Below are 72,089 nucleotides of genomic sequence, written 5' to 3'. Positions count from 1 at the left end.
TGTAGAAATTAGCTGTTATCTAGATGAAGCCATAGTTTTCACCACATTGTAGTAGCCAAAAGAGAGTGGAGATAACAATGAAATATTCTCAATCAAAGTTTAACTAAAGGATCAAAAGGTTTTTTTGACTTTGAAAATAGTTCTTAATGTAATTTGATTTTTGAAATATTAGTTGATGAGATTGGTTTAGGAAATTTATGATCTAATGGACCCAATCTTACTAGCATGGTTGTAACGAAAATCTTTTATTAGAATCACGTAGAGATATAAAATAAAATTTTACACTAATGCTAACTATTTGATGAATTATATTGTGCAATACCATTGTTAGACACTTATAAAGTGATATTCGGTGGCCAATAGACCTATGTAGTATGAATGCTACTTTCTATAGCAAGGAAAAATTGTCACTTTATGAAGGGAGGTAACATAGTATCTTTTATGAAATTAAATATTAGACTTTTGTATCGTATTCTAGGCCACTATTTTGGTTTGAAAAATCACACACATTGAAAAACATGTAATTTACTATTAGAATTGGGAAAATTTTGGTGAATATTATCAATTTATTCATATCTTTGTAAAAAATAGGCAATTTTTTACCAAAATGGGTGATTGTTTTTAATAGCCAAAAGATAGCTAATTGGAATAATTTCGACCCAAAAATTCCCTAGGTAACACATATACTTAGTCAAATCACATAAATGAAGAGAAAGAACAAATTCTATAATAGAAAAATAGTAGTAGACGATAAAACAACAAACTATCTTCTTCATGATGGAAAGATGGACATGGAAAAGTAAATGAAGATCATGTGTTTCGATCTCATTAATGATATACTTTTTGAAAACCAAAATCCTCCCAATGGGAATGTGCAATCTAAAATGGATCGAAAATAGATAGTAATTGATCATGACTTAGATTAAGAAAAATAATTAGCAAAAGAAGAGGCCACAGAAGTTGTTGTTGTGGAAGTTACTAAAAATTCAGCGAAGTCATTGTTATGAAAGATCTTGAATATTCTATGGAAGAAGAGTTAGTGAAATGACTATAGAGGAAGGGGCTACAAAATACTAGTTTAAATATGTAAATGTGAATGAAGTAGGAGGTTGCAATTATTGGTATGATGGGCACACCTTGAATTAGTTATCTAACCATTTGCCGCAAGGACTTTTGACATGCCAATGTAAGAACTAAATAATTAACAAAATAAAAATTAAAGTTAGGACCTAGAAGGGAATGGTACCAATAAGAGATAAAGTGGAAAATGAAAGGGAAAGTTTATTTGGATTTCTACCTATCCCAATAGATCTCAATGTTATCCTCTTTGTAGAAAACTAGAATGGCTTGCTCAACAAGATGAGTAAGGGATTGGTTTTATTCTTGTAAGCAAATTTCTAAAATCCAAGAGAGAGCCAAAATACCAAAACTTCCATAAATTGTTGATTAATAAATACTGATTATTACCATACCAAATTGGTTTCGTGAGATTGGGTTTTTAGGGTGACTCACTATATATTGTGGTTATATTAAGGTGTATGGTTTTAGTTCAATGTGTTTAATAATTTCTTTTGGATTTCATGAGCTAAAATCATGCTATTGCATTATTTAGATTTTGGTAGCATTCACGAAAATGGTTCTTGTATTTATTATATCATCGTTCACTTCCATTTCATCTTCCTATGTAGTGGGACAATTATATATACATACATAGGCACCAAATATATTTTTATATTCACAATAAGTCTTATTTAAAAAACAGGCAACAAAACAATTTTGTATATAGTCATATTGTGATTCATTTTTATAATGGTTGGAAGCATTCTCAAGTGATTACTATTAGTGTGAGACATTGAGTCACTTATCTACTCACAATGATCTTTTTTATTAATTTGTTGTTATTGTGATATGACCAACAATATAAGTGAAATGTATTGGCAATGTTGTAGTAAAGTGTTTTTCTCCCACTGTTAAAGTTAGGTTGCATGATGGAATATTTCTTTGTTTGAAGTGAGTTAGGGTTCATGACGAAATATTTCATGGTTTGAAGTATCTATTTTAGTTCTATAGTATGGTATTTAATTTCTAATAGAGATAGAACTCATAGTGGTTGTATCAAATGATAAATCTAGGGATTTGAAACAATGTCTTAATACTTGTGATTTAATGTATTGAAATATATTTCATTATAACAATAATTGCAAAAAACTAGCATTATCCCAAATAAAAATCCACATTGATAAAATTTTTAGATTCTAAGTCCTTGAATTATAAACCATATTCACTGAAACTTATGAATAAGTGTAATCTTCTTTTTACCTAGTTCACTAATTTGTTTCGATCCATATTAAAAAAATTAATATTAATGATATATGCAAACTCCAAATCCCATCATACTCACTAAAACTTATTCCATTCACTAACCATTCTGCCTTCAACAACAATTTCTTTTCAAGTAGTTTCAAAGTAAAATTGAAACTACATTGACTAGACCTACCCTATAACAACATATAGTTATTACTGGCACCAAATTTTTTTATATGATGTTAAATGTATATGTCAAATGCAGTAGTAAATTCTTATGACCTTGCCTTAAGAAACTTAAACATGATGGTGAAAAGTGAAAAGGGATTGGACCCGGTTGTCTCCTATCCTTCCCAGTAGTTGTTTAGCAAGTGTACAGGGTGTGGTCGTTTTAATGTCTGCAACACCCATGTAAGGTCAGGTGGGTGTAACTAGTCTACTCTTTTGATGGTATCCCTCCGCTCGGCTCACCTCACACTTTCTAAATCTCATTCATGCAAAAATGTGGCAGTTGTACTATCATCACACTAATATCATCTTGAGATTTTCTGGTTACTGCTACTTCTACAAGCTTTTTGCAAGCAACCATAGGACCTCCTGCTAATGGTAAAAGATTAGGTTTCTTCTCGACGCAGAAAGGCCTGGCAATATCCACTGCTTCCTGATTACTTACTTTATTCCAGATCCCATCTGATGCCAAAATTAAAAACTCACATTCAGATGTAATTTTAATCTTTCTCGTCTCTGGTTCAGCGGTTATCCATTCTTTCAAGTGTGAATCCCCTATTGCCCTAGATACAGCCAGAGATCCCTGAACTCGCCAAACTCCATGGCGGAGCTCCACAATTCCACCCAAATTTTCTATCCGTTGTCGCTCGTCCTCCCTTCCAGCTTGGTGATCACATGTAAGGGCTTCAGCAGCGCCCTCTCTGCTCATAACTGCTCGACAATCCCCAGCATTGGAAACGACTAAGTTACCACCTTTAATCAGAGCGGTCACACAAGCAGTACCGCTGCCAACCTCCTGCTTCAAAAACTCAGCATCTGTTGTTAAGTATCCAGCTTTAACGGCCTGCTCAAGAAAGTCCTCGGTTTCATCTTCCATGCTGAGCATAGCGTCCACAATATTCTGCCCAAGATTTTCGGCAGCGAAAGCTGCAGCTTTCTGACCACCATGACCATCGAACACACCAAAAAAGGCCTGTCTGGAATCACCGAGAACATTGACAATGGCTTTGTGGGTATCTTCCATGAATTCTCGCCGACCTATTTTGCGCGAAACTGCATAATGAGTACCATCCTCATTCACCTCCTTCGGCTGCTCCACTGCCGGGCACGGCCCGTTTAGGCCCGACAGCTGCTGTGGAATATCCAGCCTCTGCGGTCGTTTCCTTTTGAGAGAAGGCAAAGGGAACTTGCGGACATTCGAACCATTATCCTCCGAGACATTGACACAAGAAGGGAAAGGCCTCTTGGCCTGGCTATCCCCGCTCTCGATCCACAGCATATTTTCGTCTCTGATGGTTAAAACAGGCCTCAGCGGAGACCCCACACAATTTGCGTGGATGCCGCTGCTCCTGGGCGTCTGGAAACCATGATTCCTTGGGGAAGCTGCCCATATCTCAATACCAGAATTGTGTATAGAGGGAGAATTCACTGCTACAATGCAAGCCATGTTAACAATCTGTGGATCTGCTGGCGACGATGGTTAACTTTGTTGATACCTTCGGAAACCTTTGTATTCTTGTTGCCCTATCACAGGATCTCTGCAACGGTGATAAATAAATGAACTCTTCTCTCGTTTCAATTCAGTTGAATATCTCTCTCAGAACCTGTTAAACATAGATGATTCCAGCATTCTTATAGCGTTCAATCGTTTCATATGAGACGAGATTTTGGAAAAAGTCCAGTTTTCAATTATCCAGCATGTGCCCAGTCAATTATCCACTTACAACAAACGTCTATGTTCCTCATGATTGAAAAATTCTATATCATTTAATGAGTCTATGTCCCTCATGATTGAAAAATTCTATATCATTTAATGATGACCTGACGACCTCCGCCATCCATCCATGACATGAGAAGGCAGACATGTTCGACTTGGCATATCGCTTCTTCATTCTGGAGTCCAAAAGTGTTACTGATACCAAAGTCAAGGGGGTGGGCCGTGGGGGATGGTAATGGATGCCAGGGTCAGGCGGGTACGTCCACCAATACACTATTGATTCACGAACTTGGTATTGTCCAATACAGTGACTATGTCCAAGTATACTTGCGAAGTGCGCTCAAAGTCTAGAAATGATATAATATGATTGAAAAGTCTAGAAATGCTATAATATGACATCAATCAATGAACTTTCTAAGTCTCACATGCTTTATTATATTATTATCGTTCGTGAATTTAGTCTCGGTAAGCCGTATTCGTAGGAGAGTGTTTCCAGAATTTTCCGGAAGTTGCAGGATTTTTTTATTTTTTATTTTCCAAAATGGTTTAAAATTTAAAATTTATTAATAATAAGATTTAAAATTCAGTAATTGTATTGATATTAAGATTTTTTAATAATATTATGTTTTATAGTAAAGTTTAATAATAGAGTTGATGTAAGTTAATGATGGTCATTGATGATGTGTTATAATATAAAATTAGTAAAATAAAATATGTTAATTTGGAAAGATAATTAGAGATTAATAATATATATATATATTTTCAAATTTATTATGAATTGGCTTTTCAAGTATATAATTTTTATAGGAATTATGTCAAATTTGAGATTTCTAAACTGGGATATATTATTTTTCATACAAAACATAATGCACATGTTTCCATTTCTCTAGCGATTGAGTATCTAAATGATGGAATCTTGCTATAAAAGCTTGTGGAGTTGTAGAAAACATATTGTTCTTTTGCACAACTAAATTTGCAATCTTAATTTTATATATTTTTAATTTATGGAAGTCATTATATCTTTGAAATTATAAGGCCCTCTATTAGTACAACTTAAAAGGGTCTTACAATTATCAAACATCCCTTCCCTTTTTAGATTATAGGTCTTAAAGTCCTCTAGTGCACCATATAATTTTTTCCCAAACAGTCAACACCCTTATAGTCATAAGAGAAATACACGAGGGATGTCTTTTAAGATTTTGACCTATTAATTTAAAAAATAAACGAGGGATAGATAGATAGTAGACTCTATATGGGGATATTTCAAAAATTGATGTTTGTATGTTTTTGCAACCCAAACCACTAGATTCATGATCACGAACCTATATCCAAATTAACCAAGTTGTCATGCATGTTGGATTCCTAGTCAGAAATATTTAAATTCCAAAAAATATGTGTACATTAATAATGCATGTGTGTTCTTGGTTTCATGAATGTATGCACACTTATAGTACTAGGAGCTCGCACACATTCACGTAGCTAGTGACTTTAATACATGGAAAATCGTTGAGGTGGCTTTTCTAGGGTGAGGAGGGTGAAAGAGGGAGGGATATAGGGGCCAAAGGAGAGAAAGAAGGAGAAAAGTAGAGAGAGAGCAGGGTGAGGGGAAGAATGAGTTAGTGGGAATTGGTTGTGGTGGGTTTAAGGAGGAGGGGAGGGTGAGAAAGGGAGGGATAAAGGCGCCAAGGAGGGAGAGAAAGGGAGATGTGGAAAAGAATGAGTTGGTGAGGGTAGAGAGTGTGTGAGAGTCAAAAAGTGAGAGATTAGGGAAGAGGGTCGGGAAGGGAGTGGAAGGACGATATTTTTGGTTGACATGGGGAGGAAGAGAGAGACAAATTTGGAGGGGGGTGTTGTGAATGTGTGTATACGTGTGTGTGTGTGTGGGTGTGTGTGTGAGAGAGAGAGAGAGAGAGACTATGCGAGTGAGTGAGGGGGGAGAGAGAGTAAGGGTGAGAGATAGTGAGATGACATGAGGGAGAAAAGAATGAAAGAGGGGGAGCAAGTGAGGGAGGGAGAAGAGAATGAGAGAAGGGGAGCAAGTGAGGGAGGGAGAGATAGAGAAGGGGGGAGAGAGAGAGAGAGATGGAGGCTTTTGTGAAGAACACACTAAGTGAGGGAGGTAGGGAGGGATGGAGAAATAATGGAAGGGGGAGATTGAAAGGAGGGAGAAAAGAGCATGGAGAGTGAGAGGAAGAGGAAGGAGAAGTGTGTGTGAGAGAGAGGGATATGGAAAGAGAGAGAAAGTGAAGAGGGAGACAGAAGAGAGAAGGACATAAGGTGGACTTAGAAACAAAGTTGGAGGGGGAGAGAAAAGAGAGAGAGAGAGAGGGAGAAAGAGAGGGAGAGAGAGTTAGAGGGGGATTGTTGTGAATTACAGGCTAAGGGAGGGAGGGAGTGAGGGATAGAGAAATAGAGGGAGTGGGGTGGAGGAGAGAGAGAGAGAGAGGATGGAGAGTGATAAAGGGGGGGGGGGAGAAGAGATAGGTAAATATGGAGAGAGAGAGAGAGATGATGAGACAAACAAGAAGATAGGGAGGAAAGTGGTGTGAGGGGGAAAGAGGGGGGGAGAGAGGGGAAGAAGAGAGAGGGTGGGGGGGTATTATTGTGAATTGTAGACTAAGGTAAGGAGGGAGGGATAATAAATATAGGAAGGGGGAGGGAGGAGGGTGGAGGAGATAGAGAAAGTATGGAGAGTGATAGAAAGAGAGAAGAAGAGGGGAGAGGGGAGAGAGAGAGAGAAAGAGAGAGGTGAGGGAGTTGTTATGAAGTACAGACTTAGTGAGGGAAGGAGTAGGGAGAGAGAGGGGATGGAGAGTGATAAAACGAGAGGTGGAGGGGGGTAGAGAGAGTGGGGTGGAGAGACGAAGAGACAAATAAGAAGATAGAGAGGAAAGGGGTGTGGGGGGGTGAGGGGGAAGAAGAGAGAGACAAAGAGAGAGAGTGAGACACACACACACACACACACAGATGTGGGGGAGAGAGGGTGGAGAGTGATAGAGATGGAGAAAGAGTGGGAGAAGAGATGGAAGAGAGGTGGAGATAGAGAGTGAGAGACGACAAGAAGAGAGAGAGTGTGTGATGGGGGAGAGAGGGATATATGTAGAGAGGGAGAGAGAGAAGCAGAAAAAGACAAATATACGAATATGTAAATAGAAATTGAGAGATAAAAAGTGGGGAGAAGAGAGAGAGAGAAGATTTAGAGAGAGAGGAGAGAGAGAATGAGAGAAGTGAGAGAGGGATAGAGTGAAAGAAGAGGCTAAGAGGGAAGCATAGTATAACACCCTCCTCCCACATCTACCCAAGTAATCGACCAACCGAGGTAAATATGTGGAAAGAGGCTACTATGATGGGATTCAACCTCCTAGGTGACCTTAAGGAAGTGGAATCGATGGAAACATACCACACAGAGCTTCCACATCAGCAACAAAACTCCCAAGAGCCATCCCAACCACTGAGGTAGCCAACTCCCGAGACCAACTAATTTTTTATACAAACAGAGCGCCTTTGGTATAGATTTATACATTAATACAAAGAGTCTCAGAAACCAGTTGTTCTTAGTGATTTTGTTTTTCAATTTGAATGGATCGTTGAGGTCCTTAACTTCATTTATTGAATTATTTATGATATCATTAAGCATTTATGAAAAACTACTAGAGGCCTCTTCTTTGTGTGAACTTCAGACACTCTGTCATTACTATCATTTACTATAGCAACTTATTTACTTTTTCATAGAATCATAGGAGACATGTGCCCATGCATAATGATAACCACAATCAATATATAAATTACGAAAATATCGATTAGATGCATCATAGATATATTAAAAACAACTCATATATTAATTGGAAATGGAAATCATACAATATTTATCTTTTTTGTTTGCAGTAAAACTGAATATGGCCCTCTATCCACATCATCTCTTCCAAATTCCTCTCTTTCTTTTGGAACAAGTGTCATGTCCCTCCCTTACTACCGCATCCTTACTCTTGCACTTAGTCCATAACTTTTGTTCCCTTTAGTTAAAAATAATTAATATTATTTTTGTATTAATGGAGAAAATGGTTACATTGTTGTAACGTTCTCCCTAGTTTAGGATTAGTTCCTAAAGTTTAGGGGTTTGGGTGCAACTTCCTATTTCCTAGTATTGTATTTAATGATGTAAAACTTTGATTGATTGTGTAATAGAGTGTACGAGAGTGATCTCTCAAGTTTTGTGAGTGTAGTCTCCAGGTGCAGGCCACACCTGAGAGCTACATCTCTTTCTTTTCAATTCTGTTCACATTTTATCTTGGTATCAGAGCTCAGATTGAGTGAGCCTGATCTTTTGTCACCTGTGAGGCTGAAGTGCCTGTAGTAGCTAGCTTGCCTGTGTGGCTTGAAGTGCCTTTGTGGCTGTGTGTACACGAGAGCTCTGTGCTCAATTGAGCAGGTGGACTGCAGAACACCTGGCTCAGACTCGGAATTTTTTTCTCTGAGTGAAAAGGCCGATTAGCGTGGATTTTGCGTTGACAGTCGCGCCAGAAGAGGAATTAGCGCGGATTTTGAGGGATAAATCGCACCAAAGCGCCAGAAAGCCCGATTAGCGCGGGATTTTACCGGGAAAGTCGCACCAATTAAAATACTCTAAGCGATTTTGAATTAGCACAGATTTTTCGCTCGGGGTAGCGCCAAGGGGATCTGCGAATAGCGTGAATCTCGTTTGGCGGTTTGCAAACGGTACAGATCGACGGAGTGCAGATCCGTCCGGGAGAGACAGATCGGGAAAGCGCCAGAGGAGATCTGCGGGAAACCTCGACTTCGTTTGGCGATCTGCAGGGAGAGCAGGATCGGCGAAGTGGCAGATCATTCCGAGAGAGGTGGATCGGATCAATTGTGATCAGATCATTGTTTCAGCTGTGTCGGAAACGCCGAATTTGCTCATTGGAAAGGGAGTGCCAGACACTGCAGATCGGTGGCAGAGGTGACAGATCAATCTGACAGGTATTGTTTTTGTTGTTGTTAAGTAGATTCACAATGAGTAATACGATGGAATCTTACCTTAACGAGTCTGGTAAACTCAACGGGTCTAACTTCACGAATTGGAAGTTTAAGATCCAGACCCTGCTCGAAGGTGCGAATGCTTGGGCTATAATGACAGGCGATGAGCAGAAGCCGACTGCAACCACACAGAAGGAAGACTGGGAAAAACGAGAAAACAAGGCCAAAGTCCTGTTGAAGATGTCTGTGAAAGACAATGTTATTGCACACATCAGAGATTGTATAACGCCCGCAGACATCTGGACGAAAATCAAAAATCTGTATGAGACCCAGAATACAAACAGAGTTTTGGCTCTGAAAAGCAAGCTATTTTCAATGAGAATGGACGAAAGGGAGTCTTCTACTGCATTTGTCGCGCGAATTAAGGATGTTAAAGACGGATTGGGGGCCATTGGAGTGGCGGTGGCTGATGAAGATCTTGTTGCAATTACAATGAATGGGATGCGTGATGATTTCCAAACCTTCATCACTGGAGTCTCGGCAAGGGAGAAAACACCCACGTTTGATGATCTCACTGCAATCTTGCAGCAAGACGAAGAGCGACGGCAGAACCTGAATCTGAACCCCCAAAGTGACGATCTCGCGCTGGTGGCAAAACGACGACTATCTAAAGGGAAGCAGTCACAGCAGCAATCAGTCCAGAAAGGAGGAACAACACATAAAAATCACTGTCATAAAGGTATGCTTGCAAATCATTCTGAAAAGAAATGCTTTTATTGTGGAAAGAAGGGTCATATACAGAGAGATTGTTATTATAAGAAGCAGGCTGATGAGGCAAGGAGGAGATAGGTAAATCCAAAACACAGAGGATATTTTGTTGAAGAAGAAGACTTCAGTCATGAATTTCGACTGTTCACAGTCGACTGTGCCCTTTCAGCATCGAATGAAGATGACATCTGGTATGTCGATTCCGGAGCATCCTCTCACATGACAGGTAATAAGGAATTTTTCGATAGTCTTGAAGAAATTATAAATGGATCAAAAATATATCTAGGGGATGATAATGGATATCAGATTAAATGTCATGGGGTGATTTCAGTTAAGTTACCAAATGGAAAAATTAGTCACCTTTCAAATGTTTTATATGTACCTGGAATAAAGAAAAACCTGATATCTGTATCCATGATGGCTGATCAAGATATGCATGTCGAATTCTTCAAGACTCACTATGTGATAAAGGATTGCAGGAATGAAATTGTTGCAACAGGCATGCGAGTTGGAAGCCTATACAGATTGGATGCAAAAAGTATATCAATGAGTCGACAGCTGAACAACTCTGGCATCAGAGGTTTGGTCATCCGAATCTGCAGGATCTCATGTTGTTACAAAAGAAAGGTATGGTCGAAGGTCTCCCCATCTTTCGTAACATTCAGTTAAACTGTGATGGTTGTGCCTTAGGAAAGATGCACAGAGAACAGTTCCCTGTGCATGATAGGAGGAGGCAAACAGAAATCTTAGAGCTAGTGCACACTGATGTATGTGGTCCCATGCAGACAAGGTCGCTAGGGGGAGCATACTATTTTTCGTTGTTTACTGATGACTGCACTAGGTATTCATGGGTTTATTTTTTAAACAAGAAAAGTCAAACTTTCCAATGTTTTATAGATTTCAAAACCCTGGTGGAAAAACAGTTTGGAAAAAGTATTAAAATTCTCCGATCTGATCAAGGAGGAGAATACAAATTAAAGGAATTCATGAAATACTGCAAATCTCATGGGATTGTTTAGCAGTATACAGTGCCACACACACCACAACAAAATGGAGTTGCAGAGCGTAAAAACAGAACCTTGGTGGAGTGCGCAAGGAGCATGCTGCAAGGTAAGGGTCTATCTAATACTTTTTGGGCAGAAGCGATAAATACTGCTGTATATTTAAAAAATAGAAGTCCTACTAGGTTTCTTGGCTTCAAAACCCCTTTTGAAGCCTTATATGGATTTAAACCAGCAGTAAACCACTTAAGAGTCTTTGGGTCAAAGGCATTTGCACATGTACCCAAAGCTGATAGAAAGAAACTAGACCCTAAGGCAGTCAAATGCATCTTTGTTGGTTATGGCACAGAGTTTAAAGCATACAAACTGTTCAATCCTGAGTCTCGTAAGACATTTGCAAGTAGAGATGTAGTCTTTCATGAACAGGTACAGGAAAGGAAAGCTGATGTTGGAGATGATTGGCACATTCCATTGCTGTTGGAGGAAAGCAGCGAGGATGAAAGGGAGCAGGAACAGGAGCAGAAAGAAGAGAATGAAGAAGAACAGCAAGAAGGTGAAAAAGCAGGCCCAGTTATTGCAGAGGAAAACAAATTTGAGGTAAGTCCCCTACCAAGGAGGTCAGGTAGGAAGACTCAATTACCATTGAAGTTGAGAAACTATGCTTTGATGTCAAAAGTTTTGAACATTGTAGAACCCTCTAATTACAAAGAAGCTAGTCAATTTAAGGAATGGAGAGCTGCAATGAATGAAGAAATGGAATCAATTCTTAGAAATGATACTTGGGATTTAGTTGAGCTGCCTAAGAATAAAACACCCATAGGATGCAAGTGGCTGTTTAAACCAAAAATGAATGCAGACGGAAGTATAGATAAGTTAAAAGCTAGGTTGGTTGCAAAAGGATATTCACAGAAGGAAGGTATAGATTTTGATGATACTTTTGCACCTGTAGCAAAGCTAAATACAATCAGAATGCTTATTGCTTTAGCTACTAAATATAATTGGGAATTACACCAGCTTGATGTTAAATCTGCATTTTTAAATGGTGATTTAAAAGAAGAAATTTACTTAGTACAGCCAGAAGGATATGTAAAGCAGGGGCAGGAACATCTTGTTTGCAGATTGAAAAAGGCTTTATATGGTTTAAAGCACCCAGGTCTTGGTACGAAAAGGTTGATTCTTTCTTTATAGAGTATGGTTTCCATAGAAGTTTAAATGACCCAAATTTGTATACCAAGTACAATAACCAGGGGCAGATTATTTTGATTTCTTTGTATGTGGACGACATGATTATAACAGGAAATGCAGATGATTTAATCAAAGGAATCAAAAGGCTTATGGCACAAGTTTTTGAAATGAAGGATCTCGGAAGCCTTCACTATTGTCTGGGATTAGAAGTATTCAGAGATACTGGGCAAACTTTTCTTACCCAAGGGAAGTATGCTAAAAATCTGTTGGAAAAGTTTGGTATGGATCAGTGTAGAACAGCAGCGTACACCATTGATGGCACTACGACAATGCCACAGGAAACAGCTTATGGCCTGAACAACCTGTGGCTACTCAAGTTGTTAGGATTCTTATTCGAGATACTGGGCTTTTCTTACCCAAGGGAAGTATGCTAAAAATCTTTGGAGTATCTGGATCAGTGTCTTTGCAGCAGAATCTGAAATTGAGCAGTGATGATGGCACTAAGGAGGTTGATGCCACAATGTACAGACAGATGGTTGGCAGCCTGATATATCTTACAACAACCAGACCTGACTTGGCATACTCTGTTAGTGTGTTAAGCCAATTCATGTCGAAACCGCGTGAAAGTCACTGGACAGCAGCAAAAAGCGTGTTGAGGTATCTTTGTGGTACTGTTAATTATGGTATTTTATACACTGATGTATCTGATGTTACTCTAGCAGGTTTTTTTGACTCAGACTGGGCAGGTAACCTGGATGATCGGAGGTCCATCACAGGTTATGCATTCAACATAGGTTCCGGGGTCATAGCTTGGAGCAGCAAGAAGCAGAGTACTGTAGCCTTGTCTTCATGTGAAGCTGAGTATCAAGCATTGTGTGCAGGAACGTGTGAAGCGATCTGGTTGAGAAGGCTTCTTAAAGATGCAGGAAAAGAACAGAAAAATCCCACTTCCATCAAAAGCGACAACCAGAGCACCATTAAATTAGCATACAATCCAGTGTTTCACAAAAACACCAAACATATAGACACTCAATTCCATTTTGTTAGAGAGAAAATACAGTCTAAAGAAATTGCTGTTATATATTGTAAAACTTGTGACAATATGGCTGATATTTTCACAAAGCCTCTTGCACGAGTGAAATTTGAATTGTTTAGAAAGATGCTAGGAGTCCAGGAGAACCCTTTCTCCATTAAGGGGGAGAGTTAAAAATAATTAATATTATTTTTGTATTAATGGAGAAAATGGTTACATTGTTGTAACGTTCTCCCTAGTTTAGGATTAGTTCCTAAAGTTTAGGGGTTTGGGTGCAACTTCCTATTTCCTAGTATTGTATTTAATGATGTAATCTTTGATTGATTGTGTAATAGAGTGTACGAGAGTGATCTCTCAAGTTTTGTGAGTGTAGTCTCCAGGTGCAGGCCACACCTGAGAGCTACATCTCTTTCTTTTCAATTCTGTTCACATTTTATCTCCTTTTGCTCCTTGTATTATTTCAAGCACGCATGAGCCTGAATATTTTCCTAAGACCATTTAATTTCACATACCATCCCTTTTACTTCATGGACCACTAAGCCTTTAATACATATAGTCAAGTTCAAGTGTCTTTTTTTTGCACAATAAATTGTATCATCCCTACTAGGAATTCTCCATTTCTAGCTCTATAATCCATGTCCCTAGACTTAGTCACTTTTTTGTTTTGTTATTCCAAATATTACAATATATGTACATTATTTTTACAATGTAGCTCATATTATAACCTTTGGTGAGACTATGACATTGACAATAAAACTCTTGAAAACTAATAGCCATGAAGTACCATTTTCTATTGTCTATTCTATTCTTGTTCATTGATATGATGCAAAGTGAAGAAAATGTCAAAGTGCTCTAACTTTTTACTTATTTGTTTTAGCAAATAAATTATATATCAAACAAATAACATTAAATATCACTCCACAATTAAACCAAAAAAACAACACAAATGTCATTTTGCAAAAAGATAGCTAAAAGTAATTCTTGCAAAAAAAAACTTGTTTTTAAGCTAGAGAAAAAAAATAATATTTTCAAAACGTCATGTTTTTCTTCAATTAATAACAATCTATAAAATTGCACTTAAGAATTAAGATTCAATACTTTGAAATTAGAAAAATAAATGAAATAGTTTGATATTAGTTTCCAAATACTTAGACTTATTTTTTATTTTGCAAATAATTAGATATCAACTTTCCTTATATATTTAAATTGGAGGAAATTCAAGTTCTTCTTCACGCATAACCTCATAACTAAATAAACTAAAAACTATATACACGTAAATCATTATATAAATAAATAATAACAAATCATTACTATATACACATAAATCATTATATAAATAAGCAATGACATATCACTACATAACTCTAGTTTCATATTAAACAAGATTTGTGAAAGTTTTCATCTATCTATAGTATCAACACTTCTATGCGCAAATGCAACACATGTACAGTGAATTATTTTTTTGTAATATGAACGTCCATGCTTTGGTACACGCTGAAAAGGTCTAAATTCCTTCCCATCAAAGAATTATATATGGTTTATGTAGCCAGTTGTTTCTTTGTGTCGCCATAATACTTGGAGGACGATCCTAAAATCAAATGGGTTTATCGTCCAAGTATACGGGTTGATTCATGAAATTGGTAATGGGTCTCGAGAAGTGAGTAGAGATGAGGTGAAATTTGATGGGCAAATTGTTTGTTATGGAGTAATTTGTTTATTAAATACAATTAAAAAAATTATTTTTTAGTTAAAAGTGTGAAGACAGGTGGTTGAGATGTAAAAACCGTCCATTTGACAAGTGAGGTTCTTTTGAAATTCGAACCTTGATAGTGAGTGATTTCTAATCCACTCCTCGCGTTTCTAAGTCCACTCAATCTTTGGTAATTCTTAAATGACTTTTTATATTATTATTATTCATGGTTTAGTACTCAGTAAGCGGTACTGGTTATGTTCATGTTATGTTGGCCTGGTTTTAACGCATTTTTCCTTAATAATTTTACACATTTTATGGATTCATTTTAATTATATATTATTAAATTTAATTACATGTAAAAGTAAAATAATTAAATTAATATATTTTAATACTTATTTAATAAAATAATTGTATTCTATTATGAAATTTATTTAAAATTTAAAAATATCTTAGATTGGGTGACTTTCGGTCTTACGCAGTGGGTGATGGGAGCTTCATGCAAAGCCTTCATGCAAAGCTATGTACCAGCCACCGCCAAACTCATGGGATGCACGAATAAGGTTTACTTATAGCAAGATTCAGTGTTAGTATGTCGCCTCCTTTTAGCAAGATTGTGCCTACTGGCAAAGGTTGGCTTAAGAGCTAGCATGCTAAATTGGATCATGGCCTGCGTGGAGAAAGTGAATTATGCGATCATCATAAATGAGATCCCATCTCCTTTTTCTCTGCTTCTAGAGGACTCCATCAAGGGTGTCGTCTTTCTCCACTCTTATTCATTCTAGCCATGAATTCTCTCAGCCTCTATATCAACAAGGCCTTCAAGGAAAACATGGGTCAGCTGCTGAAAATTTGCAGGAACATCTCGATCTCTCATAATTTGTTTGTTGATGATATTATAATGTTTGGAATTCTATGCAGATTAACATGGTTATGTTTTTATGAAATCCTTTTAAATTTCCAGAAGGCAACAGGATTACAGATAAAAAGAACAAAACAATCATCTACCACAATGATATCTGCTAGGAGGAGGTTGAATGGTTATCGACTCTCTTTGGAATTGAGGCGCAATCTATTAGTCAAGGAATTAAATATTTGAGATTTCACTTAAAAGCAAATAGATATTCAAAGGTGGACTGGCAATGGATTTCAGATAGATATTACAAGAGGATTTCAATGTGGGAGTATAGATGCCTTTCGCTGGCAGGAAGGGTGATCCTGGCACAATCTGTGTTAAACCAACTAGCAGTTTATTGGTCTCATTTATATTTTCTTCCAGCAAGCATTATACAGTCAATGAATAAGCTTATTGCAAATTTTATTTGGGGCGGTCAAGCGGACAAAAAGAAATATCACCTCTCAAAATTGTCCAATATCTCTTTGTCGAAGAGCATGGGAGGATGGGGCCTCTTAGATTTGAGGACTTTTGGAAAGGCTATGTTATGTAAGACTCTGTGGAGAGGGATTTATGAAGAAGGGCCTTAGAGCAATATAATCCGAAAGAAATACTTGGGCATGAAAGATCTATCTTTCTGGTTCAGGAAAGGAAGGATCGGTTCCCCTTTAGGCTCTTTAATATGGTTAAGCCTCCGCAAGATCAAAAGTTATTTCCTGAAGAACTTAGTCTGGCGTTTTCAATCTAGAAAAAAGATTCTTATTGGGAAAGACCAATTTATGAGCGGCGCTGAGGTGATCAATGTACCTGAACCTTTACTGATTTTCCTTCACAGGAAAGGTATTTTCTATTGGGACAGCTTAATTGCAGGTTGGCAGGGTCCGGTCCCTCTCTGGAAGGAAGCAGGTTGTTTGGGGATGTCCGGTGATATTGCCCTGCAATGGGACCTCATCAGGATGCGTCTCAGAAATTGTGGCATTTCCCGCTCAGCGGAATATGACAGTCTCATGTGGAGTAATTCGAAAGGGATGAACTCTATTTGTCTAAAAGACATTTACCAGAATTTGAGTGGTATAAAGCAGGCTCCTCTCAGCCCATCATTTCCACTCATTTTTTGGAAATCTAGTTGCCCTTCCAAAATGATTTTTTTCTCATGGTTGTCTTTCCATAATAGAAACCTCTCTTGGGAGAATTTAAGGAAGCGTGGATGGAAGGGTCCTGGTCTTTGTCCTATTTGCAAGTCAGCAGAGGAAAACAACTTTCACCTATTTCTAAATTGCAATAAATCTCAGCAACATTGGAAATCCTTGGAGGAATGCTATGGAATCCAACATATGTCCCATGCTTCAATTAGCGAAGAGTTTCAATGATGCAGTAAGCAAAAGGAGACATGGAGATCTATTTTCATTATCACTTTTTGGTGCATATGGAAGTGGCGAAACAGTTTCATCTTCAATGGCAAATCATCCCCATTTCTAGAAATTTTCTCCATTATTACTGCTCTCCATGAATCTATCCTGCAAAAGCCTCCCAAGCAAATGAATGAGGATTGTATTGAGCCCCCTCAAGAGCTTTCTTCTATGCCAAGATCTTTCTTTGATGGAGCTGAACAGAATGGAATATGTGGCTGTGGGGTTCATATACTAGCAAATGAAAATAGTCATTTTCTCATTCACTGGAATGGGGGAAGGGGATCCAATAGTAAAGCTGAGGCGATGGCCCTAGCTGGCCTTCTAAGCTTTTGTCTCTTTCTTAATTTATAGGATGTTTCAATCTTTGGAGACTCAAAGGTTATGGTGGATTATGTTATTGAAAAAAACAACATTCTCAAGCCATAGCTTGTAGGATGGTTGGATAGGATAAGATTCTTGTGGAATAGATCGGAGGGAGGCTCTATTCATCATATCAACAGGGCTCTCAACCAGCAAGCAGATTTCTTATCTAAAAAGGGTCTTCAGGAGGTTCCAGGTTTCTGGTTTTTGCAGGATACTCCTACTATGCCTCTCCTATGATTTTTGAGTTGTTGATTGATAGCATGGTTGTTATGCTGATTTCATGGCATTGTCTGGCCTTTTTTTGGTTTTCTTATCCATGACTATAGTTTGTCACATATATATGGGTTATATGTTCCTGTGGATGGAAGAGCTCTATATGGGTCATATGATATTCCTCATGAATGTACATTTATACTTGTTTATATTTCGTATATAAATGCAATCTTGCTTTTTCGTCCTGAAAAAACCTAACGTTAATTTTTATAATAATTATACAAATAAATGAATAGAGCTCTAAGTCTAAGTTGATAATGGTGAGAAGAAATTAATTAATAAAGTAGTTTAATGAAGCTATAATTTTATGTGGAAAATAGTGGAAATTCCACTAAAATTTTAACAAAAAAATTAGCAAAATTTTTTGGAGATATGAGATATGGTAGTTAAAGTTTAAGATTTTGGGGGTTACCCAGAGTTTTTGATGGTGCTAAATCCATTTCCACTATCAAAAACATCATTTAAACACAAGTGGTTGGATTTTTTGCAAATAAAAATGACAAAATTCCGACAAAAAATGGCTTTCTGAACAAAATTATATCCTTTATAAACAAAGTCCTTATCTTTTAATTTTTTAAAGATAATAAAATAAATTGATATTTAATAAAATAAAATATAATAATAATTATGTATTAAATCTACACTGATACAATCATAAATAAATAAAAAATAATAAGTATCGGTATTGATGTAAGTACATTTTAATTATTTTAAGTTTTAGTTTTTATTATTTGGGTTATTTTTATTTAGAAATTTGTTAGAATCACACATTTGAGTTATGCATTGTAAACGAATTTGAGTTATGTAGTCTATCATAGTCAACCATGTTGACCATGATCGACCATAATATGGTTTACCATGATCAACTATGGTCGTACATGGTCAACCAAGGTCATTTGCGATCAATCATGGTCTACTATGATCAACCATGGTCAAGCATAATCAGCCATACCATTGTCTACCATGATCAACCATTGTCAACTATGATAGACCATGGTCAATCATATTGAATATGGTCAATGATGGTCAACCATTTTGAATAAGAATATGTCACCATCAACCACTACTGAATATGGTCAACATTAAATATGTTTAAATATGGTCAACAATGGTCAATATCAACCATTGTCAAAATCTATATGCTCTAATATGATCAATAATGATCAACACTCTTCAACCATGATTAAACTCAATAATCATAACAACTATTTTTATAAAATTAACATTAAAATATAACACAGCCATATTTAATAATATTATTAATATAAACTAATTAACATATATTAACAATATTCATATCAATAAATATAAATATAATAATTTTAAGTCTAACCATAAACATATACATCTATTGCAATTCCTTTATATAATTAAATGTCGAGTGATTGCCTCTGACAATATTCTTCTAATATCTAATGATTTTATTTCTAAACATATGTACACAAATTCCAATTTTATATGTATTCTTGATGAGCAAAGCTTACTACGTCGTGACAATACAGAAAAGAAAATACAGTCTCTTTATATTCTGAAGGGTACGGTGGACAGTCCTATTTCGAAAACCATGAGCCCGAGTTGACAATATTTTAAAGTTTGTTGCATCATTAAATTCATGTTAACTTTTTATACCATACAAAGAAACAACAATCCCGTTGACTCATTATTGCTTGGCTTCTTATAATGGGCAACATTTCAATATTTCTTGCATATAATAAACGGAAAACCAATCCGTTTCACTCGCGAAAGGTTGATTTGTTAATGAGTTTGTTATTTATTTATGTATGTTTTAGCTTCAATTTTGTGGTGTTTGACGAGTGCCAGTTGCTCAACGAGAATCACTTTTGTTAGAGCGATCAGCTCAACTAGTCGTTGGTCAAGGAGTTTACAACTTCTCTTATTCTGCGTTAGGTAATTAAACTTGTTGGTAATTACATGTTTTCCTAATCTCGTTGAAGGTAATTAAAACTTGTTCCACTTTGTCCAGCTTCTAATATGTTTTTTCTTCTTGCTTTCATTGATCAATTTGCATTCACTTGGATGTTTTTTTATTAAATATATGTCGATTTTTTTTATTAAAGTGAAAATTACAGAGCAGCATGATTGTGAGATGGTTTTGTTTTTCTTTATAATATTTTTTGGTTCATTTTGTCATAAATTTAGTAGGGACTTTTTTGAAATTTGTAATGGTAAGTTTGAGTTTTGTGATTTTCTCATTTAAATATCACAAGAGTTTTTTAGGATATTGAATTCATTTATACATTTAAAAAAAAACTAATTTAGGAAATTTTTTAGTACGAAATTCTTGAATAGAAAAGGTAAAATCTTTTGATGTTTTTATTACTCCAAAATAAGTTGTTAATCTTTTGTGGAGTCTATTGACTTTTACAATATTCCTTGTTATTTTTTTGGTGCTTTGGAGCATTGTGCAACAATGGCTTATGTTTAAATAACTATACATTTCAAAGAATTTTTTCATAATTCAATTTTTAAATCCAAAAGTATATTTTGATATTCAAAATATTTTTTGATGAAAACCATTTGTTGAAATCCATTTCTATGCAAATTCAGTCTTAAGTTGAATTGCTCTGTCTCACTATCACAATTAACAAAATGAAATTTTCGTAATTTGTAATTTGAAAAAGAAATAAACACCAAAAATACAAAAATAAATTTAAAAATATTTCTCAAACAACAAATAAAACAAAAATATTAAAAAAAAAAAACCAACTAAAAGTAATAAATTAAATAAAACAAAAATATTTAAAAAAAAAACCAACTAAAAGTAATAAATTAATCAAACAATTGAGAAAAAAATAATTGCTGATATTAATAAAAAGGAAATTAGGAAACTAACCCAAATTAAGAACTACATCCCTATCTTTCTCATTATGGAATCTTAAAATGAAGAAATCCTTAAAACCAGGATGAATAAAATAGCTTTCAAAAGAAAAAAATCTCGAAATCCCAGGGTTGAGTTGTACCAACCGAAACCAAAATCCATTAAAATGACAAACCAACAAAATCGACAGATCTGAAATAATTGACATCGCCCTCCCCATCTTAATGGAGATGACACGACCTTCCGGAACAAAGAAGCGAAGGGTGGGTCTTAAAAGAGCCCAAGCTGAGTCACTAACGACATATACATACACTAATGGCCCATCAATACATATTCTATGTTAAAAACATTTATCATAATTACCCAATTTATATAAAAATATATATAGATTTATTTTTCAAAAATGAAGCTCAAAGATATTCAACAATGTACTTTCCAATACCTCTAACCTAAATTCTAGAATCTATTGAATTTCATATATAGAATCTCAAAGATATTCAACATGTTGTGCTTTGTATTACCTTTAATCTAATATTATGTGCGGAAGAAAACGGCAAATTGAAGGGTGTTACTATATCTAGTTGTGAAGATTTAAAAAGACCTGTTTAATTGATAATGATGATAAGTCCATTGAGACCAAACTTTGGTTTATCGGGCCTAAAGAAACGAATTATTTAGTTTGACTTAAGATTTTATTCCTATGCTCAAAAAGCTTGGAGAGAAGCCTCCCAAGCACACTGTAACTTTGATAACGTCAAAGGCTAGGAAGGTCAGTGTTGCAACAAAGATTTTGAAACTGAGATCTAATGTGATTGTACATGGGCACTCTAAGAGGAAGTGATTTTCATCCTCGATGTTCGTATTCTCATAGAGATGGCAGAACCTTTTAATCCATGGTGTTTTAAGAACTACCCAATGACCCATTTCACTATGGAGTTCATGAGAGTTCGTTCTAATCTTGGCTATATTAATTTTCTTCTTTGAGCTAGTTAAAACAAAGAGGTACTTTTGATTGCTTTTAATTTTGAGGTTATAAGTTATAAAACACTTCTGAATTTGCTCAATCTTTCTCCAAGATTCTCTAGAGATGCTACAACCCCAAACCTCACATCCATATAAGATAATCAGAGTGACTAAAGTGTCAAATAGGAACTTCTGTCTATCCCACATTACAAGGTTTGTCGTTTTACAATTATTTTCAAGACCAAAATAAGCTTTCCATCCCCCATTAATCCTTTTCTCAATGTTATAGTTCCAGTTGAGCTTGTGATGAATATCAATTCCTAGGTACTTGTAGGAAGACACTTCCTCCAAGTTACTATTGTCATACATAAAATTAGCATAAGTGTCCTTCTTGGATTTGATAATCATAACTTTTGTTTTGTCAGTGTTAATAATCATACCCATGGTAGAGCAGAAATTCTTAAGAGGTATAAGTTGCTTATCAAGATCAGATGGGCACTTTGCGAGAAGAACAATATCGTCATCATAGAGAAGAAGGATGATGACTATCCCAGCTAACATCGTGCCAGCACATCCTGCTTCCTCTAAACAACCTTCTAGCTTGTCAATGTAAATGCCAAATAAGGTAGGGGAGAGGGGGCAACCTTGTTTAACTCCGATATTACACTTAATGTCTTTCGACTACCCCTCATTGCTCTTTAACTTGGTAATTACATTTTCGTATAACCTTATAGCGGCAGTGCTCAACTCAAAATGAACCTTTAGCTCTTCTAATCTGTTCCAAAGGTTGTTTCTGGGAACCGTATCGAAAGTCTTTCTAAAGTCCACAAAGCAACAAAAGAGATTGGATTTATCATTGTGGTATTCCTCCACAATGATCCTAAGCCTAACGAGGTGGTTTGTTGTTGAGTGTTTCTTTCTAAAACCCGTGTAGCCTTTAGCCCACTTACCTTCACTTTCAAGTCATATGGTCAACTTCCTTTCCAAAATAATACCATATAACTTGGCTAGGAGAGGGCTGATCATAATTGTCTGATAATTAGAGGGGTTATTTGTATCCCCACTTTTAAAAATAGGAATAATGAGGCTTTGAGTCCATGGTTTAGGGAACCCTTGCTTGACCGCTTGATTGAAAAGCTTGTGAATGTGGGGGATGAGGAGAGAACCTACAATTGTTAGGGTCCCACCCTAACCCCCTTATTTATGTAATGGGATCATGTCATAGTCAAGAGTCAATAAAGCCCATATTAATATTTGTAAGTGGTTAACCCGCAATTAATGACGGGACCACAGTTAGTTGCAAATGGGCCGTAGTATTAAATAGATGGTATTACTAAAACCCACGGTATTGATCCGTGGTATTGCATGTATGAGTCATATATAAAGGATAGAGACTCCCTGCGAGGAGCATCGTGTCTTATTTTGTAATCGAGCTCTGCTCTATTGGAGGTTGCCCCCTCGAAGAGGCAAGTGAACATTACTCTCTGAATAATAAAAGCATTGTTGTTCTGTGTTCTGGGTATCTTTCTTCGCATATTCTGTATTTGGGTATCATTTTGCAGGTTAAGAGCATAACACCAATTTTTAAGATTTCTGCCTAGTAACCTTCAATGTCCTTAGATTTCCCATTAGCCAAGCGATTAACCCCAAAATCAATGTCTTCTAATTAGAAAACTTCTTTCGTTGTGAGAAGGGTTTCAAAGTTATCCATGACATTTGGAGATTCATAAAGCTTTTTAAGATAGGAATTCCAGTTGTGTAAAGCAATTTTATTATTATCTTTAGTTTTCCTAGTTAGAATCTGTATCCAGAATTTCTTAGGAGCTACCTTACAGAGGTGTAAGAGATTTTCGTCTTTTACAAATATACTGCCTTTTTTTCCTTTTAGTTAGGGCTTTGTGTATTTTTATCTTGCTAATTTTAAGAGATTCATCAACAACTTCCTTAATTGTTCTCCTCGCACTTTTGCAATCTTTGTCATACCATGGATTGGTTTTGCTATTTCTTTTATTACTTGAAACTTCAATTGAGAACTTGTTAATATAATATGAGAGGGTTGTAGTAAAATTATGATAGAGATATTTTATGTTTTCTATACTAGATAAAGGAAGCAAATTAGTTTTTAATTCATTTAGAAAGAGATCTTTCTTATTTCTATCAAAGATTAACTTCTTTTGGCTATAAGGATTATCTTCTATGGGATCTCTATGCATGACAAAATTGAGAGTTATAAGTAAAGGCCTATGATTAGAGTCAGGCTCAAGGTCATTTAAGATGTCAAAATTTGTTATTTCGTTGTATAGAGGGAGATTGGAGATAACATAGTCTACCACACTGCTACCAAGCCCATGGATATAGGTCATCTGGCTAGAATTGAGCCACTTCTTTAGGCCATTGCAAATAATGAGATCCTGAGCACTACAAAGCTTGACTAGCTCTCATCCAAACAAATTCTCCCCGAGGACTTCAGAGCTCCTTTTGTATTGACTAGACAGAGGAAGGTCTTCGTCTAACCAAAGATGATTAGGGTTGGAATGATTGCTTAGAAGAATAGCTTGGTTGCTTGAAGTTTGAGTATTAAAGTCACCCATTAAAAGGATATTGCCTTCATTCCTTAGGCTAGAAATATCATTCTCTAAACCATTGTAAGGACTATTTTTATCTAGATTCTTTTTCTTATAGAAGTTAGAATTGATGGGGGGGAATAACAGATTGCTATGTCAGTCTTTTTATCATAAATGTCAGTAATTTCTATCCAACTATATTGGTTATAACGATCGTTTTTATAAATCCTAGCATGGGGAGAGATGTTCTTCTTAATGTAACAAGCTATACCCCCAATGCCTCTATGGGAGGATTGCTTATTCTAGGTAGACCATAATGTAAAGCCATCTATGTTAGGGACCTGTTGAAGCCTCGAAAATCGGGTCGACAACAAGGGGGATACCCGCCCGGTCCGGATCTTGGTTGGCAACTCCTTATCCGTTTGGTATAGCGGGTCCGACTAGGGATAATGGGACCAGTTTCCCAATCTATGAGTGTGTGTGTGTAGAATTTGATGTTGCTGATCTAACAGGTCCTATTTACGATATTCTAATTCTAACCTTAATCTAAATATATGCTATTGTAATCTAATAAACAGCACATCTAAATCTATACTAACCCGGGGTGTAATTCTTCTTATTATGCGATCTAAAGAGATTTCAAATAACAACTGGTAATAAAGATCATTCAGCGATTATAAGAAAAGAAATCAATAAAGATGAACTATTTCGCATAAAAAGTTAGATGAAACAGTTGTGAAAAACATATCGCATAATGAGCTATTCATATATTAAGCATAAGTAAATAGCTATCACCGTACAAAAGTGCCAAATGATAACTCAGGCATTCATACAATAATACATAAATAACTAAAAACTGTATATCACTTTAACATATAAGCAGAAATGGTCAAGAGATAAAAGTACCATTTATGACTAGTCCTACTCATAAGCTTCAAGCAACAATGATTTATCTCTCTTTGTTTTAACATCTACTAAGAGTACAAAAGTGCAACATCAGTAGCAGATATCAAATGCAAAAATCAACAAATCCTGTTCCATTCATTCACCAAAACCTCCTCGGAGGGTGCAAAAGTGCATGTTCTGAGGACAAGTTTTTGATAAATTTCTGGACCCTTCTCTAAATGCATGAGAAGGGTTTAAATACTACTAACTAAATAACTTAATTACATAGACTAAGGATATTGTTTAAATGACCGTCCTTTTTCTAAGCTAAACTATTTTTAAAAATTAATCTAATATCTAACTATTTCTGCATTTGCTCCTTAATGTTGTAAGCATTCAGCATTTTCTTGGGAGAGTCGGCTGACTGTCTTCCGCTTTTAGTTGAGCTAAACAAACAGAAATGGTAAGAGCTGGCACCATCTTTTCAGCAGGTTGATGATATACTCGAGAGTCATCTTCTGACTTTATGGATTTACTACGTATGCCCAGTAATAGCCTCAGTTCAACTTGGTTAACCCTTTGGATTTCTTCTGCCTTTTCTTTAGCTTTATGTGTCCAGTTTGTTCTTTACCATTGCTTTCTTGCGCTTTCTAGGTTTACAAGTGACTGAGCAGTAAGAGACTTTGCTTTTTGAATAATTTTCTTAGTGATACGCGATTAGCGCTATCGGAAACTGCCTCCGTTCTTTGATCCGGGCCTTTCTGATGCGTTTTTCACCTTTTGCGCCTTTTTCTTTACTGGGTACAAAGTTTCAAAATTTGTGAGAATAACGATTTTTTGTGAGCTTTTGACCTTGAGCTTTAACCTGCCTGTTGATATTAGCATCATTGAATACTTATTCGACCATAGCTGTAAAGAAAGATCTGCAATGGATGTCTTAGCAGCATTCTGTAAATCTGTGGCTCTGTTGCATGCGGGCGTCTTGTCTCTGTCTTTAGACATTGGAGTTTTACTCTTTTTCCTCATAGCTGCCTGCATATTGCTTTGTGTAACTTTTATTTTTCGTTCCTACAATTCACAAATGAGGAGAGAGTAACGATAAAAATTGACAGGAAAGCTTTAAGTGATACGAATATGCAAAAACATGCCACTTGACGTAAACTGACTCTTCGAACAACACAAAATCGTTTTTTACCACAAACTGGTGTACAATTCATTAACTATCATTAAAGCGCGTATCGAGCTTTTTGGTTTACGGAAAACTTTTTCTTGAATATTGAGCCAGGAAAGTTTGCGATGGAATGTTTCTGCGATCTGTATCGCGGCATCGCATTATTGCAGTATCGCAATATCGCATGTTTGCTTGATCGCGCTATCGCAAGATTGCGGATCGCAAAATCGCAAAAATCGTTGTATCGCAAAATCGTTGTATCGCTGTATCGCAAAATCGCTTTGTATCTTTTATATAATTTTGCGAGATGCGATATGCGATATCGCATATCGGCGGTTTTTCAAGGTTTCCAGCGTGAGTTTTATATTAATGCATGCGATGTGATGGAGTTCGCATCGCAATCTCGCAATTTATCAATTTTACTCATAAGGAAATGACTTATAATTCTTTGTGCGATGCGATGTTTCTTAAGGAGTAAAATACATAAGTCTTAATTGATTTTTTGAATTTTTTTACTAAGGGTCCCCACTTACGTAGCGTTATTGCTAATACTAAATAAGGAGGGGGGTTGTTGGTGGCCACAACAATTGGCGATTCACTTGGAAGAACCAGTTATCTCTGTTTTTCTATTGAATTTTCTAAACTTCCAAAACAGAAAATTTTTCAGAAAATTAAACTTTATTATGGAAAGATAAAGTATATTGTGCTCTCACCTATCAATGATATTTCGCTTCAACCATTTTCCACTTTGATTATTTGCTTCCTCAAGCTATTCCTTGTATTCACCTCAGTCATTACTTGGTCTTGTAAAAGATAAAACAAAGCCTCCTCTGTAAACCAGTTTTAGATATGCTCATTTGTCGTAGGTAGAGCCTCTGCTGCTAGCAGGCGTTTATAGCCTCGACAGGGTTACCTGTTACCCAGCAATGATCCTGTATCCTACTTAAGGGAGCCCATAACTTTCAAAGAAAAATCCATATCCACACTTATTGCTCTTATTTTTCTTTTTTATTCTTAAAGAACAATGTCTTGGTTTGGTAGCCAAATTATGACACAGTCATTCACTTGATTTATAACTTTGCTGAACAAGCTGGCTTGTGATGAGACCCCTTGTCTTTTGATTGCAACAATCTTGAGTCATTGCCCTGTTGTGGTGTACAGTATTGGCAAAGTCAACAAGTTATAATATCTGTGATTATGATAATCCGGCTCATGATGAAACCTCTTATTCTTCAAGATAAAGTGTATCCTTGGGTTGTTCCATTGAAGGTTGTGATTTCCTTAGTAGGGAGGAAGTCATTGTTTCCTTAAGATAGCTCTGGACGACAATTATAGAGTTTTTGAAAGCAGCTGTTTTACAGAGAATCTTTATTTTGTTATTGATACCTTTCATTATACTGAGATAAAACAAGTTCTTCACTAAAGATTGTTTTCATCAAACTTTTTGAAGTTGAAACTAGTATCATATCTAGGTTAGAGTTTTTTAACTGTATCTATCAATAATAAAGATCAGTTTTCCAAAAGATTTGCTATTTATACAAGCGAAAAGTTCAAAATCTGAAAGAGAATTGGTGTCTTTTTCGTAAATGCCTAATGTAACCATTCACAACTGGTTTTATTATGAAAAATAAAAACAATTATTCTACAAAAATAAAAGTCTTCTATGGAAAATATTTCTTAAGGATTTGTCCATTAACAAGCAAAGGATCTTTCTTACCTGCTAAATCCTGTAACACAAACGTTGATGGACCTATGACTTCTACAATTTGAAAAGGACCAAGCCACATTCTTTGAAATTTTGTATGTTTTCCCTTTTCTTCATGAGCCTTGTCCCACTTTAAAACTAAATCTCCCATCTGAAAATCTTTTCTGGTCATTATATTCGAATCAAAAGAGGATTTTACTAGTGCTTGATGATGAGCATGCGTTTTCCTAGCCTGTTCTCGTTGTTCTTCTAATTTAATCATTTCCATTTGTCTCAGTTGTAAGGAGGAAGTGGGTACTTCATCAATGTATTGAACTAAAGACAAAGAGGGAATCGCTAAGTGAGTGGGAAGAACCACTTCTTTCCCATAAAATAAATTAAAAGGAGAAGTGCCGATAGAGGCTTTTTCCGTTATTCGGTCTGCCCATAAAGCATATATCAATGCTTTATGCCAATTCTTCTGATTTTGGTCAACTGTTCTTTAAATAATCCTGATTAGATTTTTATTTGTTGACTCAGCTAATCCATTTCCTTGTGGGTAGTAATTGGCCGAATATTTAAGTTTGAATCCTCTTTTAAGTGCGAATTCAGTCATTGCATTTCCAGAAAAGTATGATGCATTATCAAATATTAAAGCGGATTGCCATCCAAACCTAGTAATTATAAATTGATCTATGAACTCAATGGTATTTTCAGAATTAGCCGTCTTGAGTGGAACTGCTTCTACCCACTTAGTAAAATAATCTGTTGCTGTGAGGATGTATCTATGTTGCTTAGAAGAGTGAGGAATGATCTCACCTATTATGTCCAATCCCCACTGACTGAAAGGTTGCTCAATGTTTACCGGCTGTAGTGGCAAGGATGGCTTCTTTTGTCTTCCAGTAGTAGTTTGGCAAACTTGACATCTCCTCACGTAACTGTGCGAGTCTTTAAATAATGTGGGCCAATAATATCCTACGCGTAAAATTTTATGTGCAGTAGCATCTCCGGCATAGTGTCTGCCTACTGGCCCATCGTGGATCCCTGCAAAACTTTTTCAGCTTCAGTTTTCTCAAGACACCTAAGAAGAACAGAATCATAATTTTTTCTAAAAAGAACATCATTTATGAGCTTATATTGTTTAGCTTTCAATCTGAGAGCTCTTTTCTTAGTATGGTCCAGGTGTGAGGGAGCATACCCGTTCTTAAGATAATAAATGATATCAGCGTATAATGACTCTACATCGTTTAGGCTTACCTCGCACATTTGTGTCTCTTCAGATGGAATTTCAGAAATTTGCGATGCTCCAGCCAGTATTTTGCAGAAGCCTTGACTTCTTACAATGTTTGTTGGTTTAATCTCAATGCAATATTCCTGCAAGGCAGTAACCCAATTGGCCCTTTTCTCACCCACATCTTTCTGTACTAGAAGATTCCTTACCGCTGAAAATGGTACTATAATCTTAGTATGGGTTTTCAGTAAGAAAGGTCTGAAGTATTTGACCTCTTTGAAAACGGCATAATCCTGTTTCTCCACGTCTGAATAATTTAGTTCAGCACCCTATAAATTTGAGCTAAAAAACGCAATTGGGGCTTCTACTTTTTCTTGATCCGCTTGAGTTAGTATCGCAACATATGATCTATCTGAGGCAAATGTGTATAAAATAAAAGGCTCTGAAAAATTCGGAGTTGCTAAAGATGGAGCATTAATAATAGCTTGTTTGATCAGGTTGAATGCTTCATGTTCATCTTGGCCCCATTTAAAATTTGAGTTCTTTTTAATCATGGTTTGCAAAGGAGACACGATTCGTGAAAAATCTAGAACAAATCTCTTTACAAAGTTAATTTGACCAAGGAAAGATTGCATGGCTTTTTTGTTGTGAGGTAGGGATATTTCAGAAATTTCTTTGATTCTATCGGGATCGATGTGAATACCAGATTTTGACACTATGAATCCTAGAAGCTTCCCTTCACTTAGTGCGAAAAATGATTTCTTTGGGTTAAGTGAAATTCCATACCTTAAACATCGTTGAAAGATTTGTTTCAAGTCTTTGAGATGGTCGCCTCACTTTTTTGAATACACTGTTATATCATCCAAATAAATTACTACAGTTTTATTGACTAAACCTTTGAATGCGATGTCCATGGCTCTCTGAAATGTGGCACCAGCATTGATCAAACCAAATGGCATCTTTCGATATGCATATGTGCCCCATTTAGTTCTGAATGTGGTTTTCAATTGGTCATCAGGATGTACCAACACTTGATTGTATCCTGAAAATCCTTCCAAGAAAGACATTAATTCTGAGCTCGCCACTGCTTGCAGTGTCTGTTCCATAGGTGGTAAAGGAAAATTATCTTTTTGACAGGCTTTGTTAAGGTTTCGAAAGTCAATGCAAATCCTAATATCTCCGTTTTTCTTTCTAACAGGTACCATATTGGAGACCCATTTGGAATGTCTGACGGGAAAGATTATTCTTGCTTTCAATAACTTATTAAGCTCAGTTTTTATCTGATTCTCTAAATTGTGGTGGATTTTTCTCAGCTTTTGCTGGACAGGTTTTTCATTATCGATCATGGGAATAGTATGTTGGATGATGGAAGTGTCGTATGTTTTCAGCTCATCATAATTCCAGGCAAAAACATTTTTATATTGTCTCAAAAGACGAATATACGCTAGTTTTTCTTCAGGGGTTAGGCCGAGGCCTAGATTAATGTTTTGTGGTTTGTCATCAGTTCCTAGGTTTACTAATTCATAGTTCAAGGTTGAACTTTGAAGTTTTGAATTGGTAGACCTCTTAAACCGATCTTTTAAATCGTACAAGTCTTCTAACTTGACCACCGACTTAGGTATAGCATTGTTAGTTCTATCTTGTTGCAATTGTCGATCATGTTGGTCTTCGTCGATTATTTGATTAGAGTAGGATCCTTCAGATGTGAGGAAATTTACAATATCAGGATCATCATTGAACACTCTCCAATTTGTAATGTTATCAGGAATGGATGGTCTAAAGATTAATTCTATTGAAAATCTATCTGGACTAAAATCTTCCGAAGGAATAAGCTTAGAAGCTACGTTAGCCAAAAGGTCTGCACTTGCATTTTGGAGTCTGGGGATTGAAGAGATATTAAACGCTATGAAATGCTCAGTCAGATCTTGAACTAGAGATTGATAATGTTTTAAATGACCTGATAAGCAATGTATAGTGTTACGTACCTGTCTAATCACAATCTCTGAGTCTCCAAAAACTTGCAGATACTTGACGTCTAACCCGATTGCTTTGTACAAGCCTTGGACCAAAGCCTCATATTCTGCTGTATTGTTAGTGCAATCAAATTCGAGTCTGCATGTAAGCATGGTTTTATCTCCTTCTGGACTAATCAGAACGCATCCTGCTCCTGCTCCTTCGTTAGATCTAGAACCATCAAAAAATAATTTCCAAAACAAAGATTTATTTACAGGTTTATCTAAAAAATTAATACATTTTGAACTATCGGTTCGAGAAAAATTTTCGACTTGGGACAAAACCGAGTGTTCTAAATAGGGTGACGCATGAGCATTGAAATTGCCGAGAAAAGAATCTACTGAGTAATTGCCAATTATGCTGATGTTATACGCTATTGGTTCATTTTCCCCCTCTAGCTCCGTTACTATGTATTTCTGGTGTAACTCTCGTTCAACTTTTATTTGATTTGGTTTACCATTGTAGGGCAACCACATGTGCGACCAGTCGGTTGTGAAGTATCCATGAAGTTTTTCTGACCAATCCCTGCTGAGAATTAAGCCATAGAATTCAGGAATGTCAGCGACTAGAATGTCAATAACTTGGCATACCTTTGGGTTGGATGACAACCTTATGGTTACTTGATTTAGTTCGCCAATCACTTCGACTTGAGATCGATCTAGCTGAACTATGCGCACAACGGATTTCTGTGGTTGAACATTTAACTTGGCACATATGGATTTGGGTAAAATATTTGATGAAGCACCAGAATCTACCAAACAATTATGCACATTTTTATTGAAGATTTCATAAGTAAGGAGAAACGGGGGAGTGTGAGATCTTGATCTTCCTCCAATTAAAGCGATGTCATTTGGATCAATCTTATCAATCGCATTAGTTGGAGGTCTTCCCATGTTATGGGAGGCTTGAGAAAGTACAGCGGCAGGCAAAGGTGCAACTGGCACAGCATGTAATTCTTTCATCATTATCTTCTGTTGATGTTTCAACTTGCTAAGTTCGTAAAGGGTGATGTTAGCCCTAGTGTTTTTCATATCCTCTATAATATTGTACTCCATTTCATCCGACACGATCAGTGTTTTAGATGGAGTTGTTTCATCTGTTTGTACTGGGCTAGTTTGAGTCGCTTTAGATGTCGTTTTCTTTGTTGCGACTTTATCCTTTGTTGCAGAGCTTGCGCTCTTTGGCTTAGGGATAGTCTGGGGAGGATCAAGCTGATTTTTGCTTCGTGTGCTAACTGGAAATACTTCTTGATCTTCTTCTTGTGGGAGGATGAAATCCCACATTCTTCCACAACTTCTTCTTCATCAGTCTGCCCTTCAGTGGCAATTTCCTCTTCCTCTTCTTCGGATTCAGCACTTGAGATAGCATTGGGTGGCTTTGCATCCGTTGAAGGACCTCTTTTAAAAGCTCTGTAGGGCCTTTTTGAAGAAGTTTCTGCTACTTGCTTTTTAATGTCGACCATTTCATTGGACATGGTCTTTAGAACTTTCTGCAATCCTTCCAAATCAAATGGATCTTTTGCTTGTTTCTTCTTGGAGTCTTCTTTGAAGGTGACTTTTTTGGATTTATGTTCCTCTATCGCGGATTTCTTTTCCAGGGCTATTATTCGTTTCTCTACTGCTATTGCTTCTTTCATGTTATCGGCTAAGGTTGTTTTATTGGCCCTGTCCACGAAGATTGCTATATTTGATGGTAGAGCGGTGATATACCACTCACATCGTACTTCTTCGCTAGGCTGGGAAGCAGTAGGAATTTTGTTAAAGATTTTGTTGAAACGTAAATTGAAATCCTTGATAGGCTCTCTAGTTTCGGCTCTAAGGTTGGATAGGTCATTGAGTAACGTTGTCGTAGATCTGTCATCACCAAACTTGGTTAGGAATTGTTCCTGGAAGATGTCCCAACTAGTGATAGATCCAGAGGGTAATGAAAAATACCATGACCCGGCTGTTCCTTGCAGAGTATAAGGAAAAATCAGAACAACGACATTCTCATTAGTAACCCCATTGAGATTAATGGATAGCATAAAGTTGTTTATGTGCTCTTCTGCTAGCATGCCTGCCTCAGGATTAAATTTAGGTAGCCATTTCTTAGGATGGGCCGGTATTTGACTCAAGGGTGCAGGCATTAAGACTGCCCCAGGGTTATTCCATGGAGTCTGGGCCATTGCTGAACTGCTAACAGAGGAAAGTGCAGAAGATGATCCCTGTGGTTGGGAGGATGAGGATACTACGATTGTAGATGATTGAGGAAGAGTTGTGGGGGTTTCGGTGGACGGATGGACGATGATCTGGAGTGGTGGAGTGGATGGTTGACTTCACGGTGAAGAAGTTGAGATGGACGACGTTGACGAAAGAGTCTCGTTGTTGGACTCTTTAGGTGATTTCCTTGCTCTTTTCCTGGTGGGAAGAGGTAATTCGGTTGGCTGAACGCCAAACTTTTCAATCTTTAGCCTGGTCAGGGGATGAGCAGGGTTATACTGCGAAGTCACGTTGCCTTGAGATTTATCAGACTTCTGAGGAGAAATGGAAAATCGCTGAAGTTTGTGAATCAGAGATTCGACTTCAGGAAGTTCAACTGTAGATTGTTCTGAAATATCAGGGAATGTAGTAGCGGTTGATACTCGAGCGACTTTTAACTCTAGATTTAAGTGTAATAGAGAAGTTGGGGGAGATGGTGAGGGCGATTTACTCTCAGAATGGTATTCAGATTTAGATTCACTTGCCATTCATAGTTCATGCCCTCCTTCTAGCGCCAAATATGTTGAAGCCCCGAAAATCAGGTCGACAACAAGGGGGATACTCACCCGGTCCAGACCTTGGTTGGCAGCTCCTTATTCGTTTGGTATAGCGGGTCCGACTGGGGATAATGGGACCAGTTTCCCAATCTATGAGTGTGTGTGTGTAGAATTTGATGTTGCTGATCTAACAGGTCCTATTTACGATATTCTAATTCTAACCTTAATCTAATCCTATTGTAATCTAATAAACAACACATCTAAATCTATACTAACCCGGGGTGTAATTCTTCTTATTATGCGATCTAAAGAGATTTCAAATAACAACTGGTAATAAAGATCATTCAACGATTATAAGAAAAGAAATCAATAAATATGAACTATTTCGCATAAAAAGTTAGACGAAACAGTTGTGAACAACATATCACATAATGAGCTATTCATATATTAAGCATAAGTAAATAGCTATCACCATACAAAAGTGCCAAATGATAACTCAGGCATTCATGCAATAATACATAAATAACTAAAAATTGTATATCACTTTAACATATAAGCAGAAATGGTCAAGAGATAAAAGTACCATTTATGACTAGTCCTACTCATAAGCTTCAAGCAACAATGATTTATCTCTCTTTGTTTTAACATTTACTAAGAGTACAAAAGTGCAACATCAGTAGCAGATATCAAATGCAAAAATCAACAAATCCTGTTCCATTCATTCACCAAAACCTCCTCGGAGGGTGCAAAAGTGCATGTTCTGAGGACAAGTTTTTGATAAATTTCTGGACCCTTCTCTAAATGCATGAGAAGGGTTTAAATACTACTAACTAAATAACTTAATTACACAGAGTAAGGATACGGTTTAAATGACCGCCCTTTTTCTAAGCTAAACTATTTCTAAAAATTAATCTAATATCTAACTATTTTTGCATTTGCTCCTTAATGTTGTAAGCATTCAGCATTTGCTTGGGAGAGTCGGCTGACTGTCTTCCGCTTTTAGTTGAGCTAAGCAAACAGAAATGGTAAGAGCTGGCACCATCTTTTCAGCAAGGTTGATGATATACTCGAGAGTCATCTTCTGACTATGTGGATTTACTGCGTATGCCCAGTAATAGCCTCAGTTCAACTTGGTTAACCCTTTGGATTGCTTCTGCCTTTTCTTTAGCTTTATGTTTCCAGTTTGTTCTTTACCATTGCTTTCTTGCGCTTTCTGGGTTTACAAGTGACTGAGCAGTTAGAGACTTTGCTTTTTGAATAATTTTCTTAGCGATGCGCGATTAGAGCTATCGGAAACTGCCTCCGTTCTTTGATCCGGGCCTTTCTAGTGTGTTTTTCGCCTTTTGCGCCTTTTTCTTTATTGGGTACAAAGTTTCAAAACTTGTGAGAATAACGCTTTTTTGTGAGCTTTTGACCTTGAGCTTTAACCTGCCTGTTGATATTAGCATCATTGAATACTTATTCGACCATAGCTGTAAAGAAAGATCTGCAATGGATGTCTTAACATCATGCTGTAAATCTGCGGCTCTGTTGCATGCGGGCGTCTTGTCTCTGTCTTTAGACATTGGAGTTTTACTCTTTTTCCTCATAGCTGCCTGCATATTGCTTTGTGTAACTTTTATTTTTCGTTCCTGCAATTCACAAATGAGGAGAGAGTAATGATAAAAATTGACAGGAAAGCTTTAAGTGATACGGATATGCAAAAACATGCCACTTGATGTAAACTGACTCTTCGAACAACACAAAATAGTTTTTTACCACAAACTGGTGTACAATTCATTGACTATCATTAAAGCGCGTATCCAGCTTTTTGGTTTACGAAAAACTTTTTCTTGAATATTGAGCCAGGAAAGTTTGCGATGGAATGTTTCTGCGATCTGTATCGCGGCATCGCATTATTGCAGTATCGCAATATCGCATGTTTGCTTGATCGCGCTATCGCAAGATTGCGGATCGCAAAATCACAAAATCGCAAAAATCGCTGTATCGCAAAATCGCTTTGTATCTTTTATATAATTTTGCGAGATGCGATATGCGATATCGCATATCGGCGGCTTTTCAAGGTTTTCCAGCGTGAGTTTTATATTAATGCATGCGATGCGATGGAGTTCGCGTCGCAATCTCGCAATTTATCAATTTTACTCATAAGGAAATGACTTATAATTCTTTCTGCGATGTGATGTTTCTTAAGGAGTAAAATACATAAGTCTTAATTGATTTTTTGAATTTTTTACTAAGCATCCCCACTTACCTAGCGTTATTGCTAATACTAAATAAGGAGGGGGGTTGTTGGTGGCCACAACAGGACCTTAGATTATTCGTGCTCCCAAGTTTCAACAAGCAAAATATTATCAACATCATTCAAGATACAACTTAGCTTGGGGCCTTTGTTCCATGGAAAGCCCCGACAGTTCCAAGGAAGAATCTGGAGCATGTTGAATTGCTATTTATTATTATCTTTTTGGTTTTTGTCTCGAATAATGGCTTTTCTATTTCTGATTATTGCCCATTTTCCTTTCTTCTTAGCTTCCTTTACCTTTTGAACCTTCTTTCTCAATTGTGCTTGATCCTCTGGAATGAGATCTTCATTTATAAATTTTCTCATTCCTTTTAGACTTGAGGTTTTACTAAGTATGTCATACTTATGGTCAGTGGAGCTCACCTTTATTCGGATCATCTTTTCTTTATTCTCAGTTAGTTTCCCCAATTTTGTTGCTTCTATGAGACACGCTGTTTCAAATTGTAATATATTATGTAATTCTATCTGGGCTATGGCTAAAGTATCCTCATCTACTTCCTCTTTAAAACCGAAGACTATAAAGTTCAAGGCCCTTTTGTTACGCTCATGGTCTAATTCTATCAATTTTTCCATTTCATCTTTAATTGGTTTGATATCTAATATACCTGCCACACTATTTAGGTTGAGGTGGCTATTAACTTTTTCTTCTAGCTCTTTAATCATGTCCTTCATTTTAAGATTCTATAAAGTATCAACATCTACTTGCTGGGATGTTTGGTTCATATCTTGGTTTTATTTTTGTTATATATCTAGGGTTTCAAATGATAAGAGTATTTACACGAAGGTTATGTTGTTTATATATTATTTTTATAAGTTAAAATTTAAAAATCAAAATTTGGGTGCATTTTTAAATATTGAAAAAAATTGTAAATTACTTTGAAGTTTAAAAATGAGTTTAACAATTTTATTTGTATTTATTTAATTATATGTAATTATATATTTATTATATGGTTTATAATTGAGTTTTACATGATTATAATAAATAAAAATTAATAAGTATAGATATTAATATAATTATATTTTAATTGTTTTAAGTTTTGTTTTTATTATATTTTTGGGTTAAGTTTATTTAAAAATTTGTTCGAGTTACGTAGTTTAAGTCTATAAAAAAATATTCTAAACTATTAAATTCATTAATATATTTAAAAACACATTTAAAGAAAATTATAATTTGATAAAAAATATAAAACTAAATTTCAATAAATATAACAACTAAAATATATCAAACATATCATTTTTTTATTTTTCATTTGCAAAATATTACTTAAAAATTTCTTTTTCCATAATTATGAAACACCATAAATATTATATAAATTAATTACGGGGAAGCCTAAATATGCAATTGAAATTTTATTACCTACCCATACATATCAATTTCCAACATATATTGGCCTTCTTTGTTCAAAATAATTAGTTATACATTACTCCATTGAATTTTGTAAATGTCAAAGATTATATTTATTTATATTTTATTAATTTTGTTGTGGTAATATTATTTTTAGAATGTGATATTTTTAATAAAATGGTTTTATAATTTTTCCATTAATAAATTTAGTATAAAATCTGATTAATTTGAAAAAAATATAATTCTAATGTGTCGAATTTATACCATCAAAGTATCTCTAAAATATAAGACAATTGCATTTAAAAAAACAAGGTTAACATGGTCAGCTAACCAATAACCTTGTTTTTAAATTCCATGAATAATCACATCGGGAGAGCCATTGTCAATAATAATACGAAGAACGGCACTGCGTTCATCCTTCGTCTCGTTGGAGTTTCAGAAACATGGAGCCCAATCTGTTCATACCAAAGTCCATGCTAACTTCAAGTTTTCTCGAACTAACTTCAAAACTGGAAGAGAAACCAATCAAGAAATCAAAATGTGTACTTTAATGGAAGAAAGCCATCTCTTCAATTTTTCAAAATTTAAATTATTACACTTATATGATATTTGTAATAATTTTATTTCAAAACATTTTATTATGAAAAATCTTATATTTTTGTTTTTGTCAAATTAGGTTTAGTTTGAGAAATTTTGATATAGGGAGCATTTAGATTCTCAAAATCACTCAAAGATTTTTTTAATATGTTTGAAAATTTTCCCACAAAATTTCAAATCTCGATATAGAGAACATCTAAGCCCTCAAAATCACCAAAAAAACTCATACAAATTTTTCATGAAGTGACTTAACAATATACCCATCACCTTACTGTATGGGCAAAAGAAAAATAAACTACCCAAACAGAGATAAAATTTTCATATTAAAATCATATAAAATTTATTATAATTTTTTTTAAATAAAAATAAAACAAATTCTAAATAATAATAGTAATGGAGTTTATCCTTCCATTAATGAATTTCGGAAAATTTTATATTTTCGGTTTTAAGAATTATAATATTGGATGAATTTTGGAAAATTATATTTTAGGTTTTAAGAATTATAATATTATAATATCTAATTTAACTATTACAATATTTTCATTACTTTGTCTACATTTTAAAATATTAAATTTATTTTAAAAATATTAAATTTCATATTCTTAAATATTAATATGACATAATTGTTTGATTAAGAGTAAAATTATATATAGAAAATATTTAATATATAAAAAGTAACTTATGTTTAAAAAAAATTAATATTTTTCCACTTTCTTATTAAAGATTAATTTTAAATAAATGATGACGATGATGATGCTTAACATCCACTGAGACCAAACTTTGGTCTATTGGACCGAAAGAAACAAATTATTTAGTTTGATTTAAGATTTTATTCCTATGCTCAAAAAGTATGGAGAGAAGCATCCCAAGCTCACTATAATTTTGACATCGTAAAATGCTAGGAAGGACCGAAAGAAAGAAATTATTTAATTTGATTTAAGATTTTATTCCTATGCTCAAAAAGCTTGGAGAGAAGTACCCCGAGCTCACTATAATTTTGACATCGTAAAAGGCTAGGAAGGTCAGTAATGCGACAAAGATTATGAAACTGAGATCTAATCTGGTTGTATGAGGGGCAGTCTAAGAGGAAGTCGTTTTCATCCTCGATTTTCCTATTCTCACAGAGACGGTAGATACTTTCCATCCATGGTGTTTTAGGAACTGCCCAACGACCTGTTTCACTATGGAGCTCATGAGAATTCGTTCTATTCTTCGCTATGTTAATTTTCTTCTTTGAGCTAGTTAAAATAGAGATATACTTTTGATCTTCTAGGGTGGAGTTGATGACCTTCTTATAATAGCTTAATTTTCTTTTAGCCATTAAATCTTTCTCACACCATATTTTTTCATTGATCTTAGAAGTAACAATATTTTTAATGTTATTAATGTTTTGCAATGCATCATTCTCGTTGATCTCCCAATTGTTTAACCAGGCCCTTGTGTCTTTATACCACCGCCGTTTGAGCCTTAGGTGGTTTTGGCTGGAATTTAAAGTTAGCTTAGGAATTCTATGATCTCCTATGTTATTGAGTTTGTGCTTGTACAACAAAAGCCTAATCATAGCTAGGCTCTCGATAGGGGAAAAACCTACTTCTATAAGGAGAATAGGATAGGGTGTATTACTTTTAATTTTCAGGTTATATATTATAAAATGCTTCTGGATTTGCTGAATATTTCTCCAGGATTCTCTAGAGATGCTGCAACCCCAAACCTCACATCCCTATAAGATAACAGAAATGGCTAAAGTTTCAAAGAGGAACATCTTTTTATCCCACATTACGAGGTTCGCAATTTTACAATTATTTTCAAGACCAAAATAAGTTTTCCACCCCCCATTAATCCTTTTCTCAATGCTATAGTTCTAGTTGAGCTTGTGATGAATATCAATTCGTAGGTACTTGTAAGAATTCACTTCCTCGAAGTTATTATTTTCATACATAAAATTAGCATAAGTGTCCTTCTTGGATTTGATAATCATAGCTTTTGTTTTGTTAGTGTTAACAGTCATACCCATGGTAGAGCAGAAATCCTTAAGTGAAATTGCATACTGGACATTCTTTTTACCCGCGTTGTACGAAAGTGCGTGGGGACCATGATTAAGTGAAATTCTTTATTCCACCATTGCCTTGCCCAAGAAATGGAGAGGACGATGCGTTAACCAGAGAAAGAGATAGACAACATGTATCATCACAAAACAACAATTTGATGACGAAGTTCACCCCTCTTGGGAAATGTCTTCAAGTCCATCTTCTAATGTTGGCCCTATAGATAATATGCCCAAAATGTAAGTTACATCAACATACAATGCTCAAATCACAAAAATAATGTTATCACTATGTCTAAAACGCCCAAAAACCCTTGTGTAGGCTCTTCTTGGGCTTAAAAAGGGTAAAAAAAAGGGCAAATTTATGCCTCTTCCATTTCACTATTATGAGTCATGGAAAATGACCAAACTGGAAAAACAAGCAACGAATTCCTCCTTTGTCAAAACCGCCATGCAACAAATTAGCGTGAGAGCAACGAAAATTTTGCCAAAAATTATGCAATTTGTCGAATACTTAAATGTACCAATAAAGGTTGTGTGTCAATTCTTAGCCACCAGGATCAATCATATGGGTTCAATGTGGCTAGGTGCTCAAAACAGAGGTCATGCACCCACTTGCTTTCGTGCTCCTGGTCATATTACATGTCATAGAATTGCGGGTTGGAGGCCACGCGCTAGCCCTACTCCATAGCCCTTGGTTGGTGGTTCCGCTTTTGGTTATGGTTGACAGTTGGGACTGTGGGTTGGGCTAACCATCTTCCCCCTCTGCTTCGACGCTCAATTGTGGGTCATTCCATATGGATCGGGCCTAGAGCCATGTGCCCACCCGCCCCACTTTGCTTCTACCACATTCATATGATTTACCATATTACTGGGGGCCAAGGCCGGTCGGAAGAGCTCACCAATTTCCCCCACTGGAAACCATAGAAACATATCCAAATAAATATAAATGGCCCACCATTTATAACTGAGTAACATAGTTGGCAGAGCAATAAGGTATTTGGTTAGTTAAAATTAGGTTTGGGGTCAAACACCACCGAGGCCGGTCAAAATGTTAACAAAATTTTGCACGAGCTCTGAGGGCCATGTGGTACCCTCCAATTGGGCCACGTGGTGCCTCCTAATTGACCAAACCAAAATCTCAACCAATGAAACTATGTCAATTCAAACTATATGATATGCCATGTGTCAAAACGAGATTGGCGTGTGTGGCCATCACACCTGGACAATTAGATTGCTAACATCATTGCTACATCATTATATGCCCTGCCCAATCAACTCTAGAAGTTGTTTTTTTAGTTGTTTGTCAAAAAATTCAAAATGTGATAACTTTCACATGCAATGTCGTATTGAGGCGATTCAAGCATCATTGGAATCAGAACAACAAGGACTATGACTTGATGTTAGCTTTGAGTTATTTTGAGCACTTTGATTTTTTAGCATATTTTTATCCCCTGGATCATTCCTCCCCACTCAAAACTTTTGGACCACCAAAACTCTGTTTTAACTCAATAAGTAAATGATGGTACAACTCCCTCAATTTCTCGATCTCAGCCCACTTTACATTATTTGGATTGGTACCTTTGAGCCCAACTCAAAGATACTCCATGTTGCCTCTACGTGAAGTCCTTATCCTCTTGTGAAGAATTGAGTCTTCCTATTACTCATCTAAATATTTAGGAGTAAAATATTCAATAGTTGGGATCTGAACATTCTCTTCATGATCATTAATCATTGGAGGATCATACAATATCAATTTTCCCACATTCACAACAGAATAAATTTTCATATAAGGTGGCAAATCTAATTGGAAAGCATTGTTACCAATCCTCTCCAAGATTTTTAAAGGACCATATCTAATTGGCTTGAGATTTTTACCTTCACCTTGAAGTCTTTATTTGCTGGTATATAAGCAAACTTTACCTCCCACTTAGAAATCACCTTTTATCTAGATGAAGCCATAGTTTTCACCACATTGTAGTAGCCAAAAGAGAGTGGAGATAACCATGGAATATTCTCAATCAAATTTTAACTAAAGGATCAAAAGGTTTTGTCAGTTTGAAAATGGTTCTTAATGTAATTTGATTTTTGAAACATTAGTTGATGAGATTGGTTCAGGAAATTTATGATCTAATGCACCCAATCTTACTAGCATGGTTGTAACGAAAATCTTTTATCAGAATCACTTAGAGATATAAAATAAAATTTTACACTAATGCTAACTATTTGATGAATTATATTGTGCAATACCATTATTAGACACTTATAAAGTGATATTTGGTGGCCAATACACCTATGCAGTAGGAATGCTACTTTCTATAGCAAGGAAAAATTGTCACTTTATGAAGGGAGGTAACATAGTATCTTTTATGAAATTAAATATTAGACTTTTGTATCATATTCTAGGCGACTATTTTGGTTTGAAAAGTCACACAAATTTGAAAAGCATATAATTTACTATTAGAATTGGGAAAAGTTTGGTGAATATTATCAATTTATTCATATCTTTGTAAAAAATAGGCAATTTTTTACCAAAATGGGTGATTGTTTTTAATAGCCAAAAGATAGCTAATTGGAAAAATTTTGCCCCCAAAAATTCCCTAGGTAACACATATACTTAGTCAAATCACATAAATGAAGAGAAAGAATAAATGCTATAATAGAAAAATAGTAGTAGACGATAAAACAACAAATTATCTTCTTCATGATGGAATGATGGACATGGAAAAGTAAATGGAGATCATGTCTTTCGATCTCATTAATGATATACTTTTTGAAAACCAAAAGCCTCCCAATGGGAATGTGCAATCTAAAATGGATCGAAAATAGATAGTAATTAATCATGACTTAGATTAAGAAAAATAATTAGCAAAAGAAGAGGCCACAGAAGTTGTTGTGGAAGTTACTGAAAATTCAGCGAAGTTGTTGTTATGAAAGATCTTGAATATTCTATGGAATAAGAGTTAGTGAAATGACTATAGAGGATGGGGCTACAAAATACTAGTTTAAATAGTAAATGTGAATGAAGTAGGAGGTTGCAATTATGGGTGTGATGGGCACACCTTGAATTAGTTATCTAGCCATTTGCCACAAGGACTTTTGACATGCCAATGTAAGAAGTAAATAATTAACAAAATAAGAGATAAAGTGGAAAATAAAAGGGAAAGTTTATTTGGATTTCTAGCTATCCCAATAGATCTCAATGTTATCCTCTTTGTAGAAAACTCGAATGGCTTGTTCAACAAGATGAGTAAGGGATTGGTTTCATTGATGTAAACAAATTTGTAAAATCCAAGAGAGAGACAAAATACCAAAACTTTCATAAATTGTTGATTAATAAATATTGATTATTACCATACCAAATTGGTTTCGTGAGATTGGGTTTTTAGGGTGACTCACTATATATTGTGGTTATATTAAGGTGTATGGTTTTAGTTCAATGTGTTTAATAGTTGCTTTTGGATTTCATGAGCTAAAATCATGCTATTGCATTATTTAGATTTTGTTAGCATTCACGTAAATGGTTCTTGTATTTATTATATCATTGTTCACTCCCATTTCATCTTCCTATGTAGTGGGACAATTCTATATACATACATAGGCACCATATATATTTTTATATTCACAATAACTCTTATTTAAAAATTAGACAACAAAACAATTTTGTATATAGTCATATTGTGATTCATTTTTATAATGGTTGGAAGCATTCTCAAGTGATTACTATTAGTTTGAGACATTGAGTCATTTATCTACTCACAATGATCTTTTTTATTAATTTGTTGTTATTGTGATATGACCAACAATACAAGTGAAATGTATTGGCAATGTTATAGTAAAATGTTTTTCTCTCTCGGTTAAAGTTAGGTTGCATGATAGAATATTTCTTTGTTTGAAGTGAGTTAGGGTTTATGACGGAATATTTCATTGTTTGAAGTATCTACTTTAGTTCTATAGTATGGTATTTAATTTCTAATAGAGATAGAACTCATAGTGGTTGTATTAGATGATAAATCTAGGGATTTGAAACAATGTCTTAATACTTATGATTTAATGTAGTGAAATATATTTTATTATAACAATCATTGCAAAAGACAAAGTAACATTATTCCTACTTAAAATATCCATATTGATAAATTGTTTGCATTCTAAAACTCACAATAGTTGTAGCAGATGATAAATCAAGGGATTTGAAACAATGTCTTAATACTTGTGATTTAATGTAGTGAAATATATTACATTATAATAATAATTGCAAAAAACTAATATTATCCCAAATAAAAATCCATATTGATAAAATTTTTAGATTCTAAGTCCTTGGATTATGGACCATATTTACTGAAACTTATTCTAAAGTGTAATCTTCTTTCTACCTAGTTCACTAGTTTGTTTCAATCCACATTGAAAAATTAATATTAGTGATGTATGCAAACTCCAAATCCCATCGTACTCACTAAAACTTATTCCATTCACTGAGTGTTATGCGTTCAACAACAATTGCTTTTGAAGTAGTTTCAAAGTAAAATTGAAACTACATTGACTAGACCTACCCTATAACAACATATAATTATTACTGCCACCAAATTTTTTTATATGATGTTAGATGTATATGTCAAATGCAGTAGTAAATTCTTATGGCCTTGCCTTGAGAAACTTAAACATGATGGTGAAAAGTGAAAAGGGATTGGACCCGGTACAGGGTGTGATCGTTTTAATGTCTGCAACACCCATGTTGGGTCAGCTGGGTGTAACTAGTCTACTCTGTTGATGGTATCCCTCCGCTCGGTTCACCTCACACTGTCTAAATCTCTTTCATGCAAAAATGTGGCAGTTGTACTATCATCACACTAATATCATCTTGAGATTTTCTGGTTACTGCTACTTCTACAAGCGTTTTGCAAGCAACCAGAGGGCCTTCTGCTAATGGTAAAAAATTAGGTTGCTTCTCGACGCAGAAAGGCCTGGCAATATCCACTGCTTCCTGATTGCTTACTTTATTCCAGATCCCATCTGATGCCAAAATTAAAAATTCACAATCAGATGTAATTTCAATCTTTCTCGTCTCTGGTTCAGCGGTTATCCATTCTTTCAAGTGTGAATCCCCTATTGCCCTAGATACAGCCAGAGATCCCTGAACTCGCCAAACTCCATGGCGGAGCTCCACAATTCCTCCCAAATTTTCTATCCGTTGTCGCTCGTCCTCCCTTCCAGCTCGATGATCACATGTAAGGGCTTCAGCAGCGCTCTCTCTGCTCATAACTGCTCGACAATCCCCAGCATTGGAAACCACTAAGTTACCACCTTTAATCAGAGCGGTCACACAAGCAGTACCGCTGCCAACCTCCTGCTTCAAAAACTCAGCATCTGTTGTTAAGTATCCAGCTTTAACGGCCTGCTTAAGAAAGTCCTCGGTTTCATCTTCCATGCTGTGCATAGCGTCCACAATATTCTGCCCAAGATTTTCGGCAGTGAAAGCTGCAGCTTTCTGACCACCATGACCATCGAACGCACCAAAAAAGGCCTGTCTGGAATCACCGAGAACATTGACAATGGCTTTGTGGGTATCCTCCATCAATTCTCGCGGACCTTTTTTGCGCGAAACTGCATAATGAGTACCCTCCTCATTCACCTCCTTAGGCTGCTCCACTGCCGGGCACGGCGCGTTTAGGCCCGACAGCTGCAGCGGAATATCCAGCCTCTGCGGTCGTTTCCTTTTGAGAGCAGGCAAAGGGAACCTGCGGACATTCGAACCATTATCCTCCGAGACATTGACACAAGAAGGGAAAGGCCTCTTGGCCTGGCTATCCCCGCTCTCGATCCACAGCATATTTTCGTCCCTGATGGTTAAAACAGGCCTCAGCGGAGACCACACACAATTTGCGTGGATGCCGCTGCTCCTGGGCGTCTGGAAACCATGATTCCTTGGGGAAGCTGCCCATATCTCAATACCAGAATTGTGTATAGAGGGAGAATTCACTGCTATAATGCAAGCCATGTTAACAATCTGTGGATCTGCTGGCGATGATGGTGAACTTTGTTGATACCTTCGGAAACCTTTGTATTCTTGTTGCCCTATCACAGGATCTCTGCAACGGTGATAAATAAATGAACTCTTCTCTCGTTTCAATTCAGTTGAATATGTCTCTCCGAACCTGTTAAACATAGACGATTCCAGCATTCTTATAGCGTTCAATCGTTTCATATGAGACGAGATTTTGGAAAAAGTCGAGTTTTCAATTATCCAGCGTGTGCCCAGTCAATTATCCACTTACTACAAACGTCTATGTTCCTCATGATTGAAAAATTCTATATCATTTAATGAGTCTATGTCCCTCATGATTGAAAAATTCTATATCATTTATATGTCCACTTGGCATATCGCTTCTGCATTCTGGAGTCCAGAATTGGAGATCAAGTTAATTTAATTGTCGTAGAGTAGAAACTCAATTAACGCCCGGCTTCTTAGAGTCGAATCAGCCTGAGATTTGTGTTCCACTGTTAGATGAGCCAACCTTTTTGTCTACCTGCTGAGGTCAATTGAGTTTTTCATGCAATGTGAGTGCTATTATTGTTGATTTGATCCAATATCTTTAACTTTTACTTTTATTGTTTGGATTTACAAGTAATTGATTTATGCAAAAAAAAATTATTTGGTTATTTTTAACAGGACCAGCTCTCACAATTTGCAGGTATGTATGCAGATCATGCAGAGGGACGTTCAGTTGTTCCAGATTAATGTAATGATCAGTTGTTCAAGACTAATGTACGAAAAGCTTGTAGCCCAGCATTAGGAGGATCAATCTACGAATCAATTGGTTAAAGTACGCATAGAAATAGCTTCCTTCCCGGTATGCACCCTACCCATCGTTTTTTCTACAGTCTCTGTATTATCGTACATTGCGCTCTACCATGCCGTGAATTTTTTAATTAAAACTTGGAAATTATTTAGAGCTTTGCTAGGGTTTACTATTTAAAAAATTCAGTGGTTGGAATCTATTATTATTTTTATTTTAGCAAAAAGTAGGATTAGTTTAACTTTGGCTAAGAATATATACCATGTGCAATGTGTAGCTTCTGAGGTGACTTAGTGTGTAGAGCTTATAGTGGTGACAGAATTCCACTACCACCAAAGTCAAGGGGGTGGGCCGTGGGGGATGGTAATGGATGCCAGGGTCAGGCGGGTACGTCCACCAATACACTATTGGATCACGAACTTGGTATTGTCAAATATAGTGACTATGTCCAAGTCTACTTCCCATGTGCGCTCAAAGTCTAGATATGCTATAATATGACATCAATCAATGAACTTATTAAGTCTCACATGCTTTATTATATTATTATCGTTCGTGAATTTAGTCTCGGTAAGCCGTATGTGTTAGGAGAGTGTTTCCAGAATTTTCCGGAAGTTGCAGAAATCGGTTTTTTTTTTTTCCAAAATGGTTTAAAATTTAAAATTTATTAATAATAAGATTTAAAATTTAGTAATTGTATTGATATTAAGATTTTTTAATAATATTATGTGTTATTAGTAAAGTTTAATAACAGAGTTGATGTAAGTTAATGATGGTCATTGATGATGTGTTATAATATAAAATTAGTAAAATAACATTATGTTAATTTGGAAAGATAATTAGAGATGTAATCATATATATACATATTCAAATTTATTATGAATTGGTTTTTCAAGTATATAATTTTTATTTACAGGAATTATGTGAAATTTGAGTTTTCTAAACTGGTATATATTATTTTTCATACAAAATATAATGTACATGTTTCCATTTCTCTAGCGATTGACTATCTAAATGATGGAATCTTGCTATAAAAGCTTGTGGAATTGTAGAAAACATATTGTTCTTTTGCACAACAAAATTTGCAATCTTAATTTTATATATTTTTAATTTATGGAAGTCATTATATCTTTGAAATTATAAGGCCCTCTATTAGTACAACTTAAAAGGGTCTTACAATTATCAAACATTCCTTCCCTTTTTACATTATAGGTCTTAAAGTCCTCTAGTGCACCATATAATTTTTTTTCCCAAATAGTGAACGCCCTTATGAGTCATAAGAGAAATAAACGAGGGATGTATTTTAAGATTTTGACCTATTAATTTAAAAAATAAATGAGGGATAGATAGATAGATAGATAGTAGACTCTATATGGGTATATTTCAAAAATTATGATGTTTGTATGTTTTTGCAGTGCAAACCACTAGATTCATGATCATGAACCTATATCCAAATTAACCAAGTTGTCGTGCATGTTTGATTCCTACTCAGAAATATTCAAATTCCAAAAAATATGTGTACATTAATAATGCATGTGTGTTCTTGGTGTCAAGAATGTATGCACACTTATAGTACTATGAGCTTGCACACATTCATGTAGCTGGTGACTTTAATACATGGAAGATCATTGAGGTGGTTTTTGTAGGGTGGGGAGGGTGAAAGAGGGGGGGATATAGGGGCCAAAGGAGAGAAAGAAGGAGAAAAGTAGAGAGAGAGCGGGGTGTGGGGAAGAATGAGTTAGTGTGAATTGGTTGTGGTGGGTTTAAGGAGGAGGGGAGGGTGAGAAAGGGAGGGATAAAGGTGCCAAGGAGGGAGAGAAAGGGAGATGTGGAAAAGAATGAGTTGGTGAGGGTAGAGAGTGTGTGAGAGTCAAAAAGAAGTGAGAGATTAGGGAAGAGGGTCGGGAAGGGAGTGGAAGGATGATATTTTTGGTTGACATGGGGAGGAAGAGAGAGACAAATTTGGAGGGGGGTGTTGTGAATGTGTGTATGCGTGTGTGTGTGTGTGTGGATGAGAGAGAGAGAGAGAGAGGAAGGGTGAGCGATAGTGAGATGATATGAGGGAGAAGAGAATGAAAGAGGGGGAGCAAGTGAGGGAGGGAGAAGAGAATGAGAGAGGGGGAGCAAGTGAGGGAGGGAGAGATAGAGAAGGAGAAAGAGAGAGAGAGATACAGAGAGAGATGGAGGTTTTTGTGAAGAACACACTAAGTGAGGGAGGTAGGGAGGGATAGAGAAATAATGTAAGGGGGAGATTGAAAGGAGGGAGAAAAGAGTATGGAGAGTGAGAGGAAGAGGAAGGAGAAGTGTGTATGAGAGAGAGAGATATGGAAAGAGAGAGAGAGTGAGGAGGGAGACAGCGAGAGAGAGAGAGAGAGAGAGAGAAGGACATAAGGTGGACTTAGAAACAAAGTTGGAGGGGGGAGAGAAAAAGAGAGAGGGAGAGGGAGAAAGAGAGAGAGAGAGAGTTAGAGGGGGATTGTTGTGAATTACAGACTAAAGGAGGGAGGGAGTGAGGGATAGAGAAATAGAGGGAGGGGGGTGGAGGGGAGAGAGAGAGAGGATGGAGTGTGATTAAAGGAGGCGGGGGGGAGAAATAGGTAAATATGGAGAGAGAGAGAGAGAGAGAGAGAAACAAGAAGATAGGGAGGAAAGTAGTGTGAGGGGGAAAGAGGGTGGGGGGGTATTATTGTGAATTGTAGACTAAGGTAGGAAGGGGGAGGGAGTAGGGTGAAGGAGATAGAGAAAGGATGGAGAGTGATAAAAAGAGAGAAGAAGAGGGAGAGAGAGAGAGAGAGAGAGAGAGAGAGAGAGAGAGAGAGAAAGAGAGTTGTTATGAAGTACAGACTTAGTGAGGGAAGGAGCAGGGAGAGAGAGAGGGAATGGAGAGAGATAAAAAGAGGGGGGGGAGACAGTGGGGTGGAGAGACGAAGAGACAAATAAGAAGATAGAGAGGAAAGGGGCATGGGGGGGAGAGGGGGAAGAAGAGAGAGACAAAGAGAGAGAGTGAGACACACACACACATAGAGCGAGAGAGAGAGAGACGTGGGGGAGAGAGGGTGGAGAGTGATAGAGATGGAGAGAGAGTGGGAGAAGAGATGGAAGAGAGGTGGAGATAGAAAGTGAGAGAGGACAAGGAGAGAGAGTGTGTGTGATGGGGGAGAGAGGAATATATGTAGAGAAAGGGAGTGAGAGAAGCAGAAAAAGACAAATATACGAATCTGTAAATAGAAATTGAGAGATAAAAAGTGGGGAGAAGAGAGAGAGAGGAGAGAGAGAATGAGAGAAGTGAGAGAGGGATAGAGTGAAAGAAGAGGCTAAGAAGGAAGCATAGTATAACACCCTCCTCCCACATCTACCCAAGTAATCGACCAATTGAGGTAAATATGTGGCGAGAGGCTACTATGATGGGATTCAACCTCCTAGGTGACCTTAAGGAAGTGGAATCGATGGAAACATACCACACAAAGCTTCCACATCAGCAACAAAACTCCAAAGAGCCATCCCAACCACTGAGGTAGCCAACTCCTAAGACCAACTAAAGTTTTATACAAACAAAGCGTCTTTGGTATAGATTTATACATTAATATAAAGAGTCTCATAAACCAGTTGTTCTTACTGATTTTGTTTTTCAATTTGAATGGATCGTTGAGGTTCTTAACTTCATTTATTGAATTATTTATGATATCATTAAGCATTTAGGAAAAACTATTATAGGCCTCTTCTTTGTGTGAACTTTAAACACTCTGTCATTACTATCATTTACTATAGTAACTTATTTACTTTTTCATAGAATCATAGGACACATGTGCCCATGTATAATGATAACCACAATCAATATATAAATTAGGAAAATATCGGTTAGATGCATCACAGATATATTAAAAACAACTCATATTACACTTGTTATTTATCCATATCTATTACAATGACAATTGTGGCATAAGCCATTAATTGGAAATGGAAATCATACAATATTTATCTTTTTTGTCTGCAGTAAAACTGAATCTGGCCCTCTATCCACCTCATCTCTTCCAAATGTCTCTCTTTCTTTTCGAACAAGTGTCATGTCCCTCCCTTACTACTGCATCCTTACTCTTGCACTCAATCCATAACTTTTGTTCCCTTTTGCTCCTTGTATTATTTCAAGCACGCATGAGCCTAAATATTTTCCTAAGACCATTTAATTTCACATACCATCCCTTTTACTTCATGGACCACTAAGCCTTTAACGCATATCGTCAAGTTCAAGTTTCTTTTTTTGCACAATAAATTGTATCATCCCTACCAGGAATTCTCCATTTCTAGCTCTACAATCCATGTCCTTAGACTTAGTCACTTCTTTGTTTTGTTATTCCAAAGATTACAATATATGTACATTATTTTTACAATGCAGCTCATATTAGAACCTTTTGTGAGACTATGGCATAGACAATAAAACTCTTGAAAACTAATAAGCATGAAATACCATTTTCTACTATCTATTCTATTCTTGTTCGTTAATATGATGCAAAGTGGAGAAAATGTCAAAATGCTCTAACTTTTTACTTATTTGTTTTGGCAAATAAATTATATATCAAACTAATAACTTTAAATATCACTACACAATTAAACCAAAAAGACAACACAAATATCATTTTGCAAAAAGATAGCTAAAAGTAATTCTTGCAAAAAAAAGCTTGTTAATGAGCTCAAGAAAAAAAAATATTATCAAAACGTCATATTTTTCTTCAATTAAGAACAATCTATAAAATTACACTTAGAAATTAAGATTTAATACTTTGAAATAAAAAACTAAAATGAAATAATTTGGTATTAATTTCCAAATACTTAGACTTATTTTTTATTTTGCAAATAGTTAGGTATCAATTTTCCATATATATAAAGTTGAGGAAGTTCAACTTCTTCTTTATACATAACATCATAACTAAATAAATTAAAAACTGCATACACATAAATCATTATATAAATAAGAAATGACATATCACTACATAACTCTAGCTTCATATTAAACAAGATGTGTGAAAATTTTCATCTATCTATAGTATCAACACTTCTATGCGCAAATGCAACACATGTACAGTGAATTATTTTTTTTGTAATACCAACGTCCATGCTTTGGTACACGCTGAAAAGGTCTAAATTCCTTCCCATCAAAGAATTATATATGGTTTATGTCGCCAATTGTTTCTTTGTGTCCCCATAATACTTGGAGGACGATCCTAAACTCAAACGGGTTTATCGTCCAAGTATACGGGTTGATTCATGAAATTGGTAATGTGTGTAGTCCATCAGCCCCAACTCAGCTAAAAACATAACAGTCCGTAAGAAGCAGAAAGGAGGAAGCCGCCATTTCAGGGGCAGAACAATTGCTACTGATTATGGCATTACAAACCTATCCCTGGTCGAAGTCCCAGTCATAGATTCTGCTGACCCCCGGCCACTTAGAGCATGTATGGTTGGTCAGTCTTCAAAATGACCTTTTTGACCTCTTTAAACATCAGGGGTTTGGGCGCCCTCCCTAAATTTCTGGCGCTAAAGGAGATTTTTGTATCAGCTCACTCCCGTATTATTTTCATTCAGGAAACAATGCATTCTAGCAAAATGTCCATAGACTTTTTCAGAAGAATGTTTTCGTCCTGGTACATGGTTGCATCTGATGCTGAAGGTTTGTCGGGTGGTCTGGCTGTGTTGTGGGACCCGACATGGGTCAAAGCTAAAGCTTTTAAATGTTGTGCAGGCATTTTAATCTCAGCAAATGTCAGGGGACAATCAAAGATGCTTAACATCTTGAACATTTATGCACCCTACAAGAACAGGTCATCCTTCTGGGACTTGTTATTTGCTTCCGGGATTCTAGACATTGAATCACTGCTGATCTCTGGTGATCTCAACGCCACTCTAAACTCAGACGAATGCTGGGGCAACTGTAGAAAGAATGACTCCATTGCTGATAGACTCCGCTCCGAATTTCTGTACAGGAATTTAGTCGATGTCATTCCTTGTAAAATGACTCCAACATGGGATAATTGCAGATCCGGTCCAGCTTTTATCGCCAAGAGACTTGATCGCTTCATCATTAATGCTAGTATCATTGCCGAATGGGGTATGCCAGCTGCTAGAACTGGAAATGACCACACATCGGACCACCGCCCCATTTTTCTTGACTGGCTGGAACCTCAACATAGATTGGGCTACTCCTTCAAATTTAACAGGGTCTATTTGTCTGATGAATCCTTCAATGAAGCCATAACAAAGAGATGGAAGGAATTAAAGCAGTCTGAAGCGCTCTCCTTCTCCTCCTTCCGTGAAAAGATCCAATCCTTAAGGAAGGTGGCAAAGGAATGGTCGATTAAACAGAAGAAGAAGGATAAACAGGATCTAATGGCCATTAAAAAGGATTTAAATGCCCTCTCTGATGCAGCCAATTTCGACAGCCTATCTTTTGAACAAAAAACTCTTTTCAGATCACTGGAGAAAAGGAAACAAGAGTTATTGCAAAAGGAGGAGTCATCGTGGAGACTCAAAAGCAGGGTGGTTTGGCTCAAGGAGGGCGATCGCAATACAAAGTTTTTTCACCATTTTGCAAATGCAAGGAGATGCAAAAATTCTATTTGGAGAATTCAAGATGGTAGCGGAGGCTTCTTATTTTCCCAGCATGAAATTTCGATGGAAGCCACGAGGTATTTTCAGAATCAATACAAGCGGCGGATGACTGATATATCTGATGTCTTCTGGGCGATTGACCAAGTGCCTCTTATGTTTGATGAAGAGGCTAATTCTCAATTTTTCAAACCCATCTCCGAAGAGGAACTGCATGGCGCTATCAAGAAGTTCAAAAAGGACAAATGTCCCGGACCAGATGGCTAGTCGATCGAGTTCTTTGCGCATTTTTATGATATGTTTAAAGAAGACCTATTGGGGATGGTGGATGCCACTCGTATTTCTGGGAACATAAACAACGCTTTCACCGCGACTTTCATTGCTTTAATTCCCAAAAAGGAGAGCTCCGATTCCTTTGCGGACTTCAGGCCCATCGCATTATGCAACATCCTTTTTAAAATTATATCAAAAATAATCGCTGAGAGAATGAAACCTGTTCTCAATGCCTTCATCTCCAAGGATCAACATGCTTTTTTATCGAACAGGAACATTCTTGATGCAGTTCCTTCGACACAGGAGTGTTTATATTCTGTCTCATCCAAAAACACTGATGCCGCTTTTCTTAAGATTGATCTGGAGAAGGCTTACGATTGTGTTGATTGGGGATTTCTCAGGATTCTTCTTGCAAAAATTGGACTGAGGACGCAAGGAATCAATTGGGTGATGGCATGTGTCGAAAACGTGTCATATTCTGTTATCATCAACGGCATCCCATCATCCTTTTTTCAGGCGGAGAGAGGGTTGCGACAGGGCTGTCCTCTCTCTCCCCTACTCTTTATCCTTGTCATGAATTCTCTTAGCTCACAGATCAACAAAGCTGTTGCTGACAAGCGATGTCTACCGATCAAGATCTGTAAGAATATCTCTCTTTCTCACAACCTGTTTGTTGATGACATCCTTATCTGTGCCATGCTTCAAAAATCTAGCTGGCTCTGTCTCAATGAGATCTTTCTGAAGTTTCAGTCAGCAACAGGGTTGGTCATAAACAAGATCAAATCTATGTTGTATCACAATGGCACTAATCAGGAGCTGGCTCAATGGATTGCCGCGTTATTTGGCATTAATCTGGCATCTATAATGGAGGGTTTTAGATATTTGGGTTTCCTCCTCAAACCAAAAGGGAACCGGCAACAGGACTGGTTATGGCTCATTGACCGATTCTATAACAAGATCTCAAGATGGGAGATGTGTTTCCTTTCGCTGGGAGGCAGGCTCATCCTCGTTCAATCCGTCCTTTCTCATCTTGCAGTCTATTGGGCTCATCTATATTTCCTCCCGGCTTCCATAATTAGAAAAATTGTTTCTCTGTCTGCTAATTTTCTTTGGGGCGGTAAATCCCACCAATCAAAAATCCATTTGGTAAAAATGGTCTCCATCACAAGACCGAAGCGGGATGGCGGTTGGGGCCTATTACATATGAGGTCATTCGGCATGGCCCTCCTATGTAAGTCTTTGCACAGAGGCATCTTTGGGGACGGCATTTGGAGCTCAATCATAAAGCAAAAATATTTGAAAGGTAGGCCGATCGCCCACTGGTTCAGAAGGCTGTCCCTCGGCTCTAAGATAGGGTCCGCCATATGGCTCAGCCTCAGAAAGGTTCGGCTGCTCTTTATGTCTTTCTTAAAATGGTCTTTTTTTTCCGGTTCTGGCATCCTACTTGGTATCGACCCAACTATTTATGGACTGGAGTCTTCGCTCACCCCCGAGCTCATATCATTTCTACACTCGAAGGGGATCTTTACGTGGAATAAATTGATCCGATCCTGGTCGTCTTCTTCGCCAATCTGGAGGGATGGGGATGACCTTGGCTTGCCCCTTTCTCTTCGGTCCACATGGTCTGCTGCTGTTAATTGTTTCGAAGGGAAAGGTATTTCCCAAACAGGTTTCAAAGATGAATTAGTCTGGTCGATGGGGACTTCCAGCCGGCTCGCGCGCGTCAAAGACATATATGCAACCGTCTCGTCCTCTCTCCCGCAACTTCCTGGTCCCCCTTTTCCTTTCAAATTATGGAAGTCTACAGTTCAGCTCAAGGCACTTTTATTCTACTGGCTGGTTTTCTATAACAGGAACCTCACATGGGAAGTTCTTCAACGGAAAGGCTGGACAGGCCCCGGAAGATGCTCCATGTGCTGTCAAGCGCTCGAGACAAACGTCCATATGTTTTTTCAATGCCCGGCATCGTCCCTCATCTGGTATGATCTTTCCTCTTCATATGGTTTTTCTCACCAGATTTTCTCTTCTGTTCAGGATGCTTTCAAATGGTGGTCGGATCAGCGGCCTGCATGGAGATCCTTATTCATTTACACGTGCTGGATCCTGTGGAAATGGCGGAATGCTTGCATCTTCCAGGGGTCCAAGGCTCCTATCTCCTCCACTTTGATCCATATATCTGCTATGATTGACCCATCTTGATTCTGCTGTTTTCTTTTATCGCCTTTTTGTGCTCTATGTCTGATCTTTGCGGGACATCTCTTTTATGTATAATGTTATGGTCTCATGCTAATCTATGCTGCCCTATCGGATTGTATATGGATTTGATCTCTACAGCTCCAGTCCTTTTTTTGGCCTGTCTGTCGGCCAGCTCTATATAGCTTCATATGTAAATGCTCATTATATTTCCTTAATATAATATCATAATGTTTTTTCTCTCTGAAAAAAAAGTAGAGGAGTGAGTAGAGATGAAATTTGATGGGCAAATTGCCTGTTACGGGTTGATTTGTTCATTAAATACAATTGAAAAATGTAAAATCGTCCTGATTTTTTTAATTAAAAGTGTGAAGATAGGTGGGTGAGATGTAAAAACCGTCGCATTTGACAAGTGACAAGTGAGTTTCTTTTGAAATTCGATCGAAATTCGAACCTTGATAGTGAGTGCTTTCTAATCCACTCCTCGCGTTTCTAAGTCCACTCGATCTTTGGTAATTCTTAAATGATTTTTTATATTATTATTATTTATCGTTTAGTACTTAGTCAGCGGTACTGGTTATGTTCATGTTATGTTGACCTGGTTTTAACGCATTTTTCCTTAATAATTTTACACATTTTATGGATTCATTTTAATTATATATTATTAAATTTAATTACATGTAAAAGTAAAATAATTAAATTAATATATTCTAATACTTATTTTGATTGTACTCTATTAAGAAATTTATTTAAAATTTAAAATATTAAAATTTAAAAATATCCTAGATTGGTTGACTGTCACTCTTACGCAGTGGGCTATGGGAGCTTGGTACATGAACTCATGGGATGCACGAACAAGGTTTACTTATAACAAGATTCAGTGTTAGTATGTCGCTTCCTCTTAAGCTTATTTTAATTGTACTCTATTATGAAATTTATTTAAAATTTAAAAATATCCTAGATTGGGTGACTGTCACTCTTACGCAGTGGGCTATGGGAGCTTCATGCAAAGCCATGTACCAGCCACCGCCGAACTCATGGGATGCACGAACAAGGTTTACTTATAACAAGATGCCACCGCCGAACTCATGGGATGCACGAACAAGGTTTACTTATAACAAGATTCAGTGTTAGTATGTCGCTTCCTCTTAACATTGGGTTATTAATGTTAATTTTTATGGTAATAACTTAATGTTAATTTTTATGGTAATTATACAAATAAATGAATAGAACTTTGAGTCTAAAGTTGATAATGGTGAGAAGAAATTAATTAATAGAGTAATGAAGTTATAATTTTATGTGGAAAATAGTGGAAATTCCAATAAAATTTTGATAAAAATTTAACAGAAGTTTTCACTGTTAGGTAATTAAAACTTGTTCCACTTTGTCCAGCTTCTAATATGTTTTTTCTTCTTGCTTTCATTGATCAATTTGCATTCACTTGGATGTTTTTTTATTAAATATATGTTGATTTTTTTATTAAAGTGAAAATTATAGAGTAGTATGATTGTGAGATGGTTTTCTTTTTTTACAATATCTTTTGGTTCATTTTGTTATAAATTTAGTTTGTCATAAATTTAGTGGGGATTTTTTTGGAATGGTAAGTTTGAGTTTTGTGATTTTCTCATTTAATATCACGAGTTTTTTAGGATATTGAATTCATTTATACATTCAAAAAAATAATAATTTAGGAAATCTTTTAGTACGAAATTCTTGCATAGAAAAGGTAAAATCTTTTGATGTTTATACTACTCCAAAATAAGTTGTTAATCTTTTGTGGAGTCTATTGACTTTTACATGATTTCTTGTTATTTTTTGGGTGCTTTGGAGCATTGTGCAGCAATGGCTAATGTTTAAATAACTATACATTTTAAAGAATTTTTTCATAATCCAATTTTTAAATCCAAAAATATTTTTTGATATTCAAAATATTTTTTTGATGAAAACCATTTGTTGAAATCCATTTCTATGCAAATTCAGTCGTAAGTTGAATTGCTCTGTCTCACTATCACAATTAACAAAATGAAATTTTCGTAATTTGTAATTTGAAAAAGAAATAAATGCCAAAAATACAAAAATAAATTTAAGAATATTTCTCCAACAACAAATAAAACAAAAATATTTATAATAAAAAAAAAAACTAAAATTAATAAATTAATCAGACAATTGAGAAAAAAATAATTCCTGATATTAATAAAAAGGAAAATAAGAAATTAACACAAATTAGGAATTACATCCCTATCTTTCTCATTATGGAATCTTCAAATGAAGAAATCCTTAAAACTGGGATGACTAAAACCAGGATGACTCAAATAGTTTGGTTGAGGCGAGGGCTGTTGCAAGCCTGCTTGCTTTCTGTGTGTTTTTTGATATCCAGGACATTTCAATTTATGGTGACTAAAAAACAATGATTGACCATGTAAAGGGTGCCTGCCACATCAATAGTCCTCATTTGGCTGGGTGGATGGACAGGATTATGTTTTTCTGGGGGTGCATGAAAGATTGCTCCATTCACCACATCTTCCGTTCCCAAAACGTCCAAGCTGACTATCTGTCAAAGAAGGGGCTGACTTTAGATTCTGGCTCTGGTCCATGATGGTTTTTGATGGAGAGTTCTCTTGCTTCATCTAGGACTTTTCTATTCCTCGGTTATGAGTCTTTTTGGTTTTTAATTTAGTGTCTTTCTCTTCATCTTTTCTGCTTCCTCTAGTATATATCAAGTTTTTATGGCTGTCCTTATGCACTATCTCTTTTTGTAATATGTGTCTAGCCATCTGATGCTCTTGTATCTGAGGATTGTTAGCTGTGAATATGGATTGATGATGTTGGCTTCCGTATCCTTTGGGAAGTCCTATTCCAACAGGTTTTTTGTCTTATATAAGCTGGCATGCTGGCTATTTTTGAGCTCTTATGTACCATCTGAACTTTTATATTGACTCAATATAATACTATGATGCTTTTTCTCTCTGGAAAAATAGCTTTCAAAAGAAAAAAAAATCTCAAAATCCCAGGGTTGAGTTCTACCAATCGAAACCAAAATCCATTAAAACGACAAACCAACAAAATCGACAGATCTGGAATAATTGACATCGATATGAAATAATTGGCATTGCCCTCCCCATCTTAATGGAGATGACACGAGCTTCCGGAACAAAGAAGCGGAGGAAGGGTCTAAAAAGAGCCCAAGCTGAGTTACTAACGACATATACATACACTAATGGCCCATCAATACATATTCTATGTTAAACACATTTATCATAATTACCCAATTTATATAAAAATATGTATAGATTTTATTTTCAAAAATGAAGCTCAAAGATATTCAACGCAATGTACTTTCCAATACCTCTAACCTAAATTATAGAATCTATTGAATTTCATATATAGAATCTCAAGGATATTCAACATATTGTGCTTTGTATTACCTTTAATCTAATACTATGTGTGGAAAACAACAACAAATTGAAGGGTGTTACTATATCCAGCTGTGAAGATTTAAAGAGACGTGTTTAGTTGATAATGATGATAATGATGGTTAACGTCCACTAAGACCAAACTTTGGTTTATCGGACCTAAAGAAACGAATTATTTAGTTTGATTTAAGATTTTATTCCTATGCTCAAAAAGCTTGGAGAGAAGCCTCCCTAGCTCACTGTAATTTTGACAACATCAAAGGCTAGGAAGGTCAGTGTTGGAACAAAGATTTTGAAACTGAGATCTAATGTGATTGTACATGGGGCACTCTACGAGGATGTGATTTTCATCCTCGATGTTTGTATTCTCACAGAGATGGCAGAACCTTTTTATCCATGGTGTTTTAGGAACTGCCCAATAACCCGTTTTACTATGGAGTTCATGAGAGTTCGTTCTAATCTTGGCTATATTAATTTTCTTTTTTGAACTAGTTAAAACAGAGAGATATTTTTGATCTTTTAGGGTGGGGTTGATGACCTCCTTATAATATCTTGCTGCTAAATCTTTCTCACACCACATTTTTTCTTTGAACTTAGAAGTAACAATATTTTTAATGTTATTAATGTTTTGCAATGCAACATTCTCGTCGATCTCCCATTGGTTTAATCAGGCCCTGGTGTCTTTGTACCAACCTTGTTTGAGCCTTCAATGGTTTTGGCTGGAATTTAAATCTAGCTTAGGAAGTCTATGGTCTCCTATGTTATTGAGTTTGTGCTTGTACAACAGAAGTCTAGTCATAGCTAGGCTCTCAATAGGGGAAAGACCCATTTCTATAAGTAGAATAGGACAGGGTGTGTTGCTTTTAATTTTGAGGTTATACATTATAAAACGCTTCTAGATTTGCTCAATCTTTCTCCAAGATTCTCTAGAGATGCTACAACCCCAAACCTCACATCCATATAAGATAACAGAAGTAACTAAAGTGTCAAAGAGGAACTTCTTTCTATCCCACATTACGAGGTTTGTCGTTTTACAATTATTTTCAAGACCAAAATAAGCTTTCCATCCCCCATTAATCCTTTTCTCAGTGCTACAGTTTTAGTTGAGCTTGTGATGAATATCAATTCCTAGGTACCTGTTGGAAGACAATTCCTCCAAGTTACTATTGTCATACATAAAATTAGCGTAAGTGTCCTTCTTAGATTTGATAATCATAACTTTTTTTTTGTCAGTGTTAATAATCATACCCATGGTAGAGTAGAAATTCTTAAGAAGTATAAGTAGTTTATCAAGATCAGATGGGCACCTTGCGAGAAGAACAATATCATCAGCATAGAGAAGAAGGATGATGACTATCCCAGCTAAGATCATGTTAGCACATCCTGCTTCCTCTAAACAACCTTCTAGCTTGTCAATGTAAATGCCAAATAAGGTAGGGGAGAGAGGGCAACCTTGTTTAACTCTGATATTACAATTAATGTCTTTCGACCACCCCTCCTTACTCTTTAGCTTGGCAATTACATTCTCATATAACCTTATAGCGGTAGCTCTCAACTCAAAATGAACCTTTAGCTCTTCTAATCTGTTCCAAAGGTTGTTTCTAGGAACTGTATCGAAAGCCTTTCTAAAGTCCACAAAGCAACAAAAGAGATTGGATTTATCATTGCGGCATTCCTCCACAATGATCCTAAGCGTAACGAGGTGGTCTGTTGTTGAGTGTTGCTTTCTAAAACTCGCTTTGCCTTTAGCTTGCTTACCTTCACTTTCAAGCCATATGGTCAACTTCCTTTCCAAAATAATACCATATAACTTGGCTAGGAGAGGGCTGATCATAATTGTCCAATAATTAGAGGGGTTATTTGTATCCCCACTTTTAAAAATAGGGATAATGAGGCTTTGAGTCCATGGTTTAGGGAACCCTTGCTTGACTGCTTCATGAAAAGCTTGTGAATGTGGGGGGTGAGGACATGACCTCCAATTTTTAAGATTTCCACCTGGTAACCTTCAATGTCCTTAGATTTACCATTAGCCAAGTGATTAACCCCAAAATCAATGTCTTCTAATGAGAAAACTTCTTTCGTTGTGAGCAGGGTTTCAAATTTATCCATGACATTTGGAGATTCATAAAGCCTTTTAAGATAGGAATTCCAGTTGTGTAAAGCAATTTTATTATTATCTTTAGTTTTCCTAGTTAGAATCTGCCTCTAGAATTTCTTAGGAGCTACCTTAAAGAGGTGTAAGAGATTCTCTTGTCTTTTACGAATATGTTGCCTTTTTTTCCTTTTAGTTAGGGCTTTGTATATTTTTATCTTGCTAATTTTAAGAGATTCATCAACAACTTCCTTAATTGTTCTCCTCGCACTTTTACAATCTTTGTCATACTGTGGGTTGGTTTTGCTATTTCTTTTATTACTTGAAACTTCAATTGAGAACTTGCTAATAGAATATGAGAGGGTTGTAGTAAAATTATGATAGAGATCTTCTATGTTTTCTATACTAGATAAAGGAAGCAAATTAGTTTTTAATTCATTTAGAAAGAGATATTTTTTATTTCTATCATAGATTAACTTCTTTTGGCTATAAGGATTATCTTCTATGGGATCTCTATGCATGACAAAATTGAGAGTTATAAGTAAAGGCCTATGATCGGAGTCAGGTTCATGGTCGTTTAAGATGTCAAAATTTGTTATTTCGTTGTATAGAGGGAGATCAAAGATAACATAGTCTACCACGTTGCTACCAAGCCCATGGATGTAGGTCATATGGCTAGAATTGGGCCACTTCTTTAGACCATTGCAAATTATGAGATCCTGAGCACTACAGAGCTTGACTAACTCTGATCCAAACAAATTCTCCTCGAGGTATTCAGAGCTCCTTTTGTACCGACTAGCCAGAGGAAGGTCTTCGTCTAACCAAAGAGGATTAGGGTTGGAATGATTGCTTAGAAGAATAGCTTGGTTGCTTGAAGTTCGAGTATTAAAGTCACCCATTAAAAGGATATTGCCTTCATTCCTTAGGTTAGGTATATCATTCTCTAAACCATTGTAAAGACTATTTTTATCTAGATTCTTTTTCTTATAGAAGTTAGAATTGATGGGGGGGGGGGGAATAACAGACTGCTATGTAAGTCTTTTTATCATAATTGTCAGTAATTTCTATCCAGCTATATTGGTTATAAGGGTCATTTTTATAAATCCTAGCATGGGGAGATATGTTCTTAATGTAACAAGCTATACCCCCAATGCCTCTACAGGAGGATTGCTTATTCCAGGTAGACCATAATGTAAAGCCATTTATGTTAGGGACCTTAGATTCTTTGTGCTCCCAAGTTTCAACAAGCAAAATAATATCAACATCATTCAAGATACAAGTTAGCTTGGGGCCTTTGTTCCATGGAAAACCACAACAGTTCCAAGAAAGAATTCAGAGCATGTTGAATCGCTATTTATGATGTGGCCCAGCCCACACGGACCCACACTTTACACCTAAGCTTGGCTTTACACTTCGTCTTGACTTTTGTGACATGGCGAACATGGTTTGTTGTGCCGGCAGTTGTATGTGATGTGGCAATTGATATTTTTTGTTGGTAAATGGAATGTTTTAATGCGACATTTATTGCCCAACTACCACCTCAGGTTTGATTCCTACGTTCACTCTTTGCCAAAATGTTTCGATGGTCCGATCATTTGCGTCTTTTCCTCGCTTTTGTGCAGTCTAGTGAGGGTTTGGGAGCTACCCTATATGGCTCCTCCTAGAACGCTTATGGCGGTGTCTATTCCTTCGTCGGTTGTGGTTACAAACATATGCTGGTCTCTTGAGCTTGTCAGTGTGGTGGTCTGTGGTTTTCTTCTGTGGCTCGAACCTATCTAGGTTTTAGAGGTGTGTTTGTGTGAGCTCCTTCTCGGTTGTAAGTCCCTCGGCTTTGGTCAATCTTTAATCTCCTGAACGTAGTCCCACTGCTTCTGGTCTCTGTTCGGTTTATGAACTGGTTTTTCTTTTTCTTTTTTTTTTTTTGTGATTTTGAGCACAGATAACAGGGCGCACAACTTTGGCAGCTAGGCACAGGTAACTACTCTTCTCCCTGATTTATCCCTCTCTTCATCTGGTATTGAATCTAACCGGGAATGCGCCTTCTATCTCAGGCTCTGTCAACTTGTCAGTGGCTCAATTCCACAGCTTCTCGGTCCAACTTGCTCAGGTACACTGGGGTTTCCATTTGTCCTCTTTTTAACTCTTTCCTTTTGGTATTGCAGCAACAGTGGCTAACAAAACCTTGCTTTGCTCTTGTAGGTCTGTGGTTCGACCTGGGCGCTTGGACTCCTTCATGGTTTGGTCTCTGGAAGTAACAGTTTCCCTTCCGGTAGGCTCTGGTGCGTGAGTCCTGTCAATTTACAGTCAGGGTTTTATTTTGGTTGTTGAATGGTCGGTCTGTTGTTGTCTGGTGGCTCTATTTGACTCGAAATGTTGTCAATGGAATGTAATGTAAACTAGCTTCGTCCACTGTTTGGATTATCTGTTATATTCGAAAAAAGAAGAAAAGAAATCGACTCTGTCATGAAACCCTAACCTAGGGTTTGTCCCTCCTAGACGCTGTTGCTTGTCTTTGGTTTACAATGACTGTATTATAATATGGCTTGAATGACAATTGTTGTTACTCGTCTTTGGCTTACAATGACTGTATCACAAATATGGCTTGAATGACAATTGTCGTGGACGCTTTTCTATGTATCTTTGTTTAATTATGAGAACTTGGAAAAGTTATGGGGGTTACCTGTATTTGTTTCTGTTACCTTCGTCACTCTGTTCCACTGTAAAAAAAAATTACGAGAGGTCTAGTTGTGATTGGCCATTCTCCTCACGCTCTCCAATCGGCATGCCCTCGTTCTGTTGTATTATGGGTATGCATTCGTGAATTGTTGTTGGTTGGAAGTGTTAGGAAATGTGACCTACGGTGGTTGATTGTTGTATTCTAGAAATATTCTAACTTACACAACAAATGAAAATAATATAACATTATGTTACAGAAATAGGCAATGAATCAGATGGACTGTCTCTGCAAATAAAATCTGTCTTTTCTTTCTTTATTTCTCTGTTCTAGAATTGCTGAACCCCATTTTTGTTTTACATTTCTGTTCTTATACATTTAGATTACAATTAATTAAAACTGTCATGGTTTTTAGTTGAACAGTCATGTTATGGTTGATAACCATAGTTCGGTTGACATTACAAGATTTTGATTTAGACAGTTTTGTCTTTTCTCTTCTAAGTTGACAGATTAATTCTTAACTACTGTTTTATTATTGTTTGGACCATGACAACCCTAACTATCCTTTTAACCTTGACTTACTCATAACAACTTAAAACAAAACAAATTAAAATCCTATCTCATGACTCATAAACTAAAAAGAAAAAAAAACAATCCAGATAATCAACAACCTTCCAACCTAGCAGAGACTGAACCTGGTCATGGTGAGCTAGATGCTCCTGCATCAGGCTCCCAGGGAAAAAACAAATCATGGTTCCGGTCCATGAGCTTCTCGATTGTAGTTCCTGTCTGTTCAATTTTCCTGGCATCAAGCCATGAATTGTCCTCAATAGGACGGTTCTTCCACTTTACCAAGTACTGCATATATTCCTTCCGCTGAGTTCGTTTAACCACCTGAGCGTTGAGAATGCTTTCGATCTCGGGAGGTTGAACGTAAGGCATCTGTCTCTTCCAAGCTTCTTCGTCTTCCTGGGTACTCCGTGTGGGTTGCGTGGTTCCATCTTCTTCCTTCTCCGCTGCATCAGCTTTGTAAGGGAACAGGTCTGTTACGTTAAAGATAGGTGAAATGCCTATTCCGGGTGGCAACTGTATATCGTAGGCATTCGCTGAAAACTTCCGAAGGACTTTGCAAGGTCCTATCTTTTTATATTTCAGTTTATTGTATGTAACTTTAGGGAAGCATTCCTTGTGTAAATGCGCGAGGACTTTGTCCCCCACGTCAAATTGTACTTCCCTTCTCTTTAAATCTGCGTGTTGTTTGTACTTTAAGCTACTATCCTGTAATTTAATTTTCACCTGTTCATGCAAATCTCTCATCGCGTTGGCGAAATCTTCCCCGTTTGCGCTTCACCTTTCTTGCAGTCCAAGGTCCCGCAGTTCATGCACTCCGCGAGGATGCATGGCGTACAAGATTTGGAATGGACTGAAACTTGTGCTACGGTTAGGTGCGTCGTTGTAAGTGAACTCTACCTATGCTAGCGCTCGATCCCACATCCATGAATTCTCCCTGACTAAGCTTCGTAACAGGTTTCCTAGACTCCTGTTTGCAACTTCTGTTTGCGCGTCGGTTTGCGGGTGATATGAAAAACTGTAGCTTAGCTGTGTGTCCATTTTTTTCCATAAGGTACACCAAAAGTGTCCTATGAACTTCACATCCTTGTCCGATAGGATAGATTTAGGCAATCCATGCAACCTGACAATCTCATTGAAAAACAAGTGGGCCATGTGGGTGGCATCACTGGTTTTTTTGCACGGAATAAAATGCGCCATTTTTGAGAATCTGTCCACCACTACCATTACCGAGTCTTATCCTCACTGCATCTTCGTAGACCTAAGATGAAATCTAGACTGACTGAGTCCCATGGTCTGCCTGGAACAGGTGACTGTGTATACAGTCCTGTGTTTTGACTGTGACCCTTTGCTAACTGGCACACTTTACATCTGGCCACAAACCGTTGTACATCTATCTGCATCTTTGGCCAAAAGTAGAAATGACTAAGCTGCTCAAGGGTCTTATCCATGCCGAAATGTCTGGCCAAACCTCCACTATGCTTCTCGCGAATAATATTCTCCCTCATCAAGCAGTCAGGTATGCACAACTGTCCTCCCTTAAACATAAACTTCTCCTAAAGATTGTAGTCCAACCAAGAACTGTTATCTCTCACTAAAGGGTTCTAGCATGCCTCATAGGCTTCTTTAAAATCTGAATCCATCTAGTATAGGTCCTGTAAGTGCTCAAAACCCAGCACTTGCACAGTGCTTTCGTGCAAAAGTAAGGCTTTCCTACTTAGTGCGTCCGCTACCTTGTTTGATTGCCCGCTAATATGCTTCAATATGAAGTTGAAACTCTGCAAATACTCCACCCATTTGGTGTGTTTGTGGTTTAGTTTGTGCTGCTGCATTACATACTGTAGTGCAGAATTATCTGAGAACAATACAAATTCATTTCCTAGCAGATAATGCCTCCAGTGCTTTAGTGCCTGTATGACCGCATAAAACTCCTTATCATACGATGAGTATTTCTATCGACTCTCATTTAGCTTCTCGCTGAAGAATGCTACAGGCTTATCCTCCTGACTAAGCACAGCTCCAATTGCTATCCCGTTGGCATCGCAGCAAACCTGAAATAACTTCTTGAAATTTGGTAGTCTCAGGATCGGCCTTTCAGTAATATTTCTCTTTAACAACTGGAAACTTCTCTCCGCTGCTTCTGTCCACCGAAAAGGCTGGCTGGCCTTTTTGATGGTATCTAGCATGGGCATACAAATTTCGCTCAAATTCTTGATGAATTTCCTGTAAAAACTTGCTAATCTGTGAAAAATATGTACCTCAAATAAATTCTTCGGAGATGGCTAGCTTACTATCACTACCACCCTCTTCAGATCCATCTTTAGTTCATTCTCTGCTATCACAAACCCCAAATAAATCAATTCCTGCTGCAGAAAAGTACATTTCTTCAAATTTATTAGCAGTTTATTCTGTTGTAATTTCTCCAACACCTTACGCACATGTTGAAGGTGTTCTTCTCTTGTCCTATTGAAAATAAGGATGTCATCCAAGTAAACTATCACAAACTTCCCAATATACTCCTTCAGCATTTCATTCATTAACCTCATGAACGTACTGGGCGCATTGCTCAACCCAAATGGCATGACCAGCCATTCGTACAGCCCCTCATTCATCCTAAAGGCTGTCTTCCATTCGTCCCCCTCTCGCATCCGAATTTGATGGTACCTGCTTTTCAAGTCTATCTTCGAGAAATAAGCTGCCCCGCTTAAACAATCCATCATATCATCCATCCACGATAGTGGGAACCTGTATCGGATGGTGATTTTATTGATGGCCCTTGAGTTGGTGCACATCCGCCATTCCCCTCCCTTCTTGGGAGCGAGGACCGTTGGAACAACAAAAGGGCTTAAGCTCTCCCTTATCAATCCCTTGTCCAACAGCTCTTGCACCTGCTTCCTAATTTCTTCATTGTCCTTGGGGCTCATTTGGTATGCCGCTTTGTTCGGAAAACTGGGTCTGGGTATGAAGTCAATGTGATGACTTATGCTCCGTTTGGGGGGTAACTTGTCTGGCAAGTCATCTACAACTATGTTTGTAAACTCCTCCAACATTTGCTGGATCTCTATAGGAAAATCTGATATTTCTGTATGCAACAAGACTGCCCTTGCTTTCTTTACCACCGTATAACCTACCTCACTATCCTCCACCTGTTTTAAAAACTGTTTTCCGCTGACCAACAACGTTCTTGGTTCACTAGTCTCTGCTGCCCCTTCTTCTTTGATGGGTACAATCGTATGCTTGATTCCATCCTTCACAAATTTATAACAGTTCGTCAATCCATCATGGACCACTTTCTTATCGTATTGCTAAGGCCTGCCCAGCAGCATGTGACATACATCCATCGGCATGATGTCGCAAACAACTTTGTCCTTGTATCTGCCTATCTGAAACTCGACCTAGCTCTGTTCATCCACCAGCAACTGATGGCATTTTTGCAGCCATGAAACTCTGTAAGGGTTAGGATGTTTCGAGCGTTTCAACTCCAATTTTTCCACCATCTCCGTGGACACTAAATTGTCAGTGCTACCACTGTCAATAATTAACTTACAACACTTACCTCACGACTTACAAATTGTCTTGAACAAAGCCTTCCGCTGTGTCTGTTCGGTGACTTCCTTGACTAGTTTTAACAGCACCTTGTGCAGCACCAAAGCTTCTCTCGTCTCTGGAGCATTCTCTGTTTCTTGAGGAGTTATTGCTGCTTCCTTTGGTTGCGCCACATATGCACCCCACTGTCCAGCTGGATCTGCTTCTGGACATTCAAACGAGCGGTGCCCCCATTTATGACACCTATAACACTGATAACCAGCCCCTCTACCTCGGCCATCTCCCCTACCTCGCTAGGATGACCTACCGCCTCTTGCGTCGTCACTCCTATCTGCTGATCCAGAAGCTTTAGAACTACTGGCTTCCTCATTACTGTTAGCAGTTCAGCCCCTGCCATAGGACTGGCCTTTCCCTCTGCTGGCCCCTTGTCCTCTCTGGGCATTCTGCCTTCTGGTAATTTTCTCCTCAGCCTTTATCGCACTCTGATATGCTTCCTCCGTGTTGTTCGGAGATAAAATACTAATTTCATCCAAAATATCTAACCTCAACCCATTAACGTACCTGGCTGTTCTTTCTGCTATATCCTCTGTATATCTAGCTCGCAAATTCACTCGATAGAACTCCTCCGTGTATTCCTTTACCGTCAATCCTTTCTGTCTTAGATTCTGCACCTGCCTGTGCAATGCATTCTGATAGTCCCTCGGCAGAAATTTTCCCTTCAACTTGGCCACCATCCTTGACCAGGTTTTAATCGGCGCCTTGTTTAATCTTTTCCTCTCGTTCTGAACACTATCCCACCATAGAGTTGCGTGTCCCTTCAATTTTTTCGCAACAAATTTAACTCTGCGGTCTTCACTAACTTCCTCGCACTCGAAATACTTATCCATCTCGCTAATCCAATCCAACAAGACTTCGATAGATAGGCTATCGTCATATGTCGGGAGTTCTGGCTTGGGTTTACTACTTGCTACTAAAACAGATCTCAGTAATCTCACTTCTGCGGATTCACCTTCTGGTCCATCTGCTGCTACTTCAACTTCCTCTTTACTGGCATCGCCTATTTCTGGATCTCTTCGTCTACCTGCCTCTACTGCCTCCAAACGGGCAACTAGAATTCTGATCTCCTCTCTCAATCCTTCCTTTGCCAATCTTCTAGCACCTCTCCCACGACCTCACCTTCCTCTCTCCATTTCTCTACTAACATAAAAAACTACTCTGATACTCCTCTGATGTGGCCCAGCTCACACGGACCCGCACTTTACACCTAAGCTTGGCTTTACACTTGGTCTTGACTTTTGTGACATGGCGGACTTGGTTTCTTGTGCTGGCGGTTGTATGCGATGTGGAAATTGATATTTTTCGTTGGCAAATGGAATGTTTTAATGTGACATTTATTGCCCAGCTATCATCCTCGAGCTTGATTCCTCCATTCACTCTTTGCCAAAATGTTTCGGTGGTCTTTTCATTTGCATATTTCCCCGCTTCTGTACAGTCTGGTGAGGGTTTGGGAGCTACCTTGTATGGCTCCTCCTTGAACGCTTATGGTGGTCTTTGTTCCTTCGTCGATTGCAGTTACAAACGTATGCTGGTCTCTTGAGCTTGTCAGTGTGGTGGTATGTGGTTTTCTTCTGTGGCTCGAACCTGTTTGGTTTCTGGAGGTGTGTTTGCGCGAGCTCCTTCTCGATTGCAAGTCCCTCGGCTTTGGTCAGTCTTTAAGCTCCTGAATGTAGTCCCACTGCTTTTGCTCTCTGTTCGGTTTATGAACTAGTTTTTTTTCTGTTGGTGATTTTGAGCATAGGTAACAGGGCACACAACTTCGGCAGCTATGCACAGGTAACTACTCTTCTCCTTGATTTATCCCTCTCTTCGTTTGGTATTGAATCTAACTGGGAATGTGCCTTCTATCTCAGGCTCTGTCAACTTGTCAGTGGCTCAATTCCACAGCTTCTCGGTCCAACTTGCTCAGGTACGCTGGGGTTTCCATTTGTCCTCTTTTTAACTCTTTCCTTTTGGTATTGCAGCAACAGTGGCTAACAAAACCTTGCTTTCCTCTTGCAGGTCTATGGTTCGACCTGGGCGCTTGGAATCCTTCGTGGTTTGGTCTATCGAAGTAATAGTTTCCCTTCCGATAGGCTCTGGTGCCTTAGTCCCGTCAGTTTATAGTTAGGGTTTTATTTTGGTTCTTGAATGGTCGGTCTATTGTTGTCCGGTGGCTCTATTTGACTCGAAACACTGTCAATGGAATGTAATGTGAACTGGCTTCGGCCACTATTTGGATTATCTGTTATATTCGAAAAAAAAGAAAAAAAAAAGAAACCGACTCTATCATGAAACCCTAACCTAGGGTTTGTCCCTCCCGGACGTTGGTGCTCGTCTTTGGTTTACAATGATTGTATTATAATATGGCTTGAATGACAATTGCCATGGATGTTATTCTATGTATCTTTGTTTAATTATGAGAACTTGGAAAAGTTATCGGGGTTACCTGTATTGGTTTCTGTTACCTTTGTCACTCTGTTCCACTATAAAAAAAAATTTACGAGAGGTCTAGTTGTGATTGGTCATTCTCCTCACGCTCTCCAATCACCATGCCCTCGTTCTGTTGTATTATGCGTATGCATTCATGAATTGCTGTTGGTTGGAAGTGTCAGGAAATGTGACCTACGGTGGTTGATTGTGGTATGTTGGAACTATTCTAACTTACACAACAAATGAAAAGAATATAACATTATGTTACAGAAATAGGAAATGAATCAGATGGACTGTCTCTGCAAATAAAATATGTCTTTGCTTTCTTTATTTCTTTGTTGTATAATTGCTGAAGCCCGTTTTTGTTTTACATTTCTGTTCTTATACATTTAGATTATAGTTAATTAAAATTGTCATGGTTTTCAGTTGAACAGTCATGTTATGGTTGATAACCACAATTTGGTTGACATTACAAGATTTTGATTTAGACAGTTTTGTCTTTTCTCTTCTAAGTTGACAGATTAATTCTTAACTACCGTTTTATTATTGTTTGGACCATGACAACCCTAACTATCCTTTTAACCTTGACTTACTCATAACAACTTAAAACAAAACAAATTAAAATCCTATCTCATGACTCATAAACTAAAACAAAAAAAAAACAATCCAGATAATCAACAACCTTCCAACCTGGCAGAGATTGAACCCGATCATGGTGAGCTAGATGCTCCTGCATCAATTTATTATTATTTTTTTGTTTTCTATCTCGAATAACGGCTTTTCTATTTCTGATTATTGCCCATTTTCCTTCCTTCCTAGCTTCTTTTACCTTTTGAACCTCCTTTCTCAATTCTGCTTAATCTTCTGGAATGAGATCTTCATTTATAAATATTTTCATTCCTTTTAGACTCGAGGTTTTACTAAGCATGTCATACTTATGGTTAGTAGAGCTCACCTTTATTCGGATCAGCATTCTTTTATTCTCAGTTAGTTTCACCAACCTTGTTGCTTCTATGAGACACATTGTTTCAATTTGTAATATGTTATGTAATTCTATCTGGGCTATGGCTAAAGTATCCTCGTCTACCTCTTCTTTCAAACTGAAGATTATAAGGTTCAGGGCCCTTTTGTTACGCTCATGGTCTAATTCTATCAATTTTTTCATTTCATCTTTAATTGGTTTGATATCTAATTTACCTGCCACACTATTTAGGTTGAGGTGGCTATTAACTTTTTTCTTCTAGCTTTTTAAT

General features: G+C 36.9%; 1 protein-coding gene and 2 pseudogenes across 1 annotated transcript; 1 reads left to right on the top strand and 2 right to left on the bottom strand.

Annotated features, from left to right (window-relative positions):
- Window positions 1-2,785: 2,785 nt before the first annotated feature.
- Window positions 2,786-9,095, bottom strand: LOC149211724 (putative protein phosphatase 2C 2 pseudogene; annotated as a pseudogene).
- A 35,921-nt stretch (window positions 9,096-45,016) lies between these two features.
- On the bottom strand, window positions 45,017-46,393 carry LOC149211723 (putative protein phosphatase 2C 2 pseudogene; annotated as a pseudogene).
- A 6,214-nt stretch (window positions 46,394-52,607) lies between these two features.
- On the top strand, window positions 52,608-53,873 carry LOC149211722 (uncharacterized). The gene has a single exon (XM_089388465.1). The coding sequence runs from the start codon at window positions 52,608-52,610 to the stop codon at window positions 53,871-53,873; it is 1,266 nt and encodes a 421-aa protein (XP_089244591.1).
- Window positions 53,874-72,089: the final 18,216 nt, after the last annotated feature.

This window comes from Pinus tabuliformis, chromosome 1_1 (genome assembly GCF_031772625.1).
Source record: "Pinus tabuliformis cultivar Carrire ecotype Pingquan chromosome 1_1, CPIR1, whole genome shotgun sequence".
Classification (NCBI taxonomy): domain Eukaryota; kingdom Viridiplantae; phylum Streptophyta; class Pinopsida; order Pinales; family Pinaceae; genus Pinus; species Pinus tabuliformis.
Note: the sequence above shows the minus strand (reverse complement) of the source record. Positions and strands in the feature narration are given on the sequence as shown.

What these genes read in the sequence shown, in the direction of transcription:
- LOC149211722 (XM_089388465.1), top strand. Translation starts at nt 52,608, where the DNA reads ATGTCCATAGACTTTTTCAGAAGAATGTTTTCGTCCTGGTACATGGTT.